At 41.0% G+C, this 72089-nt stretch overlaps 2 long non-coding RNA genes across 3 annotated transcripts in view; one reads left to right on the top strand and one right to left on the bottom strand.

Moving 5' to 3' along the window:
• Positions 1-33129: 33129 nt before the first annotated feature.
• Positions 33130-46879, bottom strand: LOC140620432 (uncharacterized). Of its 2 annotated transcripts, XR_012020232.1 has the most exons (5): positions 46539-46879; positions 46205-46370; positions 39208-39353; positions 35174-38687; positions 33130-33864 (listed from the first exon to the last, which is right to left on the bottom strand). It is a non-coding gene; the product is annotated as an uncharacterized lncRNA (long non-coding RNA). The 2 variants fall into 2 exon arrangements; XR_012020231.1 differs by having other exon boundaries at positions 46205-46879.
• Positions 46880-70452: 23573 nt separating this feature from the next.
• LOC140620032 (uncharacterized) overlaps positions 70453-72089 on the top strand; it is a 3537-nt gene continuing 1900 nt past the window's right edge. Inside the window, exon 1 of the long non-coding RNA XR_012019780.1 lies at positions 70453-70920. This is a non-coding gene — a long non-coding RNA (uncharacterized lncRNA). The remainder of the gene's footprint in view (positions 70921-72089) is intronic.

Below are 72089 nucleotides of genomic sequence, written 5' to 3'. Positions count from 1 at the left end.
GAAGCTTCTGCACAGCAAAAGAAACAGTCAACAAAACTAAAAGACAACCTACAGAATGGGAGAAGATATTTGCAAATGACATATCAGATAAAGGGCTAGTATCCAAGATCTATAAAGAACTTATTAGACTCAACAGCAAAGAAACAAACAATCCAATCATGAAATGGGCAAAAGACACGAAGAGAAATCTCACAGAGGAAGACATAGACATGGCCAACACGCACATGAGAAAATGCTCTGCATCACTTGCCATCAGGGAAATACAAATCAAAACCACCATGAGATCCCACCTCACACCAGTGAGAATGGGGAAACTTAACAAGGCAGGAAACCACAAATGTTGGAGAGGATGTGGAGAAAGGGGAACCCTCCTGCACTGTTGGGAATGTGAACTGGTGCAGCCACTCTGGAAAACTGTGCAAGTTCCTCAAAGAGTTAAAAATAGATCTGCCCTACGACCCAGCAATTGCACTGCTGGGGATTAACCCCAAAGATACAGATGCAGTGAAATGCTGGGACACCTGCACCCCGATGTTTATAGCAGCAATGTCCACAATAGCCAAACTGTGGAAGGAGCCTCGGTGTCCATCAACAGATGAATGGATAAAGAAGATGTGGTCTATATGTATACAGTGGAATACTACTCAGCCATTAGAAACTGCAAATACCCACCATTTGCTTGGACGTGGATGGAACTGGAGGGTATTCTGCTGAGGGAAATAAGTCAATCAGAGAAGGATATACATTATATGGTCTCATTCATTTGGGGAATATAAAAAATAGTGAAAGGGAATAAAAAGGGAAAGGAGAGAAAACAAGTGGGAGGTATCAGAGAGGGAGACAGAACATAAAGACTCCTAACTCTGGGAAACGAACAAGGGGTGGTGGAAGGGGAGGAAGGCGGGGGGTGGGGGGGACTGGGTGATGGGCACTGAGGGGGGCACTTGATGGGATGAGCCCTGGGTGTTATATGTTGGCAAAATTGAACTCCAATAAAAAAAAATGAAAAAAAAATCACATTGAAATGTAAATACCAAGTCGTTTCCTGAGGTCAATATTGGTAAGGGGCAGGAACATAGATAGGTGAGGAGAAAAGGAAACAAACACAAAAAGTGTCAGAAATACGCTGCATTTGGCCAAAGTTTGAGTGTCAGTTTTTCTGGCTCATCTCTATGACCTTGGGTATATTGCTTGATCTCTCGGTACTTCAATTTGCTTATCTCTGAGGTGGTAGAGCCCAGTTAGGAGGGTGTTGTGAAGCTTACAGCAAGTAGAAGAGTGACGGGCATGTGTAGGGCTACCTCAGGGGCTGTTACTCTTATTAATGATGCTCATTTGTGAGCCATTTCCTGGTTAGCAGCAGTTTAGAATGATTCTTGCCTTAATTAAAAAATCACTTCTCAATCTGGGAGTAGAAAGAAGTAAAGGGAGGAATGGAAGTTTCAGCCTTGGCTTTAAAAAGTTGGTGAAGCAATGGGAAGTGGCACCTCCATTTTATGGATTTCAATCTAAGGAGCTCTATAAAAAAACCCAGACTGGTACAACACTTTGAAAAACTTAGTTTTCTTCTTTTGGCTCTGCAATTTGCATGGATTTTGAAAAAGGTGTTAAATTAAAAAAAAAAAAAAAAGGTGGCATTATGTATTTTCAGGGTTTAATGATTTATGCATTTTTTTTAAGGTTTAAAAAAGTCTCTGTTTTAGGGTGACCTCGGTTGGCTTCATAGCCTTAAATGTTCCTGGTCTGAATGGTGTTTGAAAATACACCTGCAAAATTTTTCAGTATCCTTTCAATGAGTCCATTGCCTGGGTATAGGAATCACAGGGGACACTGTGACTTCCCTCAGTTCATGCCACCCCATCAGCTGGCCTTGATCCTTTCCAAAGGCCAGAACTCTCTTGGGGATCCTTCACTTCTCTTGCAGGCCAATGACTGCCACCCAGGGATCTGCAGCATTCTCCCCAGGCCCTGGGAAGTCTCTAGGCAGTGTGTGTGTGTTGGGGTGGTGAGTGGGTGGGGGGGTCTCAGAGGGGCAGAATAAATGCTAGCCATGATTTCTTTCTTCTGTTCTCTAGTTCTTCCCTACGTCTACTTTTTGTGGGTCAATCCTTTGCAAATGTACAAGATAGTTTGGCTTTTACATAATGCTTATTTTAAAATACATCTCTGAAGTTGTCTAGGCTGAAAGTCACATATAATAGGACTATGAAAATAAGGAAAAAGGATAAAGCAACAACAATAGCAAAAGATGAAAAGAAAGATATAACCATGATGTAAAGATACTTGGTGCTCTTCACCTTAATTTAACTCTGAAACTTCTGGCAATCTGAATGATGATAGAGATAGAAATGAAATAAAACACTATAAAATACTATAAAATACATGATTTCCATTATATCATGAATAGAAGAAGACTAGTTTGAATCTTGACTTAAGAGTTTTGTTCTCAATTCTAAACAGAGTATGTCATGAATGTCCTTATATAAAAGATATTGACTGAGTAGTCTTGAATAGAAATGATGCAACAGTTTCAGGGATTGTATTCTTCATATGTCTATTTCTTGTGTTTTCCCTTGTCCATCACATAAGAGAAGATAGGTTAATCCTGGGACCACCTACTCTAAGAGGTAAGATGAGTCTGGAATAATGAGAGGGCCTCAAAAGAAGATTCTGTTGAATCACTAATGAGGAAAGTACACACAGTACTGCAGTCCTGTTAACTACGATGCTTTCACCTGCCTGATTGCCAGTATCTCTTATTGCTGTATTCTGCCCACCAGGTTGGTCCTGCTCCACTGTGGCTCCAACACAGAATGGGAGGGAAGATTGGGTCAATATAATGATGTAGAGATTGATAGGGACTAGATACAAGTCTTTCTAAGGGTTTTGGTCTTTCTTTATTGTTTTTTTTTTTAAACTCTTATATTTAATTTAAAAAAAAAACCCAAGTTGGTAAAGAAGAAGTAAGACTTTCACTGTTTGCAGATGACATGATACTGTATATAGAAAACCCTACAGACTCCACCATAAACTGCCAAAACTGATAACTGAATTAAGTTTTGGTTTATCTTATAAGAGCAATGGAAAGCCATTGTAGATTTTTTTTTGTTTTGTTATTGTTATTTTTAGGATGAGACACATGCTAAAAGGTTTGAATTTTAAAAATACCACTCTGTATGTGTTGTGTGTGGAGGTAGCAGGGCAGGGGTGTGTGAGAAGGACTGCATAGGAAGCCAGCACAACCAGGTTAGATGACAAATGAAGGGCTTGGCTCCAGGTAAGATGGTGGCAATGGGAATGGAGAGAAGTATGTGGACTTGTGGTTTTGTATATGTGCGGCCGAAGCGAGCACGACTTGTGGTAATTTGGGTGTGGACTGGGTGATGAGAGAGAGGAACATGCCAGTGACAACTCACAGATTCTGGAATGCAGCATGGAATGCCAGCAACAAGGAGGCTGTAGAAGGAAGATGATGAGTTTGGTCTTGGGTGTGTGCCTATGGGTCCCTAGGAGTGGATAGACAGTGGGGGTTTGTATGTACACGTCTGGATTCAGAGATGTCATGGATGGTAGATTTAAACTGGGAGCCCTCGGCATGTCAGTGGTCATTGAGAGTGGGAGATGATCCATGGCAAGAAAGACCACGGGCCTGGAATCCAGAACAAGGGGGTGCCCCAGTGTCTATGTGCCAGGGAAAGTAGGAGCAGGCAAAGGAGACTTAGCAGGAGGAATTGGAGATAGAGGCCTGGGGAGTGTGGTGTCCCAAGACTCCAGGGAGAAGAGTGTCTTGAGAAGGGGGAAGGGAGAATCTGTGTACCATTAGGAGTTCACCCATCTGGTGACTGAGGCAGAGGTAGTTGAATTTCATGAGATCTATCTGGGACAGTGGTGGGGGTAGCAGCTAGGCTAATGTGCTGAAGTGGGCACGGAAGATGAGAAAATGGAAAAGGCAAATGTGAGTAAGTCTTTCAAGAAGTTATATTATGAAGGAGAAGAAGAAGGGGATAGAGTCATAGGGTTGGGAGAATTCCAACAGATTTTTAAGTGTGTTGGGGAGTGGGGTTGGGGGGGTGAGGTGGGGGAGAGTTAAGTTCTAAAGCTTACACTGCTTCAAATATTTTTGGAATCATTAGCCCAAAAGAACAAATGTACACGGTGCAGGATTCCAACTAGTGTTGCTATATTCTACTACCTTGCAGGATGCTTTGAATATGGAGGTGTAACTTAAACATAAGTGATTTTACAGAGATTGCCACTGTGGTGATAGGGAGTGGCTATCTTGCAAAATGAGAATGAAATATACAGGAGGATGAGACATAGAAGTTAGAGAAGAAAGACGGGGTGAGAGATGCCTACAGTCTCCCAGCCAGTTAGGTGTAATACATGCTGTCCCGTCCAAAATTTTTAAATTCATTCCCTAAAGTGTAAAAATAGCCCCTGGCCTCTGCCCTCCACTGTGTCCAGCACTGTCTGTTTCATCACTTAGTAGAGCACATTTTGTGATCAGCTCATACCTCTGAGCACAGGTCCTGTTTCTGTCTTTGAGCATGCACTGTGTCATAACAGACAATTTGAGCTCTCCCCCTTTCCCTCTCCAAATAATCTCCAGAAGTGCAACCCATTACACTACACCTCTGTTCCTGAACCTAGCCAGCACCCGGGCAGCCAGGAACCTGATAGTGCCAACTCTGGACAACAGGCTCTGCCTCTGCAAAGGGAAAAGGAACAAGCCCCAGAAATGCAGGTGTGGGAAGAGTTTGTGACTGGGAAAGGATAATGTATGAGACATCTGTTTGCCAAACACCCCACTTAGCCATGTTTTCCAGTGCTAGTGCCCCTGGAGATGGGATGAGGAACACTCAGAGTGTTTCTCTGCCCAAGAATGAAGAAGGCTCACTTTCTCAAGAAACTTGTGATACATGAGAATTTAGATTTCAGTAGTTAACTGTGCTGTTGTGGATCCAAATACAATGGGTCTATTTTGTGTTTTTTTTCATACAACAAAAAAACATCCCCTATTTCCTAAGGATCCAGCCATCAGATCCAGGCAAGCAGATAGCCTGTTTAGAATGAAGGAAACAAACTCTCTGTGGTGTGAGTATGGGTGTGGGGATGGGGACAGCCCTTCCAACCTCCCTGTGGCTCATTGTTGATCTCTAACCCTCCTTCACTAGCCAAGTATACAGGCATAGACAGCACACGTAGACCCCATGTAGACTCATTCACACCAGCAATGACCCACCTGACTGCCTTCACTGGGTACACTAAACGGGTTCATAGCTGTCAAGCTCTGGGAAGATGTGCTCTGTGGAAACATCTTTCCTTTAGTAAGATAGTGAAGTGGTAAATAAAGTGGCTGCTGGTAGTGAGCCCAAACATTAAATAAGGGAAGGGGGACAAAAGGACACGTCAAATTGAGAGAGAAATGGGCATTGTAGGAAGGGGTAGAGCTCTGTGTATCAGTCTAATTTTGATTCTTGGATTTTGGGTGCTGCAGATTTTTGGCATTCATTTATGATGCTCCCATTATGATTGGCTATGGTGGTACATCTTAAATTTAGTTTGATTGTCCTAGTTTGGCCTCCTGATGTGCTCTTCCAGTAATGGGAATCTGTGCTTCTGGAGAGAGCAGCAGGAAGTGTATAGGGCTGGGATGCTGTAGGAAAAACTGTGGACCCCATGGGGAAGATAAAAAAATCAATATCCGAAAGGATTTGATTTGATGGGCAGGGCATGGGGAGTGGCAAGATCCTACGATAGTGATGAGCCCAGAACAGTGGTGACGCCTTTGTCCAGAGTGGTATCTTTGGAGAAGGACCTGGGCTAGCAGCTGGTAGTTAGTCTCTAAATGGGAGGGTTACAGTAAGCACTAAGCTTTTGCTCCAGCCTTAAGGGAATCCTGGATAATTAGCAATTCTGGTGGGAGTCTCAGGTAGTTGATTGGATGACTTGGGAATTAGAGACAGTATATCTTGGTAGCCTCAGTTCGTCAGAGAGGTTACAACATCATAAGATATATTGTGTTGTGCCTGCTTCTGAACTCTGACTACACTTTAAAATTAACTCAAGACCTTACTACTGGTGCCCAGGCCTCAGCTATTAACTGGCTTACCTGGAAACTCTGGGGTGGAAAGATACATTGACAATTTTAGAAGTGACAAGTATAATTCTAACTTTCAGCCAAGGACTGGGATATTTAATAACTATCTGGTGCTGCTAATCCCTACTCCTCTTGCTGCTGTGTTGGGGCCATTAGCACACTCCCTCTCCTGGTTACAGTTGGCTCAAGAACAAGGCAGGCATTTCTATGTCTCACTGCATTAAGTCAAGATAAATATGAAGTAGATTCTGATAAGTTAAGATGTATCTGGTATGCCCTAGAGGGACCACCAAGAAACCAAGAAAATAACTTAAAAAGATGAAAAAATCATTAAAGCAATTGAAATGTGAGACCAAGAAATAGTTAATGCAAAAGAATGTAGTAAAAGAGTAATAGAGAAAGAAAGAAGAAATGAGACCCATAGAAAACATGTTAAATGGCAGATATAAATCCAGCTCTATCAATAATAATGCTAAATATGAATCAAACAATCTAATCAAATAAACAATCTGTAAGGCAGAGGTTGTCACACTGGGTAAAAATACAAGATCTAAGTATATATTCTACACAGGGGACAAAATATAGATTCAAAGATACAAATAGGTTGAAAGTGAAAAGATCTGCACAGGTATATAAACATACACTCTTTTAAAAGTACCTGTGCAGTTGTGTTGGTGTACAGTGCTGTTCAAGCCTTCTGTCTCCTCATTGACCTTCTGCCTACCTTTTCTACCCATTATTAAAAGTGAATTGTTGAAGTCTACAGGTATCTCCATTATTGAATTTTATTTCTCCTTCAAGTTTGTTAGTTTTTGCTTCATATATTTTGGGCCTTTGTTGTTAGATGTGTTTATGTACAAAACTGTCATATCTTTTTAACGGATCAACCCTCTTATCATTATAAAATGTTCCTCTTTATCTCTAGTAGCATTTTTTTATTTTTAAAGATTATGTCTAATATCATTAGAGCCACTCCAGTTCTCTTACAGTCTGTATACTTTGCGTTCTTCTACCTCCCAACCACTGTAAACTTCCATTCTACTCTTTTTTTTTTTATGAGTTCAGCTTTTTTGATTGCACATAAAGAAGTAAAATCATACAGTATTTGTCTTTCTCTGGTTTATTTCAGTTAGCAGAATGTGCTCAATTTCATCCATGTTGTAGTAAATGGTAGGGATTGCTTTTTTTCTCGTGGCTGGTAATATTTCATTCATTTGTAGAAGGGCTTCAAGGTTGTTTATGTATCTTGGCAATTATGAATAGTGCTGCCATGAACATTAGAGTTTTAAATCTCTTTTGAGATCCTATTTTCATTTCTTATGGATTTCTTATGGATATCCACCCAGAGGTGGGACTGCTGGATCATATGGTACGTCTATTTTTAATATTTTGAGGAATCTCCATATCTTACCCAAGGAACTCCATAGTGGCTCTACCAATGGTGGACACTCTCACTAACAGTGTATCAGGGTTCCCTTTTTCCACATACTCACTAACACTTTCTACTTCTAGTCTTTTTGATGTTAGCTATTCTAACAGGTTTGAAGTGATACCTCATTCTGGTTTTGATTTGCATTTTCCTAATGATTAATGATGTTGAGCATCTTTTCATGTACCTTTTGGTCATTTGTATTTCTTTGGAAAAAAATCCATTCAAGTCCCCAGCCCATTTTAAAAATTGAATTGTTTGTGAGTGTATGAGTTCTTTATATATTTTGGATATTGACCTCTTATCAGATACATGTTTACAAATATTCTGTTTTTTAGTTTGCCCTTTCATTGTGTTGCTTTTTAATTTGTTGTGCAGAATGTTCTCAGTGTTCTGTAGTCCCACTTATTTATTTTTCATTTTGTTTATGCTTTTAGTGTCTCCTATCTAAAAAATTGTTGCCAATTTGTAAATTGCCAATTTCTCCTTTGTCAAGGAGATATTTCCCTAATGTCTTTTTCTAGGAGTATTACAGTTTTAGGTCTTATATTTAAGTCTTTATTTCAAGTTACTTTTTTGAGTGGTATAAGATAGGAATCCAGTTTCATTCTTCTGTGTATGATTATCCAGTTTTCTCAATCAACACATTTATTGAAGTGTATTATCCTTTCCCCATTGAGTATTCTTAACTTCTTTCTCAAATATTTTTTGACTCTGTATGCAGCAATTTATTTCTGACCTCTTGATCTTATTCCTTTGGTTCATGTGTTCATTTTTAGGCCAGTACCATGTTTGATTACCATAGCTTCCTAGCATAGTTTTAAATCAGGCAGTGTGATGCCTTCAGTTTATTCCTCTTTCTCTATTTTGTTTTGGCTATCTTTTATGGTTTCATAAAAATTTTAGATAGTTCTTTTTTTTCTATTTCTGTGAAAACTGACATTGGCATTTTCATAAGCATTGCTTGAATGATGGCCTTGTGTAGTTTGGATATTTTAGCAATATTATCTCTTGATCCATGAACATGAATCTTTCTATTATTTGTGTCTTCTTTAATTTCATTATTCAAAGTCTTATAGTTTTCAGTGTATAGATCTTTCATCACCTTGGTTAAATTTATTCCTAAGTTGTTATTTATTTTTTAAATTGTATAATTGACATACAATGTTATATTACTTTCAGGTATATAACATAATGATTCAACATTTATACATTGCAGAATGATTACCACAATAAGTCTAGTTCCCATCTGTCATTGTACGAAGTTAGTGCAATATTATTGACTATATTCCCCATGTTGTACATTACATTCCCATGACTTATTTATTTATAGCTGGAATTTTGTACTTCTTAATCTCTTTCATCTATTTCACCCTCTCCAACCTCCCTTCCCTCTGGCAACCACCGACCTGTTCTCTATATTTCTAAGTCTAGGTTTTGTTTTGTTTTTCGTTTGCTTGTTTGTTTTGTTGTTTAGATTCCACATATAAGTGAAACCATACTTTTCAGCTTTTGCCTTTTACCATCCATGCAGTCCCACATGGCAAGATTTCATTCCATTGTTATGGCTGAGTAGTATTTCAGTGTGTGTGTGTGTGTGTGTGTGTGTGACATCTTCTTTATACATTCATCCATCAATGGACACTTAAGTTGTTTCCATATCTTAGCTATTGTAAAAAATACTTTGGTGAACATAACTGTGCATATATCTTTTTGTTTTTGTTTTTTTTGCATATATTTTTTGAATTAATACTTTCATTTGCTTCAAATAGATACCCCGTAATGGAATTGCTGGACCATTGAGAAGCTCTATTTTTAATTTTTTGAGGAACCTCCATACTGTACCAATTCCCATTCCATTCCCATTAACAGTGTATGATGGTTCCCTTTTCTCCACACCCTTGCCAACACTTGTTATTTCTTGTCTTTTGATAATAGCAATTCTAACAGGTGTAAGGTTATATCTCATTGTGGTTTTAATTTTCACTTCCATGATGATCAATAATGTTGAGCATCTTTTCATATGCCTATTGGCTATCTGTATTCAGATTCTCTACTATTTACAAATTAGATTTTTTGTTGTTGTTGTGATTCTTGAGTTGTATGGTTATAGATTCTGCATATTAACACCTTATTGGATGTATGATTTGCAAATATCTTCTACTCAGTAGGTTACCTTTTTATTTTTATTTTGTTGATGGTTTTTCCTTCACTGTGCAGCAATGTTCTAGTTGGATATAGTCCCACTTGTTTATTTTTGCTTTTATTTCTCTTGCTTTTGAAGTCAAATATACAAACACTTTGCTAAGACTGATGTCATTGGGCTTACTGCCTATGTTTTCTTCTAAGAGTTTTATGGTTTCAGATCTTACATTAAGATGCTCAATTTATTTTAAGTTAATTTTTATATACGGTATAGGAGGATGGTCTAGTTTCATCCTTTTGCGTATTGCTGTCCAGTTCTCTAACACTATTTATTGAAGAGATTGTTCCTTCCCCATTGTATATTCTTGCCCCCTTTCTTGTAAATTAATTGAACATATATGCATGGATTTATTTCTGGGCTTTTTAATCTGTTTTATTGATGTGTCTGTTTATTCCACATATAATATTCCAGTATTGTTTTGATTACAGTAGCTTTGTAGTATAGTGTGAAATGAGGGTGCATGGTACCTCTGACTTTATTGTTCTTTCTCAAGATTTTTTGGGGCTACTTGAGTCTTTTTGTGGTTCCATACAATTTTAGAATTATGTTTTCCTAGTTCTGTGAAAATGCCAATGGAATTTTAATAGGAGTAGCATTAAGTCTGTAGATTGTTTTGGGTGTATGGACATTTTAACAATGTTAATTCTTCCAATCCATGGTATATCTTTTCATTTATTATTATGTCTTCTTCAATTTCTTTCATCAATGTCTCATAGTTTTCAGTATACAGATCTTTCATCTTCTTGGTCACATTTATTCCTAGAAATTTTATTCTTTTCGATACAATTGTAAATGAAACAATTTTCTTGATCTCTCTGATAGTTTATTATTAGTATATAGAAACCCAATATATTTTTTGTGTATTAATTTTGTATCCTGCCACTTTATTGAATTCATTGACTAGTTCTAACAGTTTTTTGGTGGAATCTTTAGGTTTTTCTGTTCATTGCATCATGTCACCTGGAAATCCTCTGAATGGACTGTGCTGTGGGTTTTTCATTTGTGGTGCTTATTATGTTGAGCTAAGTTCTTTCTATACTTACCTGGTTGTATGTTTTTTCAAAATGGATGTTGAATTTTGTCAAATGCTTTTTCTGCATCTATTGAGATTATTATATAATTTTAACCTTTTAATTAATATGGTGTATCACACTAATTGATCACAAATGTTGAACCATCCTTGCATACCTGGAATAAATCCCATTTGATCATGGTGTGTGATCCCTCTCGTGTATGGCTGACTTTGGTTTCTAAATATTTTTAAAGATTTATTTATCCATGAGAGACACAGAGAGAGACAGAGGCAGAGACATAGGCAGAGGGAGAAGTAGGCTCTTCACAGGGAGCCTGATGTGGGACTTGATTCTGGACCCAGGATCACACCCTAAGCTGAAGGCAGATGCTCAACCACTGAGCCCATCCAGGCATCCCAGGTTTCTAATTTTTTGTTAAGGATTTTTGCATCCATGTTCATCAGGGATTTCAGCCTGTTATTTGGGTTTATAATACATAAAATAATAATGATAATAATAATAATAATGTGTGGTGGTCATTCTGGTTTGGTATCAGAGCAATGCTAGCTTCATAAAATGAGTTTGTAGGCATTACCTCCTCTTCAAATGGAAGAGGAGGTAATGCCTCTCCTCTTTGAAGAGTTTAAGAAGGCTAGGTATTAAATCTTTGAATGTTTCGTAGAATTCACCAGTGATACCCAACTGGTCCTGGACTTTTTCTAGTTAGACATTTTTGATTACTGATTTAACCTCCTTACTAATAATCAGTCTACTCAGATTTTCTATTTCTTTATGATCCAGTCTTGGAAGATTGTATGTTTATAGGAATTAATATATTTTTTTCTAGGTTGTCCAATTTGTTGGCATAGAATTGTTCATAGTAGTCTCTAATAATCTTTTGTATTTCTGTGGTATCAGTTGTAACTACTTTTTCATTTCTGGATTTATTTATTGGAACTCTGTCTCTTTTTTTTTCATGGTGAGTCTAGCTAAATGTTTGTCAATTTTGTTTATCTTTTGAAAAAAAACAGATTTCATTTTTTTGAACTTTACAATTTTTTTTTAGTCTCTATTTTACTAGTTACCCCTCTGACCTTTATTATTATTTTCTTTCTTTAACTAACTTTGGGCTTCATTTGTTCTTCTTTTTCTAGTTCCTTGAGGTGTAAAGTTAAATTGTTTTTGTGAGATTTCTTTTGTTTTTTAAGGTAGTTTTGTATTGCTATGAACTTCCCTATAAGAATACATTTATTGCAGCCCATAGTTTTGGTACTTGTGTTTCCATTTTCATTTGTCTCCAGGTGTTTTTCATTTCTCCTTTGATTTCTTCTGTTATCCAGCAGTTGTTCAGTGACAGTTGTTTAATCTTCATGTATTTGTGATTTCTTTCAGTTTTTTTCCCCTGTAATTGATTTCTAATTTCATACCATTGTGGTATAAATTATGCATGATATGATTTCAACCTTGAATTTGAGACTTGCTTTGTGGCCTAATATGTTATCTATTCAAGAGAATTTTCTACATGCACTTGGGAAGAATGTGTCTTTTGCTGTTTAGGGTGATATGTTCTATTAAATTCCTCTGGTCTAATCTGTCTTTTAGGTCAATGCTTCCTTACTGGTTTTCTGTTTGGATGATCTATCCTTTGAAGAGTGTTGAAGGTCCCATTATTATTGTGTTGCTTTCCATTCCTCCCTTTAGGTCTGTTAGTATTTGCTTTATGTATTTTGGTGCTCCTCTGTAGAGTGGATATATATTTATAAATGTTATATCTTCTTGCTGGATTGATCTCTTTATCATTATGTAATGCCATTTTTTGTCTTTTATTATAGTCTTTATTTTAAAGACTATTTTGTCTGATATAAATATAGCTACACCAGCTTTCTTTACATTTTTATTTGCATGGAACATCTCTTTCCATTCTTCACTTTCAGTCCACTTGTATCTTGTAGGCAGTATATAGATGTGTCTTTTAAAAAAGCATATATCCAGTCAGCTGTCCTATGTTTTTGACTGGACAATTTAGTGCATTTAATTTAAGGTAATTATGGATAAATATGTACTTATTAGCCATTTTGTTAATTGCTTTCTGGTTATTTTTGTAGTTCTTTTGTATTCATTTATTCTTTCTCTTCCCTCGTGGTTTGATGACTATTTGGTTTTATGTTTAGATTTCTTTCTCATTTTATTTTTTGGTATTTACTATATATTTTTCTTTGTGGTTACTGAGGTTCACATATATCATCCTATGTATATATCCATCTATTTTTAGTTGATAGCAACATAATTTGAACACATCCCAAAGTACATTTTTACTTCCCTTCCCCATGTTCTATGTTTTTGATGTCAAATTTTACATATTTTTATTTTGTGTATCCCATAACTTGTTATTATAGTATTAATTTTACTGGTTTCGTCTTTTAAACTTACAGTAGCTTTATAAGTGATTAATCCACTACTTTTACTATATATTTACCTTTCCCAATGAGATTTTTACTTTTATGTGTTTTGTTATTAATCAGTGCCATTTCTTTTCAGCTTAAAGAAGTCCCTTTAAGATTTTTTGTAAGACCAGTTTAGTAGTGATGGACTCCTCAGTTTTTGCTTGTCTGGAAAACTTTTGATCTCTCCTCCAATTTTGAATGATAACCTTGCTGCGTATTCTTGGAAAATTTTTCCTTTCAACACTTTGAATATGTCATGCCACTCTCTTCTGGCCTGCTAAGTTTCTGCTAATAAATCTGATATGCTTATGGGGTTTCTCTTGAACACAACAATTTGTTTTTCTCTTGCTGCTTTTAAGGTTCTCTAACTTTTGAAATTTTGATTATAATGTATTTTGGTGTGGATCTGTTTGGGTTTATCTTATTTAGAACACTCTAAGTTTCCTGGACCTAGATGTCTGTTTTCCTAGGTTAGGGAAGTTTTCTGTCATTATTTCTTCAAGTAAGCTTTCTGTCCCTCTTTTCTCTCTTCTCCTTCTGGTACACTGAATATGTGAATGCTTTATGCTTTAAATGTTGTTCTTTAGGTTTCTTTGTTATCGTCATTTAAAAAATTCTTTTTTCCTTTTTCGTCTTTGTCTGGGTTAGTTCCATTGCTTTGTTTTCCAGCTCACTGGCTTATTCTTTTGCTCCATGCAGTCTACTGATGAACCCCTCTAGTGCATTTTTCAGTTCAGTTATTACATTCTTCAGTTCTATGACTTGTCTGGTACTTTCTTAAGAGTTTCTCTTTGTTGAAGTCTCCATCATGTTTATCCATTCTTCTGAGTTCAGTGAGCATCTCTATGGCCATTATTTTGAATTCTTCATCAGGTAAATTATTTGTCTTTATATTATTAAGGTCTTTGTCTGAGGTTTTGTCTTATTCTTTTGTTTGGAACATATTTCTTTGTTTCCTTATTTTACTTGACTCTGTGTTTGTTTCTGTGTTTTAGATGAAACAGCTATCTCCCTCAGTCTTGACAGAGTGACCTCATGTAGGTGATGAAACTCCTCATTCAATCTTGTTTAAGCCTTAATTGTCTCTTAAACCTTTGTGATTGTCTGAACCACCTGATTTATTCTTGGTTTATCCCCATTATTGAAGGTATGTTAAGATCTGTCAATGTTCCAGGGGAAGAATTTCACTTAATGCCTAGTTTCAGGCTCATTGGAAGCCAAGTCCTCAGGCAGTAGTTTTTAAAGTACACAAATATGTACAGTGCTGTGGGATTGCAATTGTAATCCCTGCTGGCCTCCAGACCAAGAGATTTGGAGGTGTCCCCTTTGGGTGGCAGTTGTAAAAATCATGATATAAACTGTTTTCTGGGATATCTTGTCAATGTAGTAGGACCAAGAGGTCATGCAGGATGGTGTCCACCTTATATGCCTTGGGAATTTCTTCTTAGACTCTAGATGTATAGGAAACTTGAAGCCTTTCCTCCAGGCTGAAGCTCCAGGCTAATAGGCCTTTTTCATGGAGTACTGGGATATTTCTTTTTCTGTCTGTGCAGTGTTCTGGGGATGCTAGCCTGCCAAAAATTATCTTTCTGATTGTTACATGTGGGGCCCAGAAACATAAACTTCTTCGCCACTAGAGCCAGGAGATCAAGGGGCATCTTTTGAGTGGATTATGCCCTTCTGTTGGCCCTGGCTAGGTGTGGCTGGAGAGTGTAGGGGGTGGGTCATACTTAGCACCTTTAGAAAGGTAGTGGGAAAATGTCTTGATTGTGTGCACCTGCAGGCTTCAGGAATGCAGTGGGGGAATGCTTTTCTGTGTGCACATGATGGCTTAAGGCTAGGAGCAAGAGAATGACACCACTGCTCCTGCTCACCAGTCCCAGTCAGGGAGTGAAGTAGCGCTGCAACTGCCTATGTACTCCAGCTTTAGCAAGGCAGAGGGATAGTGCCATGATCACTTGCCCCATCTATCTTAACAAGGCAGTGAGAGGGTGCCACATCTGAGCTCACCTACCTGTGCTAGCATAGGTAGAGAGTACAAAAATGGTATCTTCCAACACCTTCATCTTCAGTGAACATTTCAATTGTCCCTTCCTTCTCCAGCAGATGAATTTTGATCAGAAAATATATCTCCTTCACATAGGGGGCACTTTTTAAACTGCTAATTTTTTGCTGAATCCTAGGGCAAGTGAAACTGCACATGAGACCTTCAAAAGAGGAATCTGTTTCCCATGGACCTTTGTATGGCTTGGATTGCCATGCCAGAGATGGGGTTTTTGTGAGGCTATGTCTCTCTTACTTGTCTCAACGTGGTCTTTTTATCCTTTTTTTTTTTGTGTGTGTGTTTGTGTGGAGAAGCAGTATATCTAGTTTTCAAATCTTTTTCAGAGGAAAATGGTCCATAAAACTAAAAGACAACCTATAGAATGAGAGAAGATATTTGCAAGTGACATATCTGATAAAGACCTAGTGTCTAAAATCTAAAGAACTCAATGCCCAAAAAAAACAAAAAATCCAATTAAAAAATGGGCAGAAGGCATGAACAGACCTTTTCCCAAAGAAGACATTCAGATGACCAATAGACATATAGAAAGATGCTCAACAGCACTCATCATCAGGGAAATACAAATCAAAAGTACAATGAGATATCACCTCATTCTTGTTAGAAAAACTACAGTCAAAAACACAAGAAACAACAGGTATTGTTGAGGATGTGAAGAAAAAGAAAGCCTCTGTACTCTTGGTGAGAATGCAAAGTGGTGCAGCCACTCTGGAAAACAGTATGGAGGTTCCTCAAAAAGTTAAAAACAGAACTGTGCAATGAATCAGGAATTGCACAATTGGGTGTTTACCCAAAGAATATAAGAACACTAATTTGAAGGAAAACATGCACCCCTATATTTATAGCAGCATTATTTACAATAGCCAAGCTATGGAAGCAGCCCAAGTGTCCACCGACAGATGATTGGATAAAGAAGATGAGGATATTATTCAGGATAATTCAGGATGAGGATTTATTATTATTATTATTATTATTATTTTATTCCTAAAAAAGAATGAAATCTTGCCATTTGCAATGACATGGGTGGAAGGAGAGAATTTAATGCTAAGCAAAAAAGTCAGTCAGAGAACAAAAGGACAAATACCATATGATTTCACTTATATATGGAATTTAACAAACAAAACAAACAAACAAAAGGAAAAAAGGAGATAAACTAAGAAATAGACTCTTAAGTATAGGGAACAAACTGATAGTTACCAGAGGGGAGGTGGGTGAGAGGATGGGGAAGTAAGAGATGATGATAAAAGAGTACACTTACCATGACAAACATAAAATATATACAAATATATGGAAAATATAAAAGGCATAAAATATGATAAAAAAGAAACATCCAATAAACCTGTCTTAGCTAAAAAACAAAAACAACAAACAAACAAAAAACCCACACAAAAAAATAGAACTCTTGATAGCATTATTTGAGAAGTGTTCCCCCTGTTCTAAATTATCTGGAAGAATTTTGGTAAAATTGTTTTCTTAATGATCTGGGGCTGGAGTTACCTTTTTAAAAGATATTTTAAATTACACATTCAGTTTATTTCATACTTATGTAATTGTTTAAGTTCTCTGGTAATTTATATATCCCAGGAATTGAGCATTTCTTTTAAGTTTAATTTACAGGTATAAACATTTATATTTTTTGGAATTCCATTAGCAGTATTCCCTTATTATCCTGCAGGATGTTTAGTAATTCCACCTAATTTTTCTCTTGATATTGTTGGTTTGTGTCTTCTCTCTTTTAATCATTGTCAACTTGGTTTGTCAATTTCACTGGTTTCCTTTTCCCTCAAAGAACCAACTTTTCTTCTATGAATTGGTTTTCATTTCGTTTTGTTTTGTTTTCAATTTAATTGACTTCTGTCTTATTTTTATTGTTTCCTTTCTTTTGCTTTGCTTTTTTTTTTTTTGTGAAGTTGAAACTTAGATTTTTTTTATTAGAGATCTTTCCTTTTCTCCATTAGAAAGATTTAATGCTATAAATTTCCATCTGATCAATGTTTTAGCTGCATCCTATAAATTTTCACATGTTATGCTTGTGTTTTTATTTATTGGGCACTTTTAAAGAATGTAGATGGAGTGTTCTATAAATGTCAATTAGATTCTGTTGGTTGATGGTGATGTTGAGTTGCTTTATATCCTTGTTGATTTTCTGTCTAGTAGTTCTATCAATTTCTGGGAGTGGGTATTGTGGTCCTCAACTATAATTTATTTCTCCTTTCACTCCCATTAGTTGAAGCTCTGGTATTTCGTGTATAAAAATTTAGGATTGTTATATATTCTTGAAGGATTAATGTAATGTCCTCCTTTTTACTCTACACAGCAAGGTACATCTCTGCATGTACCTAGAAAGAAATCTACTTTATTGCAATTAATATATTCACTACTATTTTTAAAAAATTCATGTTGTATAATGTATCTTTTCCTATCCTTTTACTTTAAACCTAGCTATGTTGTTATGTGTCAGGTGAATTTGTTGTAGACAGTATATATTTGGGTCATGTATTTTGTTTTTTTATTATTAAACCATTGTGTCAACCTGTGTGCTTTTATTGGTATATTTAGATCATTTACATCTAAAGTAATTATTGGGACGCCTGGGTAGCTCAGTGGTTGAGCATCTGCCTTCAGCCCAGGGTGTGATCCTGGAGACCCAGGATGAAGTCCTGCATCGGGCTTCCTGCATGGAGCCTGCTTCTCCCTCTGCCTCTGCCTATGTCTCTGCCTCTCTTTCTGTGTGTCTCTCATGTATAAATAAATAAATAAAGTCTTTAAAAAAAAAGATATAATTAAAAAATAAAGTAATTATTGCTCTGCTAAGGCTAAGGTCTGGCTTTTTTCCCTGTTTATATTGTTTATATTTTTTTCTTTTTAGTTTTTGCTCTCCTGTGTGTAATTTGAACATTTTTTTAGAATTCCATTTTGATTTCTTTATAATATTTTGAGGATATTACTTTGGATAGTGTTCTTTCTGATTATTCTACATATTACCCTAAACATATGTAACATCACAGTTTATGGGTGTTGACATTTCATCAACAAATGAAGTGCTAACCTTGTTTCAAGTTAGGTCCTTTTACTCTCCTTAGTTTTTGCATATAATTATCTTAAGTATTTCCTTTACATATATTATCATCAAATCAAATGGTATTGTAAATTTTGCTTCAACCATAAAATGATTAAAATAACTCATGAAAGAATAATCTATTATGTTTACTTATCTTTTTTACTCTTTTCATTATTCTTTTTCTGTCCTGAAAATTTTAACCTTCTTTTATTATCATTTTCTTTATGTTTGTAGAGCTTCATTTACTCAGTCTTTTAGTGTAGGTCTGCTAGTAACAAGTTATCTTAATTTTACTTTGAGAATTTATTTATTTCCTCTTCATTCCTCAAGGATAGTTGAGAAGTTTTTAGTCCCACACTCCTTTCTCCTCTCCTTTCGGACTTTGAAAATATGAAAGTTAGATCATTTATTATCCCATAGGTTCTTGATACTCTGATCATTTTCAAATCTATTTTCTCTCTGTTGTTTAGATTGAGTTAGTTCTATTGATCCTGTCTTCAAGTTCACCGAATGTATCATCTATTGTCATCTCTCAACTATTGAGTTCCTCAAGTAGTTTTAAAGTTTTAGTTACTGTGTGTTTTCATTTTGTTCTTTTTTCATTTTGTTAATTTCCATTTTGTTCTTTTAAATAGTCTCTTTACTGAGATTTTTCTGTTTTTGCATTTGTCTTGAAATATTGTTGAACTATTTTTATGATAGCTGGCTTAAATATATGTCTAATAATTCCAACTTCTAATTCATCTCTGTGTGCTAAATTATCTTTTTCATTGAGGTTGCAGTTCTATTGGCTTTTGATATGATGAGTGAATTTTTATTTTATATCCTGGACATTTTGTTGATTATATTAGGATACTTCTAATATATTTAAATCTTCTGTTTCAGTAGATTATTACCCTATTTAACTTCAACCCATAGATGGCTTTTTTGTTGGCTTTTTTGTTGGCTCTAATTCCAATATTTAGTTTTCAGATCTTTTGTAATGCTGTTCTGGTCTAATCTTCTGCCACTTCTATGGACTGCTTCCTTGTTTTTCTTTCTTTCTTTCTTTCTTTCTTTCTTTCTTTCTTTCTTTCTTTCTTTCTTCTTTCTTTCTTCTTCTTCTTCTTTCTTTCTTTCCCTCTTTAGATTTATTTATTTGAGAGAGAAAGAGAGAGAGAGAGCATGAGAGGTGGGAGGGGCAAAGGGAGAGAATGTCAAGCAGACTGCATGCAGAGTGCAGAGCTTAATGCAGGGCCCAATCTCACAATCCTGAGATCATGACTTGAGCCAAAACCAAGAGTTGGTCCCTCAACTGACTGAGACACCCAAGTGCTTTTGGGGTCTTCTTTCAATTCCAGGATGCTATCCACATGGACTGAAACACCTACAGGAATGGATAGCAGTTCTCTGGGTTGTCTTATGTTGCTGGCCCACATTCTGTCACCGGGGGCAGAAGCTCAGAAGCCACAAGACTTAGATCTCCTCCTTATGCAGTTGCTGGAGGGCAGGGCAATGAAGGGCTCTGCTCACCTGGCCCTATAGGTGGACTGGCCTGGCTACTAATGCTCAGGTCACAAAGAGGAAGTTGGGGCTCCCCACTAGGACTCTGCTGGGTTTCCTCTTTCCCAGCTCTTTGGTCAGAGAGAAAAGCTTAGAAAAGTTTTTGTTTATAGCTGTTAGTAGTTCTGATTTGCAGGCTCCTCAGACTCCTTAGTCTGAGGTCTATGGCAGATAGAAGCTCAGAAAATCACATTGCTTTTCTTCAGGTCTTGAAGTCTCTAGTCAGCCCACCTCCTTCTCTCTAGGCTTTTGAGATCTTTTTATCATTGTCTGTTTATAACGTCCAGGATGTCCAGTGTTATTTAGTTGTACTTAGAGAAGATAAGCAGAGAAAAGAACACCATGTTTTTCTAGACCCAGAAAGCTTAAATGGATTTTGCAATATGGGTATTTCCTTTGTACTTGCAACTATAGTTTGAGCTCAAAAATATATATCCATGGCATATTTGTGTGGGAATGTAGATGTTGTTTTTTATTTTAAATTTTAATAACACAGAAAGCATCTTGACATTACTTGTTATTCAAACAATGTTAGCAGATGATGAAATGACTTTATCACATTATAAGTATTATGTATAAGCATTTCTGTCTTTTTAATTTTTGGTTGAATTTATTAAGAAATATTATCAAATCTGTAGCAAGTGCTAATTCCTAAAGCTATTCAGTGTTTGAAAATAGTGTTTGAGGATGGTTCTTCCAACCATTTAAAAACACAAAAGCCATTCTTTGCTTGAGTCATACGAAAACAGGCAGAAGGCCTTAGTTTGTCTATTTCTGCTCTACAATTTATCCCAGTGGTATGCTGGGAAATGTTTAACACTTAGATCTCTGGAGACCGAAAGCCCTGGTTTATAGAGTTTTCTGTTTTCTGTGGTGGAAATACTCCCACCAAGGCTGATTTCAAGTACCAATGTGATGTCACTCAATGAATTGTTATGAAAATGTGTGCATAATAGGCTCTCTTGAGCTGGTGCTAGCAGATTTCAGCAAACCGTTGATTGAAGAGACCTTAAGAGATCTGCTAAGAAAATCATAGCTTCTATGTCACACACACTGAATACTTGCTGTAGGCATCATATTTTGATAATTGTTCACTTAGAGTCTCTCTCATCTTTATAAAACATGCACACATATGGAAAAGTTGCTTTCTACGTGATTTCGTTGTAACAGAACAGGGGAAGAAATAAATCAAATTATTACTTTTCTGTACTGGACCTGAAAAACTGGTTTCACCAATCCCAATATTTTCTTCATAGGCAAATATTTACTTTTGGAATGACAAGCCCTGCACCCCAGGTAGTAGTTAATGCCACACATTAAGTAATGCTTCTTTATGTTATTTACGGAAGCATTACCCTGGTTTGGCTTTCCAAAAAAAATGGCAAGTCTTGTTTTAAATGTCTTTTGTGGCTGCATTTGTTAATACATCAAAGTAATAAAGAAATCTGCTTCTTTGAAGGATAGTTACTTAGTCAGCTGTTTGCTTCCTTGCTCATGAATGGATACTTTTCCAACTGCATGCACAGCAGGGCAATGTCTCATGCAGAATATTTACTCTAATTGGCTCTTTTCAAACCTTCCCCATTTTCTGGTCTCTCCTGCCCTCTGCTCTTATAGCTCTTTATCTATGGTACTGGCCACTTTGCAGCTCTGTGTTTTGTGGGTTCTGCTATGTCCCTCTGCCCAACTCTGCTCTCTGGGATATTGAACACTACCAGGACCCATGTGTTCCTCTCCAAGTCAAAGCAATAGCTGGCATCTCCTGCCATTGGAGCTGCCATGGCAAAGAAATGAATACAGATTAAGAGGTCTCTTTAACCCTGAGACCAATTCCAGTGGGGGAGGGGTGGTTCCCTGAACCAACAAGCAATTCTCAGACAAGGTGTCCAAGAATTTAGCTCAATTTTGAAACTATCTGCCTGGAGATAGCATCAGATTCCATAGCTTAAGGGCTCAGTCCTACAAGACTGCCCTCCACCCTCCACTTCAGATGCCAGCCACAAGCTCCAAGTTGTTACCTGGGCTACTCTTGACCAACAGGCTATGTCAGAGGTTTCCCAGGACCTCCTCCCTAGATTTGATTAATTTGCTAGAGTGGCTCACAGAACTCAGAGAAACATTTTACTAGATCATATTGGTTTATTATAAAAGGATATAACTTAGGGAACAAGCAGATGGAAGAGATGCATAGGGCAAAGTATGGGGAAGGGGTGTGGAGCTTCCTCTGCATGCAAGCCAACTCTCCCCTCCCTTCCACATGTTCACATGCTTGAAAGCTCTTTAAATCCAGGCCTTTTACGTTTTGTTTTGTTTTTAAAAATTTTATTTATTTATTTGAGAGAGAGAGTGAAAATGAGAGCACAAGTGGGTAAGGGAAGAGGGACTCTGAGTAGGGAGCCCCACTTGGGGCTGGATCCCAGGACCTTGAGATCATGACCTGAGCTGAAGGCAGACACTTAACTGACTGAGCCACCCAGTGTCCTGTCCTCTTGGGTTTTATGGAGTCTTCATTAAATAGGCAGAATTGATGAAATCATCAGCCACTGGCATCCTATTCAATGTCTAGTCCCTCTCCTCTCCTGGGAGGTCAGTGGGGTAGGACTGAAAAGTTCCAACCCTCTAATCATGTGGTTGGCTCTACCAGAAACCAGTCACCATCCTTAGATGCTTTCTAAAAGGCACCTCATTAACATAACAAAACACCTTTATCACTTTCAACACTTAGGAAGTTCCAAAAGTTTGGGGAGCTGTGAGCTTTGTTTTTTAGATTTTATTTATTTATTTGACAGAAAGAGAGAGAAGGTGCACAAGCAAGGGGAGTAGCAGAGGGAGAGGGAGAGGGAGAAGTAGGCTCTCTACTGAGCAGGGAGCCCAATGCAGGGCACCATCCTAGGACCCTGAGTTCATGACCTGACTGACAACAGACACTTAACTGACTGAGCCACCCAGGTGCCCCCAAATATGTATTTCTTTCAAATCATAATATTACAGGGCCTAAGACCTGATGGGCGCTCTGACTCGAATGCCACTGCAATATTAGTAGAGAGCTCCTGTCTCATTGGAATGGTAGAATTTCTGGGAATGAGCAGGGCAGTAGGGCAGTCAGGATTCTCAAAGCAGCTGCTGACCTCTCTTGCTCATAAGGCCTACCTGAAGTTTGGTGTAGACAAGTCAGTAAAGTCGTTCCCTTTGTCTTATTTATAAGCTGTCTGCCACATGGGGTCAAAGCAGAGCTTAGTCCTAGAAACAAAAGGGTTACATTTCTTCCCTGGGCCTACGACTAACTCAGGAATCTGTCAGCTCTTTTATTTTGGGAAATGGGAGAGAATCTCATCTGTGGGAGAAGGGTTTAAAAGCATTCTACTAAATCCCTTTGTTATCATTCTTCATGAAGTTGAGGGTCGATTTGTGGTACAGATGGAGGAAGGGTGCTAGATAATGGCAGAGCAGGACCAAGATTGCTAGAGTGGTTGGTTGTGCACAGTCAGGCATCACTTCCCATCCTATCCTGAGTTACAGCTAACCCTATTGAGGGTTGATGATTAAAATTTATGATCTCAGAATTCTTTATTTTTCTTAAGGATTCATTGCTTGTGGAAATGGAACCTCCCCAGAGGGAGGTGCAAAACTCCTTGAGAAATATCAGTGATCTAAATTCTTAATTATAGTTAGTTCTTCATGTCCTTTTCAAAAGACTAGGGGCCAGGGAGGGGGAGAAGAGGGCCATAGGAGATGTGGTATATGAAGGTAGCAGTTCTGAGCTAGCTGAGGGCAGACAAAGGGCAAACTTTGGCCATTTCACACTGTTGCCTCTGGCCAGCCCTTGGAGGAGCAACACAACATTAAATATTTCAGCAATGACTTTTTAAAGGGACTATGGAATGTTCAGGACATTCACTAGGAGGACATAGATACACATTTGCCTATGGGATTCTTGTTTTCAAAGAATGTGACTTTATTCTAATTGAAACAGATCCTAACTCAGTAGAGTCACAACATCTCTCTAAAGCACAAAAGCAGAATGGAACTTGGCTGGCAAAAGAAAGAAATTTGCTTTACTAAAGATGTCTAATCACCAGTGTTTCCAACACCTTCTTTAGTTTCATATTACTGTATGTGGAGACTTCTTATGCAGAACAACATTCTGAGGCATTACATGGTCTTAATTTATCAAAGAGAGATCATGCTCACAGTGCAGAGCTTCAGGAAAGAGCTAACTTCTATAGAGCACCTACTTTGAAATAGGAGCCTGCCTAAAGTTCTCAATTAAATCTCATTCTCTTAGTCAGCTTGGGCTGCTCTAACAAAATACCACAGACCAGGTGGCTTACACAACAAACCTTTATTTTTCAGTTCTGGATGCTAAAAGTCCAAGATCAAGGTGTTGGCCAATTGGATTTCTGGTGAGGGCCCTCTTCCTGGCTTGCACACAGCCTCTTTCTTCCTGTGTCCTCACGTAGCCTCTCCTTGGTTCATTAGGAGGCAGAGATCGCTCTCTTCCTTTTCTTATAAGGCTAGTAACCCTATCAGCTTAGAACCCTACCTTTATGATTTCATTTAATCTTAACTACTTCTAAAAGCTCTATCTCCAAATACAGTCACTTTGGTGGTTAGGGCTTCAACATATGAATTTTGGGGGACATGATTCAATTCACAGCACCCACTTTGACTCAAGGTAGAGTGTGTTGAAAATAATAAAATAGCTACAGAAGAGGAAACTGAGGCAACAGTGGTAAAGAAGTGACAAAGAGTGATTCACCAATGCTAGGATGCTGGCTAGTCAGATCCAGATATGCCTTCTTCATGAGGCATGCTAAGGTCCAAATGCTAGGCTCTTTTAGGAGCATGGGCATGGTGAGGGCTGCATCTGGTCTATTGGGACTGAGCTTGAAAGCTTCCTGGCAAAGGGCAGACATGTAGTGCTTCTCCCCTGTAGGTGTTTGGTAAGTTGAGTAGCAAAATTCTGAAAACACAGATAATTCCTTTGATGTTCAAGGGCCAGTTGTGCACTCCATATTCCTTAGAGAAGAACAGAGATATTAACAAGTGAATATTGTGAACAAAGTCCTAAGAACTTCTGTTGGAACCATGGTCCCAATTCAGATGACCCACTGTCACCTGTGCTGAATTAGTCTCTATCCCACCTGTTCACAGGGGACTCAGAGCGGAGCTATTAAGACCCTTCTTCCTAGGCTAATTCCACTTTTCAGTTACTTTTTTTAGCATTTGCTCACTATTTATTAATACCTACAGTGTGTGGTGCTGTTTTGGGTACTAGAGGTAAGTAGGTGAGCAGAACAAAGCTGCATCCTGATTGTCAGCACTCCATTTTCTTTCCAGGAGTCAAGATGGGCAAGGGACTGGTTACTTGAGACTTCTGGACAGGCCTGGTGTTGTTTATCCCTATTTAATTTTATTTGAATTTTATTTAATTTACTTCATTTTATTTTGTTTTACTTCATTTATTTTAGGACAAATGCAGAAAGCCATGCTGCCAGAGTAGATAGTGCCACAGAAGAAACTAATTATAAAGACCAAGTGGTCATACATTGGCAGGATTTGCTGCTGTAATCAAACAAAACACAGTTAATCTGGCACACATTTCAGGATGTACATAGTCATTACTGTGCTGTATGATAATCAGACACAAATGATCAGCAGTTAACCAAAATAACTATAATCAGTATGACTTTTACACAGACAAGTCATCTTCTACATGCTTTCTCTTATTAGGTCTCTAGCACTCAGATCTAGTGTCACTCTAGCTTTCCTAGTACTGGATGTGGCTGCCACTTCCCAGGGTACAAAGACAGAGCTCTTCATCTTGTGTGCTTCATCAGCTGGGCCTTCCTGGGTCCACCAGCCCTGCTTTGGGTCTCTTCTATACCTCCTCACATTCACCAGAATTCCCACATTCTTCCCTTCTTCCTGCCAGGCACCTTTGTCCCTGTCCTGAGACCAGTGCTGTAGGAAGAGTCTGGGATCTGCAGGGCTTGTGGTCTGTCAGTGGGAGTTGGCCAAGTTGAGGAGGGAGAGAGATGGAAAATCTACATCCCCTGGAGAGCCTGGGGTTCAAGAATGGGAAGGAGGTTGTGAGCCAGGTGAGGGATAATGTTGGCAGGCAGAGGAGCATAGCCCCGGTGCCCATGCCTCTTTCAGATCCAAGCTCCAGGGACTCTTGATGTGATTTTAGATGTAAGGAGGATTTATCCAAAATCCTCCCCTCCAACCAGACATTCCTTTAACAAGACACAAAGCTTCCATTTAATGATTGGAGATAACAATCTGAAATGCAAATGCTTGGAGAATTACTACTTTGGCTTGAAAGGGTTTGGGATCCAGGATAAATATGCTGCTTTAATTGAGAAAGGGGAAGCCCTGGGAGACAGTGGAGGGTAGGAAGGAGATGCCTTTTAGGAGGCAAGGAGGAAAATGTGATTGGTTCCTAAGTTAAGTTCCCAATTCAGCCTCAGGTCTGGATCTGTTCTAGGCTGATGGGAGTCATTGGTTATGTGATGTTGGGCCACCTGCATGACTCAGGTCATACACTAATTTGGCCTCTTTGTCATGAGAAGACTTTGTGAAGAGTGATTCTTGATAGAAAAAGATGATTTACTTAATGAAGTGAGGTTAGATTGCAAGGAGGCTGTCTAACATGTTGGCATTGCATTTCAGGGCAATTACTAGATGCTTTGGGTGGAGTTACAGGCATAAGGCCAAAGGCTGAATGACTTTAAGCCACCCAAGTAGAAAGATTCCTGCTGAGAAATGGATGGCCTAAAATGTTGGGGGCTGGGTGGCTGGTGGGCTGGGAAGGAGAGGGGGCGGCTTGCCCCAGGAAAGGAGCTGGTGGTAGCTTTGTGGGGAAGGCTTCGATGGAAGGATCAAAGGAGCTTAGGAGCCCAAGATGAGATCAGACACTGCTCTCCCTGTGTCTGTCCATGGGCCATGGTCCACATCCCTCTGGAACCAGGGGAAAGCCTTTACCCCAGTCAGGGCTGCCCCAGAAAACCTGTGCTGAACATGCTGAGAACATTGGAGGATTTAGGGCCAAGCTAGAAGTTTCTCAGGAGCCCAGGAAAGCAAACAAAGAAGTTCCTGTAAAGTTCCTTTAATCAAGGTCCTATCAGTAAAACAAAATTACTGATTTCAGAATTATGCTCATTACTGTGGGTGGCAATGCACCCAAGAAGAAACAAAAGACAGATGGCTCACTCTGAATCATATATTTTTTTTTGACCAGACAGTATTTAATGTCAAAGAAAGTAGAAGAAAAAAATTAGAACCCAGATTAGTCTGATGTAGCACATTCTCTTGTCATGATTATTTCTATTTCTTGGATTTCACTTGGGAGGTTGCTCCTATTTGGGACAGGATGCTAACTGTTGTCACTTAAGGCACATTTCACAACAAAGCATTGTTCTGGATTTCAAGGAAGAACACTGGTCTTTCTGAAAATCTTAATTCTCAGAGTCGTCTCATCTACTTTCTCCCACCATAGAGAATAACAGATGTTTTTCATAAAGCTGTACATGTTTATCAAATATGTAAATTAACAAATACCACATCCATTTTTATATTTTAAAATATATATAAAGTATTTTATATCTGATAGAGCACTTTTCTTCATCAGGAAGGGGGTGAAATTTGGTCCACACGTTAGGACCTTCTGTCTGGAGTGAAGAATTCCATTTCTGGCCATTCCTGGTCTAAACTGTGGGCAAATGGCCTACCTCTTCCTGACTCCCTTTCCTAGTGGATGGAGGAAGCAGAAGTACATGCCATGTTGTCACCAGAGCCCAGAGACTCATCTCATCCATGTACCTTTCATGCAGTCCTTGACTATTTAGGACATACATAGATTTAGGATATCAGACCCTAGAGGAGGAGGGGGCATGTATTCTCTGAAGAAGCCCTCATTCTCACTCCAAGGATATAATTCATGGAGTTATTTAGGCCTTTTGGGAAGATTGAAAATATTACTCGAAATGAATTACCATTTGATTTAGCTATTGGTTAGGATTGTTGTTAATTCATAAATAAGCATATAATTACATCCTTTCTATCCATCTTTGTACATCTCCTAATCAATTCCACTCACAGATTGTTGTGGAGGATCTTCCCTCCCACATGGAATGCAAGCATGGCCCCACTAGGCCTAGCTCAAGGCTCTTTATGAAACCTTCCCTGATGGACTCTCCCAGGGTTGTGAATTTCTTTACCATTGAATCAGTTCTACATCATCTAACTTATTTCTCAAAGTGAAATTGTAATTAATTCCTAGTTAGCACTTACAACATGCCACTTGCTGTTCCAAATGCTTTTCAAATGTTAACTATTTCCACATGCATAAAACTCTAAGACACAGATACCATTATTATTCTCTGCAGACAAGGAAAGTGAAGGCCTGAATGGTCACTTGATTTCTGCGAGTCCTACCACTTGTTGGAGTTATAAAGCAAAGCTATGCATATGGGCATTAGGTCCAGTCCCTTTCTACAGGCATGATTACTCTCCAGGGAAGTCATGGATGCAAGAACACTCCCTGACAGTAGCTCCTGGCTACATATCAGAGTGATCTGGGGGAGCTTTTATAAATTAAAAGTTCCTGGGTTCCCACTCAAAGTCTGTGATTTAGGGAATGTCTTCAACTTCCTTCAGTGCTTTGAAGGTGAAGCCAAGTTTGGGGACCTTCTTTCCTGCAGCAGGATCCTAAGTGCACACTGGGTATAAAATGAGTGTGTATGTGTGTGTGTGTGTGTGTGTGTGTGTTGCCTTGCAGAAGCCTCAAGATCAGAGTTCTCAAATATATGTGAGTCTGTAGATCATCTAACAAGCCACACCCAGAGGAGAGCTGTCACCAATCCTATCAGATATGGCAATTTTTGACAATGGTGGGTAACTAATTTAGGGAAATTTATTGTAATTTAAAATAAAAACTTGTAATTGGAAGGCAAATTTCTCCCAAAACTCATGCTTCCACTTTTGTCCCTTGCCTAGTTACTGAGTCCACTTGTGGGTCAGAATGTGCCCAGCCATGCTGCTGGGTGACACTGATGTCCAATATTCCAGAGGGACCAGGGTGAGCCACAGAACCGAGAAAATGAAGCTGGTCACTTTTGCTTCATTTGGCCTTAGATTCTATTAAGTCAGTTGTCTCACTGTGTATCAAAGTCAAATCCAAACACTTTTTCAAAAGTACAGCATCTTATTCATGGCACTGTGTCCACTGATGTTTGGTTTGGTCCAGAAGATGGACACACTGTCAGCAGGATGGGCCTCCCCAGTGTGTGAGTCTCACTGCCCTTTGCAACAGGCTTCCTCTCCACCAGAACTGAAGAAAGGCATTTTAATATGAATTCCTGCTCCCTGCAAGTTTCCAAAGTTCACATCTTTCTCTCTTACATCAGAGCAAAACACAAAACGCAAAAAATCCCAGGGTAGCAACTATCCAGGATTAATTTCCCCCTTCTTTTGGCCCTTCTCTCCCTCTCTAAGGGTTAAGTATGTGGAGGGAAGAATTGCTAGACTTTGTGTCTGTGCTTGGTGGGAACTATTAAATTACTGCTGGATGTTTTTGATTATACCACACATCAGTGCCTGAGCACTGCGGCCCTGGAAGCCACATGTGCCTCGCCGTCCTGGCCCCCGGCGCCTGGCCCCACACTCGCTCGCAGGGGCCTCTCTGTGGCACCGAAACAGTGCAAGGATGGGAGCTAGTGTTGGCAAAGCAGAAGGAAACGGGCAATAAAACCGAGAGCTGAGCGGCTTACTGGAGCCAGGACGCTGGGGTCTGCTTAATTGCTCTGAAATGAAAAAGATTCGGGGGTTTCATGAAATCCCATAGGTACACTTGCCAAGCCTCAAATATTAGATTGAATTACAGTTTCTAATCTCTCCCCTCTCCCTCAGCCATGTGTCTTATTTCTTCTGGATGTTTGTCCACAGCTTCGAGCAGGAGGAGAAAGGTTAACCTGAGTGGTGACCAGGCTCTCCCAGTCTCATCAAAGCACACAGAGGCACCCTGTGGGAGTTCTCCATCGCTGGGCATCTGGCATCCATTGGTGCCAGAGCTCCAGAAACCTTGAGAACAAAGGTGCTTCCCCCAAGGCCCAGGGGCAGCCATGTTCTGAGGCTGACCAGGATCAAAGTGTACAGGTCATTTCTTTGGAAAGAATTGATATCTTTTATCAGAGACTCAAAGGAGTCTTGTAAAAATTAAGAAGTACTAATAGAGAAAACAGAAGTATGATAACACAGTTAGGGATTTTCCTGGGTGTGAAGATGATTTTCAGGACTGCATAAAGGAGGAATGGGAAAAGTGAACAAGGCTGCTGAAGCCAGAAGGGTGGTAGATAGTTGGTATCCAAATGACAGAGAGGGGAGGGAGCACAGCATTCTCCATCTGACCTCACCAGTGGGAAGTATCTCACTGAGCAATTGAGGGCAGGAAACCTGGCTGGGGTAGAAAGGATGTAGCATGAAAAACAGCCCAATGAGTCATGCAAGATGAACACTGGCCTATAATAAGTGCAAAGAATTGTTAGAGAGGAGAAGCTGAGAGTACAGGGAGGTTTGGTGGGGGGTGGGAGGGTGAGATATAAGGCCAGCTATGCCAGGAGGGCAAGTGGTGCTGGTGGTGTGGCCTGCTGCTCCTCAGTTCACACTGGCTTCACACTCTCTAGGCAAAACCTGGACGGTCAGGCTAGCGTGACCTCTGAGACTGAGCTCAGAGGCAAGGACTCGTTCTTCAGGCAGGTTTTGTCTTCCCTGGGGCTTTTGCTTAACTCATTTTGTTTGTCTCACAAACTTTCAGCTTTCTTTTTATGCTTGGTGGAACAAGTGTATCGGATTGTTCCACCAATCGTAGGTTTCAGGGCCAGAGGGTAGCAGGCACTAAAAGGAGCTTTCCTTCTGGGTGACAGAAACTTTTCAAATTTTCAAAGCATTCTTAGAGGGGAAAAAAGGCATTGAGGTCTGTTTTGAGGATATACACAAGAAAAGTGATAGACTGAGAATAACAGTGACATGGTGTGAAATCAAGGAGACTTTGGAGGCTGTCAAGGTTAATATGGAAAACAGGGAAACAGGGAAAGTCTACCTGAATGTGAGCTACTGTCACCATCATCATGAGTGAAGAGGCTCTTACTTTTCTAGTTCCTAGTTTACTGAGCACATGGCTTAGTGTAAACTGAATTTGGAAATTCTCTTCTTTCCAACATTCACACCACTAAGTTCACAGTGTCTTCTGTAGCAGCATATTTACTACTGCTTAGAGGTGGCACCTCTGTGACTTAGTGTGCCATCGCTCTCATAAGAGGGTCATCCTGTGCCCTATTTCTTCCTCCTTCTCTGTGGTCCTACCTGGTGATTTGTGCTCTGCTCATGTTTGTCATTGTATGTCATGGTTTTTTTTTTTTGTTTTTTGTTTTTTTTTTTTCCAAATCAACTCTGTGTGGTCTTTTTGTGGTTTTGTTGGTAGATGAAGGATCTTGCTTGTGACTGGATGGCCTTCTAGAAGTAGTCCAGACTTTCAGTGTGTGCTGTCCCCTCAAAGAATATCACAGGTCTACCCAATGCTTTCTTGGCAGACAGAAAACCAGGATCTTGTGACACAGTTTTCATGGGATGACTCTTGTTCCCAAGGAACAGCATGATCTTCAAGGTAAGGTCAGTAGCTAAACGTCAGGGTGAGGGAAAGTGCTGTGGAGGCAGAGAGGCAGATGAGGTCTCTGTGTCCTCCCTCTGCAGCTGGTTGGAAGGAAGAGCAGAGAAATAATGCATACGTGCTGGACACTGGTCCCTTTCACATGCATCATCTGATTTAACCTCCCAGGAACTTCATAGGTGCTAATTATTTTCATTATTTTAAATGATGATAAAGCCCAGAAGCATATTAGTTAACAACTAGCTGTTGTAACAGATAAACCTCCAAATGCAAAAGGCTTTAAAAATAACAAAGGTCTGCTTCTCATTCATTTAAATTGCACATAGGCATTCCTTCTCAAGAGGAACTCTCCTCCAGGTAGCCCTTCAGAGATATACTTCCCTCCACTCCTGAGACTTAATCATTTTCAAGAGTTTTGTGGTGCTTTGGCTTCAATGGTGAGACTGATTTAAAATATGGTGAGGATGGTATTTTCTAACTGGAATGAACCATAGCAATAAATAGTCCAAACTCTGTATTTGTGTTGATTAGGAAACTGAGATTCAGGAAGATTGAGGGATTAGTCAAGATCGCAAAGTTAGGTCATATCTGTGCATTCGGTTCTACAGATGTGACTGAAAATTTGCTGAATGGGCCTAGATATAGATAAGATTTCCTCTCTCAATAAATTAAAACAGACTACAAATTCAATTCAGCTTTTATTTGTAGATATGAAGCACAGGAGGAGTTCAAAGTTCTAGAAATCCTTGGTATGAATATTTGGGCAAGGAGATAGTAATGCATGTGGCCATAGGCAATGTGGGAGATACCTTCCAAGGAAGGTAACAAGTGCTTTTCTCTGCCACTTCAATTTTCACCTGCTTTTCAAAATATTTGTTCTCTCTATTGACTAACAGAAAGTATTTCCAATAGGTGACAAGTGGAGTTTCCTGATTTGCCATCACAGGGGCAAATCTGATTACGTTTTATCTTTGGTGTTCCCTATGTTCCCAGAAACTGCAACTGTGGAGCAGGATAGGAAAGAGAAAAAGCAAACGTTTTGCAGATCCTAATCAGGTTTCCCTGAGGGAAGCAGAAGGTGATCCAGCTTGTGAGACTAGCATGCAAGGACTGGCTAGAAGGGTAGTGGACAGAGAGGAACCCAGTGTTTTACATAGAAAACAACAGCAAAAGATGAGTCAGGATAGCTGTGGTGCAAAAATGTACAGGGAGGGGATGAAGAAGTGATAGGGTTTGATTCACTTCTATCTAGAGCCACGGAATGAAATCACTTCTCTCCCTAGGAGATTAAAACCCAGTCTTGCTGTCTCCACCACAGAATGTCTGCTTTTCTCATTAACTGGACTTCCATATGTGGTATGGGATGACCTAAGCTGCGGAGGGCAGCAGGCTGACCAGAACAAAGGTCAGATTGTAATCTCCACACATCAAATCTATTTTTTGTCTACACTCTCAACATCCACTTCCTACCACCAACTAAAAGGTAGAAGAACAAATAACAACATAAAACTGTAACAACAATAGGGTGTGATGTGCAATAAAGCCCTAGAAATGTCCATCTGCTGTTATCAACGCATTTAGGACTAAAATCTTCACCACTCATTCCTATTTGGCTGTGATGGTGTGCAGAACAGTCCTAGTGAAATCTGTAACAGTGGAACCCAGAGACACCTACACAACCTGTTAAGGAGACCATCACCAAAATGGAATGTATGCTTATTTTATTTGTAGATACAGTAAGTCTAAGTTTGCATAATGATTTTTTTGAGGGAGAGAAATAATTTGTCAGAGAAAAAGTCATTGGTTTTGAATATTATATTTTGTTCATTAGGTTGTTTATGGTTGCCAAATCTACAAAAGTGCAAAACTTAAAAAAAACAAAAACAAATGACAACTCTTGTTGAAATCTCTTGGAAGATATACAGTCTTCAGAAAAAACCCTGTGTTTTCCTTTAAGTTAGACAACAAGTAGAGAGAAGTAGGTTTGTTGTCCTGGAACCAGTGGTGGCAGAGGTGGAATTTAAGTCTGAAGTTTGATGCATTTGATTCTTGTCAATTGTGTAGAGCAACCTGGAAATAAATTACACTGATTTCAAGTGAATTAGTTTTCTGAGCTCTCTGGAGGCTTGGGTGATTTTAGTAGTGGAATTCTGATGCTCTCCAACACCAACAAAGACAAAAAACATACAAACCATGGCTATGATTGGAGAACTCTCAACGACAACGGAATTTTTAGACATCTTTTTTTAAACAGCTCTGGCCTGAAATATCTGGGAGATTTTGTTATAATGTTCAGATCTGTTTCCTGGTAAAGGTAACTTCATGGCTGACAATGGAGTCTGTATGAAAAATACATATAGAACAGGAAATATAAAAGACATCTTTCTTTGCGATTGCAAAAGTTTGGTGACCAAGTGCTTTATTTTACTTTTTAAAATTTTGTTTTATTTTCCGATTTTATTTGGTTCGTAATATTATTTTCCTTGGGCTTGATACGGCAAATGTGCAATACTTTTGGCTACTTTGGAGAATAAAATGGAAAACCCTGTTTCTAGACAGGAAGGAACAGAGCTCCAGCATGAGGCTGAAATGCCATTTGACCCCTGTGGAGACTGCAGTGGGCTCAGTCCTGCCACAGGCTCCTGCAGGGAGGGCCAGCTTTGGTCTCCATGTCCACCCCCTCCTACTGCTCTTCCCCCTCCTTCCTCCCACGCTTCTCCCAAAGTGTACAAGCTTCAAAGCAATCCTTAGTAGGTAAGTGACCAAGTCTTGGAAGCTTGACATTGGGATAAAACTTGGATGTTCTGGAAAAGACTTTGGAGACAGAACAGGACAGGCAGCAAACCCAGCTATATCTAGAAACAGCTTCCATACCTCTTTTAAAACAGAAAATAGCTGCTAAACTGGGTTGTTTGGTTTTGTTTTGGTATGAAAACATTTTATAGTTTGGAAAACTTTCTTTAATAAAAAAAATTATATATTTTCTTCAATATTGCAATCAAGTACCTAAGGGGTTTGGAAATGTTAACAACCACAAAATTATGTTTGTTGTAAGAACTTAATACTCTGTCTGGTTGCTTTTATTTTCCCTTCTACTCCCTTCCACGTTTCTTTTTGTCTTATTAATAAGATGCCCATAATGACCTCCTGGGTATATTTCTAAAAAAAAAAAAAAAAAAGAAGATCCTTTTGTCTTAAATTCCATTAGTGTTTGAGCCTCTGGAATTTCACAAGAGGTGTCAAATTTAGCTGACCCCAAACTTTTCACTTGAACAGAAATAGAAGCCTAGAGGGGAAAAGCCATGCTGTGTGCTAAGGATATGTGACCCATAAAAAGAACTACAATAGAATATGTTAAATGATCTTGTTAAGAGCATTATGACTCCTCAGAGTTCTGTTTCACCTCTCTTGAGTGGGGAGTATAGAACTTTGTTCAGGTTTGCTGTGCCTGACTCTAATAAAAAGAGTTTAAAAAACAAATCTGAAATGAGTTTTTCTTTACTAATTTAATGCTTTTATCAATATTACCTTGTTTCTGTTCTTCACCTCTTTTGTTATCAGTTGTTATTCGTTCATTGATTTAATTCTTAATAAGTGCCTACCATGTTTCTATGGAGAATAGAAAGATAAATAAGACACAGATCTTACCTTCAAGGAATTCAGTCTCAATTTTGTGATCTTAAAACTGAAATATTATGTTTCTGGCTTTTTAAATCCAATGGAATGATGAGATGTTATTTAAATATCGTGCCTTCAGGTGCCTTCTACAAAAACACATTCGTATTTTATGGCAAACATAAGTTGGTTTTGAGGGCCTTTTGCTATTGATGATTTTGCTCATAGAACTCTTACTGGCCTTTAGATTTTGTTCAGAAAGACCTTTTGCTATTTCTAGTACAGGACCTCGCACTTCTTGGTGATACCGCAGGCATAAAAGGCATGCTTGTTTTTCCTCAGGATCTGTGCAGTTGTATGTGTGAGACTGCACGTGAGCATAGAAAACCATTCCTGCCACAGGAAATTTCGGCAGTGTGGAGACAAGGCAGCAAATATCTATCATGTGACAAGTTCCATATTAGAAGCTCATACCAAGTGCTACTATGGGAGTGTAGTCGGTACGACTCTGGAGAAGAGATATGGTTAGTCTGGGAAAGTTCATTGCAGGAGATGACACAGGATGCCCAGATGTATAGGAAGGCCATAGAGGGCGGAGGGTGGAGGTGCCATCCATCTGAGGGTTTTGTGGGAGAGCAGGTGAAGCCTGGGGTTGGTGTTCCTCCCTTGGCCAGAGCTGCCTCTGTAGCTGTCCCAGTTGGTTTGTTCTTCACCAAATCCAGTCTCAAGGGTGGCTGTGACTCTCCAACACACATGCTGTGCGAGTCAGTCTAAATGAATCCAGTGGTGGTAAGGGCCATTTACTTGGAGATACTCTGAGATTCTAGGAGAACTGTCCTTGGAATCTGCGAAGGTCTAACAGCATGCCCTCTGCACTCAGAGGGGAAAATATTTTTTGTTCTTATTTTTGAAGAATCTTTCTGCCTCCTTCAGCACATGTCACTACATCTGCATAGCAACTGAGAAAGTCCCACATAAAGTCCTGTAGTGTGTCAGGCACAAGCCCCATAGGCACTGGGGCAGTCTCAGTCTTGACCTAGGGGTCTGCCTAGGTGCATACAGCTGACAGGCGTGCAACCCAGGTCTTGGGACCCTCAGTTCAAAGTGCCACATCAGTCTGGTTTATTGGAAATTTACTCTTTTAGACAGGGACAGTCTTGTGATTATGCAGAATGATCAACTGCTTTATAGGCCTCTGTAAATTTCTGGCCTCTAAAATTCCATTTCTAGGGATTTCTTCCTCCTAGGAGTAGTGGTAAAAAGAGAAAACTCCAGCAAGTCTTATCAGTTGTGTACATAGAGAATCTAAGAGGCTCTTATCAGAGCTGGCTGTTACTGGGGGGCTGTCAGGGTGGGTGCTGCCGAGCTCTCACTGGGCAGGTGAGGGGGACAGAGCTGCAGAAGCCATGAAGAGGAGAGGCCTTGGGAGCTGAGAGCCATTTTACCCAATCACATGTTTTCTGTTTGGGACATGCTCGAACTGCTTCTTGGATTGACCATCCAAATTTGCTGGAACTTTGGTTGTCAATGTGATAGCAGCAATGAGGGAGGGTTGCCTGATTTCTTTCCTTGTGATCCAGGCCTCAGGTTGTAAATATTTTGGATGACTTCAGTGGGATCCTCCTTGTCACCCATAAGGAGAACTAGCCACAAAGGGAAAGAAGCCTGGGTGGGACAGGCTCACCTTTCCTGCAGAGTGGGCTGACAATCATATGCTATAACATGACCCCTTTTCCTCTGCTCTGGGTACCATGTGGAGTGGGCACAATGGAGATTGCCTGGGAATGTGGCCCATTTCTGCTGCTCCTGGTATGTTCTGGGCAGCTAAGGAGGGGCTGTGTAGGCTGCCTTTGTGCCCAGAGCCAACCGGCACCATAAGCTGGGACACAATTAATGGGTAACCTGGTCCTTTCTGACCTAATTCAGATGTTCCATTATGAGTCTTTAGAGTTGGACCAAGCTAGTACAAATATCATTCTGTTTACCTGGCCTAGTTAAATTTTTTTTTTTTAAAACAAGGAACTGAATTTGTAGCTTTTTTCACCCTATAATTATTGCACAAGAGATCTGGAAGAGAAACTTCTGTACCTTGTTTCATTTTGCAGAGTTGCTGTGTACCACTGTGGCCAGAGCATAGGCTTTGGAGGCCTGAGGACCTGCGTTCTGATTCTCAGGTCTAAACTATGTGAGGTACACAAACTTTTGCTATCTGAGTTTCTTCCTTTCTGGAAAGGGAATAATAGTACTTATACCCAAGTTGTTCCAAAGATTTTGTGAGGTGACCATGTGGAGGGCAGGGTGCTGTGATCATTGTTATTGGTATTATCATCATTAGCCTACAGAAGTTAAAGGCTCTGTCTATGCTTAGAAAGGTGCAGATTCACTGTAGAGTAGGTGGCCTGCTCCCCTAGCCCCAAGTCTGGTCACTCTGTGCTGGGTGCCCTGCAATATGCCCTGTGTTTATATGTGGCACCACTTTCCCAATATTGCAATGAAAGCATGAGTGGCATCCTTTTTTATGTTACATAGACATGCTCCTGGGACACAAAGAAAAGGAAGCAAGCTTTAAGAAAGTAGAAGATCTGACATGACTCTGCCCTGTCCCTATGAAACCTGGGGAATGCCCTTAATTTCTTGAGATCTTGGTTTCCTCATCCAAAAAATGGGGATAACAAGAGAGACTCAACTGTGGGATTACTGGTAGGAGTGAACAGTCTGCGAAGGTGCTTGGCACATGGGCTGGCATACAGCGGCACACCCTGCATAGAGTTCTTGATATTCCTGGCAGTGTCCTCATCGTCATTATGAGGCGTGCTGGGAGGAAAGTGAGGTCGTTGTCCTTTTCTTTTCTTTTTTTTTTTTTTTTTTTAATTTTTATTTATTCATGATAGGCACACAGTGAGAGAGAGAGAGGCAGAGACACAGGCAGAGGGAGAAGCAGGCTCCATGCACCGGGAGCCTGACGTGGGATTCGATCCCGGATCTCCGGGATCGTGCCCTGGGCCAAAGGCAGGCGCCAAACCGCTGTGCCACCCAGGGATCCCCGTTGTCCTTTTCTATTTGAGAGAACCTTATCACTCTGCTTCCACCGAGTTCCACAAAGTCACAACCTGTAATTAGTCACTTGTGAGGAGCTTCACTTCATGCCCATCTCCCTGCTCCACAGGGAGGCCTGCTGGTTGGCTCTGGTGAAGTAGGAATCCCATCTGTTTGCTTTTCCTCCTTGGATCCTGGCTCCTGACCTGGCACATGGTAGGTGCTCAATAAGTATTTGACAAGCAAATGAATACAGAGGGATATAACATTCTTGTTACCTCTCTGGACCATCTCTTTCTGGGACAGTTGAAAGAGCACAGGCTCCAGACATAGCCTTGGGTTCAAATCCCAGGTACTAGCTGATGAGCCTTGGTGGCACCCGATCCTGTGCCTGGGGTCCCCGATTCGAGGTGTGGGACTGGTGACCACACCTGTCTCCCAGAGTTACTCTGAATATCCAGGGAAGTAATGGAGGATGGATTTCCACCATCTTCCTTTCTTATGAAGACACCTTATAGGAATTAAAGTGGCATGTTAAAATTTTCTTAATCACTACATCATATTTTTTATACCTTTTCCAAAGAGAGGAATTCTCCTGTTTTTCATTAGTTTTATAAACAGATGTGCCGGACATAAATGCACTAAAGTTAAATCCAGTTTCTAAATGCTCATAAAAACTAAATTATGCCAGATTACCAATTTGATCTTCTATTTCATCCTTTAGAAGCTGACCATTCTGATGTAGTAAAAATAGGACAGTGTTCTTTCTCACTGAGGCATCTTAAGGTTGCTATCCAATTTTTCTCTTGCTTTTTTTTTTTTCTAATTTATTTGCTAGGCTAATTCTGATTCAACTTTTCTTTGTTTGATCCTTAGAGACACACCTGGATGAAAATAGTTTACCCAAGAATAGGTATCAGTGTTTAAGAATCTTCTCAAAAAGTTCTTTCCAGAAAGGACCCTTTTCTGATTCCAGGATCATTGCAAGGGCACCCTAAAACACATGCCATGACTTGGGCCTCCTCTCCTACCTCCTTCAAAAGGGGTTTCATTCCTTCCCAGCTCTTGGCAGTGTAGATGTCACCTGGCACCCAGGGCCCTTATGGAGCATGAGGATCAGGAGGCCCAGCCCTCAGCTGGTCAGTCCACTTCCGCAGCACTCGCTTAGTTTCTCTACCTGCAATTTGAAGGTGATGGTTTTGGGCACACAACTCACAGAGCAAGGCTGCAGAGGTGGCCTGTGAAAAAAAAATTAGAAAAAGATTCCGACCTTTCTACTGGTGGAAAACAAGAAGCATGTACTCACAAAGCAGGTTTCTGATGCTTTCCTTCCTGGGACTCTCCCTGGGGAGCTGCTCAGAAGGTCTCTGCACCTCCTCATCAGCGCAGGCTTGCGGAGGCCTGGCCTGCCCCCAGCACCCCCCCCCCCCCGGATTTGACATTTTTTGCTCCCTCCATAGCTACCAGTCTCACTGCCAGTAAGGCTCCACGCCCGCACTCAGGGGGCTGCGCCTTCTGCTCCCCTGCCTAGTAGTACCAGTGCGCCCACCACCCGTCCGACCTCCCGCTCCAGGCCTCCCGCCACCCCCGCCCGCCTCCACCTGCCGCCCGCAGCCCGCCCCCCCCCCCCCCCCCCGCGCTCCGCTGGCGCCAGCCGCTCGATGGGTCTTGCACTTTGATTATTTGTGTTAACAGTTAATTTAGCACCGTGGCCACGTGTGCCAAAGCTGCCTCCACTTCCTGCGGGCTCGCAACAAACGGCACTTTTATGGGACCTCTCGGAGCGGCGCCCCGGGCCCGGCGTCCGTGGCCTCCCCTGCGCGCTCACCCCCGGGCCTCTGGCTCGCCCTGCCCCCGGCGCCCCTACGCAGGCCACGCCGCGGCTCGGGTCTGCAGGCGGTGCTGGAGGGAGCCGGGCTGCCCGCTCGCCCCGCCCCGCCCCGCCCCGCCCCGCCGGCGCGACCTCGCGGAGCCCTGGGGCGGCCCTGCGGGCCTGCGGGTGCCGGGCGGGACCACGAGCTCCGCACACGGCCGCCGCCCCAACCGTCCACTGGGAAACCCGCCGAGCACTTCTGCTCCCTTCAGGGCCTCCTAACATCTAATTCCTCTCCGCCGCCTCGGGGTTACTGCCTCGGGCTAAAATGCCTTGAGGTCACAAAACACGTGTTTGGGCTTTTAATCCCCCCCCTTTTTTTTCCCTAAGTGCAGTATTTTGCAGAAACGAGAGGGAAATGGCTCCTCCAAAGAGTTAGAGTGAGGAGGCCTTTGACATCCATCAGAGTTTCCTAAACTCTGGCTTTTCTTTGTTTTAAAGAATTCATTTCCCCCTTGCTTAGATTTTTAATATAGATGATGTTCCAGACTACTAATAATATTTAGTCCTTTTTTTTTTTTTTTTTTTTTTTTTTTTTTTACTGGGGACAATTCCAGTCATGCTTGCAGTGAATGTTGTGGCACAGAAGAGGGGCTGTGTAAGCTGCTTATCGGGACGCAGAGGAGGGGTTAGGTGTGAGCTGCCAGGGACCCTGGTCCTTCTGGTCTAAGGGACTCTAGCAAGCCTGGGCCAATGTTAGTGTAAACTGGGGATTGCAGTCTGCTTTGCTGTCACCTCAGTGTTGTTTAGACCAGGGTTTGCCCTGGATGGGCTCAAATTCCTGCGAGTCCGGCATTCCTCACTCCATTTTGGATGGTTGGAGGCTGGGCCCCTCCAGTTCTCAGGGAAGGTTCCTGAGACAGACCCTTAATGGTGGAATTACATTTTGTGTTGGAGCTGGGTGTGCTTTAAACTCAGCTCTTTCTATTTGACTCTTATCTTCCACTTTCTCTGACCATTCAAATTGAATGTCCCACCATAAAATCCCCATGTAGTCACCTACCATTTGGCAAAAAAAAAAAAAAAAACCCTAATTGATGCCTTAAAATGAGTGTGTTTGGGGCTGACCCCACTCCCTAAAGAGAGAGACAAAGGTGTCTGTTTCTACATGAAAGTGTAAATGCATGCTTTGAGTTTGTGTCTGTGTGTTGTGATATCTGACCAGGGATAATAAAACCTGTCTTTCATACCCACAATACTAAAATATGTGGGTTTTTTTTTTTTTTTTAAGATTTTATTTATTTATTTATTTGAGAGAGAGAGCATGAGCAGGGAGAGGGAGAAACAGACTCCTTGCTGAGCAGGGAGCCCCACAAGGGCTATCTCAGGGTTCTGGGATCATGACCTGAGCTGAAGGCAGATGCTTAACCTACTGAGCTACCAAAGTACCCCTAAAACTATATTTTTGAAGGTCACCAGTGACGTCCAGTATGTCAAATTCATGGCCAAGACCTAATCCTCATTTCCATTAAGTTTTCGAGAATATTTGACAAAACTGTTCAGTCAGGGTCTGTCTAGAAATTGCTCTGCTCTCTGTAGCCATGAACCTGCCAACTCTTTCCCTACTTCCTTTTTCTACTCTTTCCTCCTGACTGGATGGGTGAGGCTGCATCTTTAACACCTGTGTTTTTTGGAGATGACTCTAAAATTGAAATGCTTTGTCCTAAATGCCAGGCCCATATTTCTAACCAAATCAGACATTTATGAGTGATTGAATTGCCATCATCTGAAATGTAATATGTTTGTTCATTTGTTCAAATAATGCTGACAGCCTAGTGTCTATAATATTGGTGTTGGAGACACAGTAGTGAAAAAATAAAACAGCAAGTTCCTGCAATGTTCCCAACATCAGTGTTCCCATTCCATCAAGGCCTTCCTTTATGATGGTTCTTCCTTCACAATGGCTTTCTTTTCTTTTCTTTTTTATTGGTATATATTTTTTTATTGCAGTTCAGTTTAACAACATACAGTATAACACCTCGTGCTCATCCAATGGCTTTCTAATCCATTCTTTTTTTGTTCTCTTTTTCGTCTCTTTCCTTCTGAATTCCTAACTACTTCTAGATTCTTCAGACCTCCCCCACTGAAACCGTGATCTTTTCTCTCCCAGCTGCTAGATTATTTTTCAAAAAGTACAGATCTGATCAATTCAACTATTCATTAAACAAACATAAGAACCCAAAGTATGCCAGACAAAAAGCTAAGTGCTGAGTTTATAGAGAAAAAAAAAAAAAGAGAGAGAGAGAGAGAGAGACAGCTGTAGAAATCCTTACAGATCTCACAATCTACTATATGGTGAACTGGACTAAAAACCAAATTAAAAACAGTGTGATAACTATGAAATTTGATTCTCTATCATCTACTAAAGTTATGTTTTCTTACCATGGATCCAACACCAGCACCTGGGCTCAACCTGGTGTCCTAGCTTCCTTTAATCTGCTTCCTGTCCTCACGGCCACACTGTGCTAAGTGCCTCTTCCGGACTGTGCCCCACCTTTCCTGCCATTCTGTTTTGCCTTTGCCTTTTCTGTTTGTCTGCAATGCCCTCACCTCACCATCATTATCAGTTCAAATTCAATCTATCCTCTAAAACAGAGCTGAAATCCCATGCTATCCAAGCAGCTATTATCAGAATTCCTCCAACTGAAAATCTTAGCCCCTTTCCCAAGCTTTTTTAGCTGTATTTGGATCCATTCCATGACATCATCAGACACTGCTAAGATTGGAGTTATTTGCACCTGTGTACCCCCTGCTATACTGTCAGTTCCCTAAGAGCAGAGACCTCATATTCTTTAACTTATTATACTCCACAGTGACTCTGACATATTAACCTGAAGATGTAGACAGGGGATATTTTTGAGTGAATGAATGGACTCATGGAGGAAGTAGACTTCTTTGCGGCTTTAGGAGGGTAGTTATAGTCAGGGTTATTGATGTGAAGGAAAAAGGGTCCTTTCTCAGAAGACAGGAGGTTATAAAGGTGTAGAGTATTAGATAGAACCCACAGACAGAGAAAAGACAGCAATATCATGGTTGCAACAGGGGCCTCTGAGTTGGAGAGGCTAGCGTCTTTAACCAAGTATATTTTCAATAAGAATTTAAATATGATTGTGTCAAAGACCCCAGAGGAAAAAGACCTTATTTTACGTGAGCTGAGGAGAATGACTCAACCCTGGTCTCAGGGTGAAACTAAAATAGAAGAAGAAGAACAGTAACCTCAGGGACTAAAGAGAAGAGTCATCAGACTAGAAGCTTCCACAAGTTAGCTAATTTTTTTTAGCCAGTTAACTAAGTGATGTAGTTTGTTCTTTTGCAATCCCCACTGTATGTAATTTGTACCCTGACTTTCCCCCTGGTCCCAGGGGGCCCATTTTTTATAGAAGAACCATCAAGACCGACCTTTAGAAGGGTGAAGGATTGTAGGAATCACAGAAACACGGCAGACTTCCTCGTATTGTGGATGAGGAAATCAGATTTTCAGTAGCACATTAGTGGCAGCTGGGATGTAGTCCTTTCTGCTGCATTCACCAGGTGGATTTTTTAGGATGCTTTTGGTTGTAAGTCATTGAAAGAGCACCTCAAAGTGGCTTAAACAATCAAAGAAGGTATTTCTCATATCACTGTAAGGCCCTAGGCTCCAGGTCTGCAGTGATGTGTCTTCATGGTGGACCCTGAAGAGCAGTGACTCCTGAGGCCACAGCTTTCCGTCCACCTGGAAGTTGAGGCTGACTGACTGCAGGTGGAGTTCCAGATTCATCACTGATGAGGGCGATTGGGATGTGAGGGGCCAGACTTGGGGTCAGATTTCCCTGAGTTCTGTAAACTGTCTAGGTGGCTTCTTGCAAAAGGGGTAAGAGAGAAGGGTGCTTGGGAGGGACCAGAGAATGGCCTGGAAAATGGACGGTAGTTCCTCACACACATCATGCTTGGGAGCCACACAGTATCCAACAACTTACAAAGAATGTTGGTTGAGGTTAAATACTTAAAGGCCAGATATTTTACTTTTTAAAAGCTACCTATGGTATCCTAGAACACACTCACTGCCTGGGAATCTGGGTCTGAGGCTGCTCATGTCCTCTGGCCACACCCTGTCCCCACAGGTCTGCCCCCAGCCTTCCTTTCCTCCAGTCTCTCCCGCTTAGTTACCAGCTGACTCTGTGTGTTCTGTCATCCATTCTGCCTTTGTTCCCATCAGCCTTTTCCCTTTCTTCCACGTATGCACATGCTTGAAATACTCACTGAAGTAGCATTTAAATTCTAAGTTGATGCAGATATTTAGGAAATTGGAAAGGTGTGTTAAAATCTTTTCTTTTCTTTTTCCTTTTTTTCTTTTTTTTAGTGCTAGCTACTCTGCATTGTGTAGCTTGTACTGGACAATGTATATAACATGATCTCATAGAAGCCCAGCAAGAGCTCTGTGAAAGGGCTATTAAGAGACCTGAATACAGCCATATAAATTTTTGGGGTTCTGGACTTAAACTCTATGTTTTTATCTTTACAATCTTCTGCCAAAGTCTATCTCACTGAGGGAAATTTAATATTGCATAATTTTTGGTCATCAGCATGGGTGGCTAAGTAAAGATCAGCATCTAAACTCACCAAAGAGGCCTTGGTGTTTTCTAACTACTCCCCTATTATACATTTAATGAGGTTTGTCTGGGAACAATGCACTCTGTACAGTGGAACAATTTGAGTACATTCCCCACTGATAGAGATTTGGATAGATTAGGGGCCAACTGTGCTTCTAATACATTTTTACATGTGGGTAGAAATACCACAGCCTGATTATATGGAACCTAGCTTCTTCAGGACTGGGCATCCCATGCCCAGACACCACTATTGTGGAGGGATCTCATGTTGCCAAGGCCTTCATGGCTGATGAGCAAAGCAGGAAAGATACAGTCCAGGCTGGCCTTAGTTGGGCATTTGCTTTACCTGTTTAGGATCTGCCATAGCTCTTGCACGTGTTGACATTGCCTTTGCTTTGCATATATACTGCACAGACTGGGAACATCAGTTCAAAAAAGATAACATTCCAGGTGTGTGAAGAATGATCTGGAGTCTGGGATTCTCATTATGACAAAGTATCCCAGGGAAAACGTCACTGGCTTCCTGACTTAAGTTGAAAATTAGCAATGTGGATTTCTTAACCAAGAGGTCCTGAGCCCTGTTCTTCATGTCTTCCTTAGATTCTGTGAACTACTCCATACCTTTTCAATAAATTGCTGTTTACTTTAAGTTGGCCAAGCAGGTTTTCATTTCTTTCAGTCAAAGAGAACTGAAACCATGATGAAATGACAGGTAGATGATGGTTTAGAAAGCACAAAAATATGAATTGCTACTTGGTTGTCTCAAATGAATAATAATGCCCATCTGTCATACCAGCCTGTGTCTGTGAAGAATCTACTTCAGCAATATGCTGTTTAAATCATTTGCCTTGAGAGAAGGCCTACTGGAAACTGACTGTGATAATATATCCAGAATGACCTGTTGGCAGCTTCTTACTTTCTCACCAGTATCTGTGTCCCCAGCTTCCATTTGACTCTGTGAAATATGCCTGCTTGCCTACTCTGAACTACCTCTGAGCATCAAATAACTGGACTAAACTACAGATGTAGATATAGAACAAAAGTAGAGGTAATGGTTTTTGAATGAGGGTCAGGGATGGAATTTAGAGCAAAAATATATTTGGGTCTAAATAGGGTAGCTATAGATATTTTAACCTTCCTTCTTTCTCTATCTAAAGGATTTCTGTACATTATGACAACCAGTGGGTCGACACTAAGAGTTCAGTCCTGAAGCTGGCTAAGGGAACTGTCAGCAGGTATGGTGGCTTTTCAGTAAAACAGAATAGAGTTTTTCTAAGACACTGGTAGGTAGGGCCTTCAGAGATCATGCAACCTCTACCCATCCCTCACTTAGTAAAAGTGGGAACTCTGATGTCCAGAGAAGTGAAACTGAGGTGAAGCCTCCCCAAAGCTGGCTGTCTCTGCAGGGCTCTGGCTAGCATATATTGTGTGTTAGCTTCACCATGGTGATCACTGCCCAGGTCTGTGTCCTTAGTTTAGGATTCACTGAGCCAGGTAGACATGGAGCACCTCAAAATAAACAAAGTTGAAGAAAGGAATGTTGGCCAAAAACAAAGATGCACTTACTGATGGCTGTGTCCTCTGGTGCTCTGATGAGGATGAACTGGACTCTATCATGCGTTGTCCCTAGAGATCTTATCATTGTCACTTTGCTTGGGACTAAACAATTATTCAAAGCTTTGGTCAGTTGAGAGTATGTAATTGCACTTATCTGAACATAAGCTGCAGGAGGCTATGGAGGAAGAAATACAACTTGATTATACATTGAGCTGGATTTATAGGCATTAGATTAGAAGTAGAACCATAAGAAGTTTAGGGGTTACAGTTAGTGAAGTGTTTTAGTGAACCTGCTTTTCCCCCTATCATTACAGGCTTTGCATTTCTAGGTATTGTTCTGTACCTTCTTGGTTTGAACGGAAGATTCTCTCAATTTTGTCTTAATTCAATGCTGATGTTGAGTTTCTAAGTGAGTGAATGACAGTTGAGATTCACTGTCATTGATTAAGCTCTTTAAGGAAACCAAATCCAGAACTACACCTGCCAGACCTGCCTTAATGTGTATGCCAGTGTTATAAAACTATGAATAAAAAGAGGAAAACAAGTCACTCATCTGGGAGTTGTCACAGATTGTTCCCAAACCGCTACATGGCTAGTGGAAATGTGTCCTGCTTTTCCTGGGGTTTCTTCAGCTTACTGCTCCTAACTCTGCTCTCAAGGACCAGTCAGGAGAGTTCTCGGAATTTTCACTTATGCCTCAGACAGCTTCCACTGCTTACAGGCTGTTCTATATCCTGTTGCCTAGTGAATCACTATTCAAAGAAGACTCTCAGAGGGCTTCTGTATGGTTCTATTTGTGTTTTTTACTTGGTTTGTGAAATGTATTGCTTAAATCATTTCTTAGATTAACTTCAAACACTGTTAGAATCACAGTCCATGAGGAGTTGCCTGATCTGGTTGTAATATATAAAGAATTAGAGCTTGCTGGCACAGAAAAAAAACCCATTCTTAGATAATATTTTGAGCACCACAGTGAAGGGCTTCCTCACGGAGATCTGCATGGTGTGTTATGTTCTTATCAGGAGATTTGAGATACTTTGACTTTTAAAAGAATAATGGGTTTGTTTTTTCCCTCTGTGGGAGAACTTTATCATTCTCCCTGCCCCCAGCTTAAACTAAGAATAGTGATGCAGAATTCTTAGGCTTATAGAGGTCTTGACTTAAAATCTAGTAGCTTTGTTCTCTAGGTGCTAAATGATATAGAATAAAAATGCTGACAATGCCTTGTATCACAGCCCAGCCAGCCATCTTCATATTCATTTAAGGAGATAGATGAGCTGCCTCTGTTCAGTGAGAGAAGATAAGACCAACCCCAGGAGAGCACTGTGAGCTGCCGGCTCCTGAGGAACTTGGAGCACAGGGCCCTTGACTTAGACTCAAGCTCTCCAGGATGTAACAGAGCCCTAATGTCACATTAAAATATCAAAATGTATTGAAACTTTTGATCAGGCTATTTAATTTGCGTATAGTAAAAACTATGTTGCTTCTTGTTAAATCTTCATGAAAGTACACGAAATTTCCCTGGAAACCTCATAAAGAATAGACATTGGGAAAGACCTTGTGGCAGTGCATGCATGGACATACATCCATGGAGCTGGCTGTGCACACACATTCCTGCTTGGAATCAGAGCATGCATCTGCTCTTGCAGGGACCACACTCTCACAGATACTGTGGGCCCTCATTTGGGGCATCCATGCCTCATTCCTATGGCCAACAAACCCCCACATGCTGACTGTGAATCACTGGACAAATCCCATTGGATGCCTTGTGTTTCCCTACTTCGAACACAGTCCTGTTTCACATGAGGGCAGAGATTTTTGCTTCTGTCCAATGCAGGTGTCAGGGGAATCAAAAGAATTATAAACCTGCATTAGAGGACAGTTCTCAGGCTCAACTGGTGCCTTTTTGAAATTCCTGAGTTTACTGAGCCCTGGGCATTGCACTGGTACATTGCATGAAGCACTGTATTTCATCTTCACAACATTTTTAGACCATTTTCTCTACTTTATAAAAAGACTACTGAGTCACAGAGAGAAAGACAGAGAGAAGCTAGAGAATATGGCCAAAATTTCATAGCTAGGGAATGGTGTGGACAGGATTTAGATGCAGGTCTACTTAGCTGAACTTTGTGCTTTTTCTTCCAAAGCAAGAGACCAAGTGGTATGAGGATGATGTAGAAGGAGGGCTAAAATGGCAAGTGTCTCCTGCTGCATAAGGTCTGTGTTTTCCCAACCTCCATACCATCCTCTTGGATCTTCTACCATTTATACTGATGGTGTGATGTCAGCATTCTTAGTATGCAATAATATAAAATCAGAGAAATAAGAAAGAAGATGATTGGTGTAGTGTCTGGTGAATTGATGATTCATTTGTATTCCACCAGGATGCTGGGTGGCTTGGTGTAGTGACTTGCACATTACTTCTCTAACTTGATGCACACAGCTGGCCCTTGAAGTCTTTTTGGGGGGGGGCTGTCTACATGAGAAACAGCTATACATGGCCTAGGCATTGCTCTGTCCCAGGACCTACTGTGCATTCCGTGCTTGTGTGTGGGCTCCCCGAGTTGATGCCAAGGTCTTGCTTAGCCCGAGGACACCCCCAGTTGTTAAGTCCCCTAGCTTTTGGAGAACTTGTTGCAGCCACAGAAATCTGACTCACAGAAAAGTGGAATCTGGGTTCCACTTTCCTCACAGTTAAATCTGCTACATTCTTCTTGTCTGGGCCAGATCAGCCCTCACACCTCCTTGCTGCAAAACTGAGACCTCAGCCTCCACAGTTAGGGTCCTCTCACTTTGCCATTCCCACAGAAATTATCTAGAAGTGTACAGTTACAAAATGGAAACTCACCAAATTGTGATGTAGAAAAATTGGAATCCCTTTGCAAAGCTGTATTTGCTACAGAAAAAAACAAGAAAAAAGAAACGACAATTTCTCTTTTTCTCTTCTCTTCTCTCTCTCTCTTCCTCTGCACACATATGGACAAATCCTACACACACACACACAGAGCTACAAGCCTAGTAGGGACTGCTCCCTATTGCAAGCAAAGCTGCTGAGAAAGCACACGCCAGCCATGGTGGTGAAGTCATGCAAATGCTATGCCCCCAAAGGCCACAGGAATTGTGGAAAGATTTGTGTAAATATCTCATGCATTCTTGTGATCTAAGGTTTATGGAAATGAAAACCACAATTGAAAAGCCAATGCCACATTTATTCCTCCTTCTTCCTTTTCTCCTTTAGAATGAATTCATAGAACATTTTATGGAGCAGCCAAGAAAATAAATTATTTCAACTTTATTACCAGAAAGACATGAACCAAAGTGCATGGCAAGGAGTAACCAGGTTAAATAGGATCCACTTGGGTAAAAGATGAGCAAACACTGTCAACTATCCTTGCTGCCCCCTGGGCTGGAGTTCTGAGACATGAAGACAAGAGTGGCTATTTATTTCCCCCATTTCCAGATGGGATTGGTAGGGTTATGAATGCTCAGTTGGTTCAAACTCTATTTTACTCCCATGAACTTCAGCCTTCCTTTCCTCATTTCTCCTTTTTTTAATTTTGTGGGGAACACTGGAATTGGAATGTCTCACATACTCATCACAGCTCAGACTTTCAACTTGCTGAAGCTTCCCTGGCACCAAGTTTAAAGAAACCATCGAGGAACACATGGTTTTCCACACAGCTGGTGCTGAGGCACACCCTCTGCAGGATCCCAGCAGCAGGCTTTCTGGATTTTCTGCCTTGGCCATTTCATAGGCCTGAAAGTGAGGAAGGGCTCTCTCTGGACGGAATCCTGGGATGTTATAGGCTCATGCTCACCCACCCCCCACATATCTTGTTTAACACAGCAAGGAAGTCAGTGCAATGAGAATACATTTAGATCCTAAGTTTTATAATGCACTTGTATGTCATGTTAAAAGTTTAATTTAATTCTTGCCCTATTTTTTTTTCTGACTTATAAGAAGGAGCAGTGGGTTAAATATATTCAAATCTGACTTCCTGCTTTCTCTTGCCCCCCATTTTCCTCCACTAATCTTCTGTTGATGTGTGTCAGCCATGTATTGAATGGACTTAGTTTGTGAACATGCAAAGTAGGAAACAATACTATTTTTAATTAATCCAGTTGAAGATCCCTTCACTGCCCTGGGATGAGATTTTGTCCACAGCCTGTAACTTTCTTGTTTACTTTCAGGTATTGAAAGTTCATTCTGAATTAAATAAAAACTTTACTCTCCCATCTAATTGGATCTGACCCTCACTCTGGCCCTAGATCTCAATCCTAATCTAGGCTTGGGACTCGGCATGGAGAAAGGGAGTATTTCTCCATCCTCCCTTCTTTCTCTTGAGTTAGGGCTGGGGAAGGAAGGAAATTTCTGATAGGAAGATCCCTTTTGCCTAAGATAGCTAATATATATATCTAACACCTTTTCCAGGTACCCAGATACTGGCTTTTTCTTTAAATAGATGCTTCAGTGGATTCTTTGTAGAAGAACTCCAATAAAAAAAATAGATAAATAAATAAAAAAACCTCTTGTCTGTGTGGGTCAACAAAATGGCAGAGTAGGCAGCACTGACCCCTCCATAGAAATATGAGAAAATGAGCAGAAATAGTTAGAATGAACTTCTTAAGAACTCTTCAAAATGGCCAAAAAGTTTATAGCAACTAAGAGAATGCTGAATCAAGGAAAACACAAGTTTAGAATGGTGTAGAATCTTTTGGCATTTTTATTTAGCCTTGCCACATCCCCCTTACAGTTGATGACAATCTTGAAGAAGGCAGACTGTATTTCTGGAATGGAACCATGGTCCCTGACTCCAGACATTATTTGAAATGATTGTGTTTGTCTCTTCTTCCCTTTCTGTGAACCCCCTGAAGGACTGATACAAGGTGCTTGTCTCTGTTTCACCTAATTCAGAAGTCTATCAGGGTGGAGAAGTAATGGACATTTCTTTAAAACATTGTAAGACAAACAAACAAGTCACAGCCTCTTGAGCAAAAGATTACAGTTGAAACATACAAGAGACCACCTAAATCTTGGGAGAGAAAACTGAAGTGTGTGTGTGTGTGTGTGTGTGTGTGTGTGTGTATGTGTGTGTGTGAAATTAGGGTATTCTAAAGCACCTGTATATATAGCATGAAATTTAGAAAGCAACATGCATGCTCAGGCAAAGACTCATGCACAGAAAAGTTCTGGGAAAACCCTAACCTTTTACCAATGACTGATCTAAAAAATCATTGCAGGCACAAAACGAAGGCTAAAGCAGAGCTATAAACAGATTGGCTAAGGGTTGAAGGAGTGCCTCCGCGCAATCTTCAAAGATTAGTAGAGGTATGTTTTGTTTTGCTTTGTGTTTTAGCTGTTAAAAGTCAAAGAAATCTGTCAAAACACCAGCTGAAAGCAAGCTAAAGGAATAGTCTTTAGTGCTCACACAGGACTAGGAATACAGTATTTGAAAAAAATATAGTTTGATAAAGTCGTCACACAAATGGATAACTACAGCCTTCAAAACAAAAACACCAGGCCTTGGGGAAAGGGAAATAACCTGATTTCCAGACTAACCACACTATAATATTTAAACATCCAATTTTCAATAAGAAATCACACATACAAAGAAATTAGAAAATGTAGCTCATTGAAAGGAACAAAATAAATGGATATAAATCATCCCTGAAAAAGTGTAAACATCCAAGTTACTAGACAAAGATTTAAGTAATCTGTCTTAAATATGTTCAAGAAGCTAATAGAAACTATGGACAAAGAGCTAAGGGAAACCAGATAAAAATGATTAAAAAGAACTAAATAGAAATAATAGAAATTCTGGAGCTAAAGTACAATAACTGAAATGAAAAGTTCACTGGAGCATTTAAACATTAGATTTGAAAAGAGAGAAGAAAGAATCAGAAAAACTGAAGCTAGAACAATTGAAATTATGTAATCTGTGTAATACAAAGAAAAAAGAATGAAGAAAACCAAGCTGTGCCCAAGGAACGTGTGAGATATCACTTAAAAAAAATCAACATATGCATTACTGGATTCCCAAAAAGGGACAAGAGCTACACAAAGGGCAGAAAGAATATTTGAAAAAATAATGGCTGAAATTTTACCAAACAGGAGGAGAGATGAATTTACAAAATCAAGAATCTCAACAAACTCCAAGTGGGATAAGTGGAAAGAAATTCACATTGAGACACATTACACAATTGTTGAAAGCTAAGGGAAATGAGAGAATCTTGAAAACAGCAGGAGAGAAGTGACTCATCACATACAAGGGATCCTCAATTATATTAACAGCTGATTTCTCATCAGAAATGAGAATAGATGCAGTGGGATGACACATGTAAAATATGAAGAAAAAAACTCCCATCAACCAAGAATTCTGTATCTGGGAAGACTATCCTTCAAAAGTGAAGAACAAATTAAGATACAGAAAAACAAGCGCTGAGGAAATTTATTATCAGTAGGCTTTCCTTACAAGAAATACCAAAGGGAGTAAAATGAAAGGACACTAGACAATAACTTGAAACCATATGAGCAACAAAGATCTCTAGGAAAGGTAACTATGTGGGCAAATACAAAAGCAATATGATTGCATTTTTGGTTGTAATGCTACTTTTTATTTTCTACATTATTTAGACATATGCATAAAACAATTAAAAATCTGCTATTGGGCACACAATTTATACAATTGTAATTTGTGACAACACAAGTGAAAAGGGAAAGAGCTGTATAGGAGCAGAGTTTTTGTATTCTACTAAAGTTAAGTTGGCATTAATTATAACAAAATTATTATAAATTTGGGATGTTATTGTAATCTCCATTATAAGCACATATATATTTATATATACATATATATATATTTTTTTAATATATATAATATATAAAGAAAATTGAGAAGGGAATCAAAATGGTTTACTAGAAAAAAAACCAACCAAATACAAAGGAAGACAGCAATGGAGGAAATGAGCGATAAAATGGGACAAGGCATAAAGAAAACAAATATGAAAATGTTAGAAGGAAATCCTTCTTTATCAAGTAGTTCTTCCTTTTTTACATTTGGTTACATTAAATGCCAATGGATTATATTAAATGCAAAGTCTTCATTTCAAAAGACAGACATTAACAAATTGAATAAAATATACAATCCAATATCCTTTCATGGTTACAATTCTCATCAAAATAAGAATACAAGAAAACTTCTTCAACAGTATAAAGGACATTTATGAGAAACCCACAGCTGACATTACATTAAGTGGTGAAAGACTGAAAGCTTTCCCATAAATATTAGGAACAAGACAATAGTGTCCACTTTTACCACTGCTATTCAACATTGTATTAGAAATTCTAGTTTACAGAAATTAGGCAGGAAGAAAAAAGAAGACATCCACATTGGAAAGGAAAAAGTAAAACTCTATCTGCAGATAACATGATACTCTATACATAAACATATAAAATGCCTAAGAATCCACAAGAAAGCTACTAAAGCTAATAAATGCATTCAGCAAAGTTTCAAAGTTTGATATAAACACGCAAAAATAAGTTGTGTTTTCATACAGCAGCAATTAGCAAGTCAAAGAGGGAATAAGACAATTTTTTTTACAATATCATCCAGAATAATAAAATACCTAGCAATCAATTTAATCAAGTAGGTGGAAGACTTGTCCAGTGGAAACTACAAAACATCACTGAAAGAAATTAAAGAAGACAAATAAATGGAAAGACCTCTTATGTTTATGGACTAGAGGACGTAATATTGTTAAGATGCCAACTCTACCTAAAGCAATTTACAGATTCAACGTTTTCTTTATTAAAATTCCAATGACGTTTTTGCACAAAAGGAAGAGCTAATCCCACAAATTAATATGGAATTATAGAGGATTTTGAATAGCCAAAACAATATTGAAAAAGGAAAACAAAGTTGGAGAACACACCTGTCTCTACTTCAAAACTCCCTTCAAAAGAGACAAACGGGAGTGATGCTAACATACATGTAGACACATAGACCAATAGAATAGAACTGAATGTTCAGAAATGGACCTATACATTTGTGGTCAACTGATTTTTGACAAGTGTACCTAGACTTTGAGTTTCATTGAACAATGGGGAAAAATCATCTCTTCAATAATGGTGCTGGGACAACTGGTTACCCATACGTAAAAGAAAAAGACCCCTGTCGAGCACAATATATAAGAATTAACGCAAAAGAGGTCTAAATATAGGAACTGAAATCACAAAACTCTTAGAAGAATGCATAAGGGTAAATGTTCAAGACCATGGGTGATAACAGATTCATAGATATGAATAACAGCAAGAAAATATTGATAAATTGGATTTCATAAAAATTAATAAGAAATTTTGCATATCTAAAGACAGTATCAAAAAAATGCAATGGCAACCTATAAAATGAAAGAAAATATTTGGAAATTATGTATTTGATAAGAGTATAGGATCCAGAATATATAAAGAATTCCTACAACTGAAAAACAAACAACCAAACTGAAAAAAAAAGGAGATATACAAATGGCTAACAAATACATAAAAAGATAGGTGCTCAACAGAAATCCTTGTACATTGCTGCTGGGGATATAAAATGGTACAATCCCTGTGGGACACTGTGAGGCATTTCTTTAAAAAGTTAAATTTAAAATTATTATATGACCCCAAAATTCCATTCCTAGAAATATACCCAAAAAAAGTAAAAACAGTTACTCAAACAAGAGGGTGAACACATACATGCATAGTAGCACTATACACAATAGCCAAAAGACGGAAACAGATCTACTGCCCATCAGTGGATGGGTGGATAGACAAAAGTGGTGTATCCACAATGGAATATTATTCAACTATAAAAAGGGAGTGAAGTGCTTATATGTTCTATAATGTAGATTAACTTTAAAAAATTATACTATTTAAAAGAACTCAGACACAACAGGTCATATATTGTATGATTTCATTTAATACAAAATATGTAGAATAGATAAATCCATAGAAACAGAATTCAATATGGTGGTTTTCAGGGGTAGATGAGGATAAAGTGCTAAATAGGTAGAAGGTTTTACTTTGGAGTGATAAAAATGTTTTGGAATTGATAGAGTTGGTAGTTGTGCAGCATTGTGAATGTGCAAAATGCCATTGAATAGTTTATTTTAAAATGGATAATTTAATGAAATCTCCTCTGAATCTGCTCCATCCATTTGGCACCTCTCCTGAGGCTGGAAGGGGGTGGAGACTAAGTGTCCCAGAACAGATGCTGGAGTATCTCTTTGAAAGTCTATAATTTCTCTTTAGAATGCGACTAGTGCTTTCATCTTAGTAAGGGATCTTAGTAAGATATCCTGTTGCTGTGTATGGTCTGTGATTTGTGTTGAGGCTCCATGCCTCTTTTCTCCAAAGGGGAGTGTGTGACAGAGTGCAGCCTATGAGCACCAAGGAAATGGGTTGCAATGGACTCTTGACATCTCAGGTAAATTTTACACTCTTACCTAAAGGAAGAACAACCCAAGCCAGAACCTAGGTCATGGCTCCTATTTGCAAGATCCCATGAAAAATTGTTCATTACATAATTATGAGTCTTAGGTATCTTAAAGAGATAGAGGCTTTTGAAAACTTCTATAGAATCCACGTATCCTAGTTTCTCTCTTTTTACAGAAAACTGAGGCTCAGGCATATTGAAAATTTGCCTAGAATCCATAAAGATAAAAGGTGGATTAGGGCTGGAGTGGTGGGTTCTAAATAGGGAGTGGCTGTTAATGGGTCGGAGTTTTCTTTTAGGGTGACAAAAATATTCTAAAATTGATTGTGGTTCTGGTTGTGCAACTCTATGAATATACTAAAAATCATTGAATTGTGCATGCTAAATGGATGAATTGTATGGTGTGTGAATTATATCTCTATAGAGCTGGTATATTTATATGTATATACACACATACATATATATGTATAATATTATCTATCTATTATCGATATCTATCTATCTATCTATCATCTATCTATCTATCTTCTATCATCCATAAATTTCCTGGTCCCATTCACAGCAAATTAGTAGCAGGGGAGCCCTTCAGCTCTCTTACCATGAATGACCTATCACTATGAGTCTCAGATGACTCTTTGTCCCAATACCTGTGTCTTTTGCCAGGATTGCTCTGAATAACTGCATTGATCCTCTAAATCACTTGCCAATGTGATAGCGTCATTAGTCTACCCATATAAGACCAGTCCAATGATGCATGCTGTACTGGGCTTCATAATCTAAGTGGCTGATATTATGGAATGAAGACGGCTATGTATTTGGAAAACATAATCTTCCAAGGAAACAAATAATGAGGTTTTCAGTTTCTAAGTATTTTCTGATGCAATGGCCCTGTTGGGAAAGCCCTTCTGGCCATCCTATAGGAGAAAGTCAAGTGAGATAAAATAGAAAAGAATTTCTCCCATGAGGAGGCCACTCCACTTCTGAAACTACCCGGAAATAAACCAGGCAGAGGAGCACAAAAGCTCTTTTAGTGGTTATATCCCGAAGTTCCCCTGGTAATGATAAGTGCATTTAAGAGGCATTCAGTGAATTATTGCTAGCAAAAATGCTTTTGTATGAAGAGTGGCTCCAAAGCATATGGAAAATACTACTGGCCCAAAATATTTTATTTTTTCAGACACAATGTCCCTACAGCCATTGGGCTGACCCAAGGCTGAGTAGGGGATGATTGAGGTCTTCTGAGCCCACTGCTTTTCTAGTTGAGGTTACTCTGATTGGTGGTTTTGGCCTCCAGATCTGGGTCTGCATACACAAAGCCAAACAAAAACTTGGTAATTGCACTGACTCAGTGAGGGAATCCACTTAGGCAAGATGGCCAGTGTGCATTGTTCAGTAGTCTCCTCCTTTAGGCAGGGATCTGTGCAGAGACTAAAGAGCTCCCCGCCACAGGCCTGATTTTGGGTTTATATGACCCAGTGTTTCCTTGGATATTTTTCAACACATTGGATTTCATTAGTCTGTTCACATGGATGCTGCCTTCTATGCAGAAAGAAGCCATATTAGATTTAAGACAATTTTCCTCAAAATAGCTTCTTTTTATAAATGCCTCCAATACACTTCCTTCGTCGTCTGCGATCTCTTCTGGGGGAAGGCTGCAGTGCTTTGCTGACCTGAGTTCAGTGGTTTGTTGCTTATTTTATCTCCCTAAACAAAACAAATTTCTCTCCATTTTGTCCTATTTCCTACCAGATAGAATCTTTTGTTTTCACTTGCTGCCTCGTCAGCTTCCAAGAATTTTTTTCTTCTTGAGACTAGTCGAGACACCCAGGGTTCAGTGGTCTATGGCCGGCTCCAGCTCAAGGTCGAGGATTCCCTCCTTTTCCTTCCCAGTATTGTCCAGCATCCTGCAAGGCCCTGTCTCTGGCCACACTGGCGGACATTGCGGCCTGGCACCGGCGTCCTCCTGCAGCCTTAGGGCGCGGTTGCGCCCTCCCCAGGCTTCACCATAACCATGTGTTCTCCCATGCCTGATGGAGGAGGAAACCAGAAGCTCTGAAAGAGTGGGTTCCTTTTGGTCCTTGGCTATCTGGGTTGTCCCATTGAAAGCAGGTTGGAGAATCTCAGAGATGTTTCCCTCCTGCATACCATGTGTGTCACTTGCTAGATGGTGGACTGTACCTGTATTTTAGGGAGATGCCTAATAGGGTACTCCCCAGATTAGTTTAGGGACACTATAGCTTCATTTCAGTGCCTTTTCAAGTAAAGAAGAGGATTTCTGCCTTATAATCTTTCCTCCACACTAAAGTTTCGTGTTTAACATAGATTTAATCAATTTGGAAACAAAATCTTAAAAATCTTCCATGGTTTCCATTACCCATAGGAAAAAGTGCAGACATCTCAGGTTGGCACACCAGAACCCCTACAATCCACAACCCAGACAGCCCCTCTTGCCTGCCACCCTGTGGCCCTGGGCTCACACAGCCCCCACAGCCTCTATGATGGCATGTCCAGATCCTCCAGCCTGGTTCTGGGGTGTGCTGCCCTTACGAGGTACTCCAATGGCTGAATCTATTCTGTAAGCCTCTCCCCAATTCTCTGGAAACTCACTGTTGACATTCATCATGATGACATATTTATCATGTGCCTTATCTTATTATCATAGCTCTGCCTATCTCCCATGTAGACTGTGAGCTCGTGGCTTGGCTGTGAATGGTGTTTATTGCATGTAGCAGGTGCCCAGGAAATATTTATTGGCTAAAAACCTGTAAGGTTAAAATGGAAAGGCTTTAAATTTCATTCAATGAGCATTTTTTGAACACTAAGCAAGGCTGTGGGAGTGATATAAAGATAAATGAGACGCTTGTCACTGAGAAAGCAATACAGTATATCACATGTAGGTGGTGGCTCTGGTTATACACATGAGACCATTGGCAGTATCTCAGAAGGTCGCTGCTTTTCTGATCACTATTTATGAACTTAGAGTATGAATGGGGGCTCACAAGGGCGTAACCTAGAGTAAGTTGTATTTTGACACCCAGCTGACACATGAATATGTGTATATGCTCATCTTTCAAACTCACAGATCATTCATGAGAATTCTTTCCATCATTTCAATTTGAGTGAATTCCTTTGCTCAGGCAATGAGATTGGTTTTCTCTTAAAGCAGTAGAAATCATTTACTCTGAGACAGAGTGGAGTAGGGAGGAGATTTAGTTGCTGAAAGCTAGAGGAAGGAAGGCCTGAGACACTACCACCACCACCCCCCCCCCCCGCCCACTCCCCACACCCTCTTAACTTCAGGTCAGCAATGGCAGGCGTATGGTAGGCATTGTGCAGACAATTGAGGGATGCCTGACTGGCTCTAACATTGCGTAAATGGCGGACAGTCAGATTATTCAAAATGTGTGTTCTCCAAGTCTGTTTAGAGGGTTTCTAGGTATTTCCCTAGCTCAAATACATTTCAGAAATGTTGAACAAGTTTCTTTCTTTCTTCCAGAATCTCTACCAGGGCTTTCCCAATCACATTTGAACAGGGAACCCCCTTTCCCTCATAATCATTTCCATAACACACATATTTGGAAATGCTGGTGCATTGAAAAGAAGAGACTTTGCACCCAGCAGTTGTGAGTGAGCTTCTTCAAATGACTTTGCCTTTATGCCAGGATCTCTGTGCTGTGCAGGCTGTGAGGATGCATGTGAAACGTGTGGATGAGGGCCTGTTCTGCGAGAATAATTTTTAGTTTGTGCATGACTGCTTTGCCCATACTTGGGGGAAGAGGCTCCCTCTAATCAGACTAGTTATTCTTATGCCTACTCCCTCTTAGAAGAAGGAAGAGTCATCAACGGGCCTCAACTATTATTGCCCTGGAGTGCATGCAATTAGTAAAGAAGCAAGGAAGATTATCCTCTTAACTGCCAGAATCATGACTAGAAAATTCCTTACTATGAAAAGTGGGCCCAGACAGCACAGCATATCTGATCATTTATTAATTTGTTCAACCAGTACTGACCAAGTTTCTGCTGAGTGTCAGGCCTGGTGTGTGGAGCACGAAGGTATTGTAGTGAAGAAAAGCAAACACAATCTCTATCCTCGTGGGGCTGCTGTCCAGTGTAGAAGAAGATAGACTTATCAAATAAGCAAAACCAGTGTTTCACACTTTTTCTGTAAAGGACCTGGGAGTAAATAGTTGAGGCTTTGCAGGCCATGTGGTCTGGCATAACTGCCCAGACCTGCTGTTGCACAGCATGAGTGTGTCCAATAGCACTTTAATTACAAAGATGGATGGTGGATAGACTCAGGCTATGAGTGGTAGTTTGCCAACCCCAATCAAAAAAGATAAATATTCAACTGAAATGCATTGGATAATGGGAAGAAATTAGATAAGGGAAGGGGGAGAAAAGAGAATTTTAGGTAGATAGAGGGAAATAGGGACTGAGGTGCAGCTGACAAGGAAAGGAGGTGGACACTGCCAGGCTATTTGGCTAGGCTCAGGGCTATTTTAAGCATGATGGACAGTGTCATGTGCAGGGAAGTATGTGCCCAGCTACGTTTTGGAAGCACCTGTTGATTGAGCTGTAGACAGTGGGTTGGAGAGGGGAGGAGTGGATGTGGGTACCCCAAGTGGGAGGCTGGTGTGGCTGTCCCAGCAAAGGTGGCAGGAATATGGGCAAAGGGAACACTGTGGGTGGAAGAAAGCGTAAAACTCTAGTAATTCTTAACAAGTAAAATCAGCATACTTCATTCTGGACTTAAATTTGAGGGTGCAGGCAGAGTCCAGAATGACTCCCAGGTGTCTGGATTGTCTGACTGGTTGGGTGTGTTTCTTAGAAGACAACAGAAGAGGTTGATTTGACAGTCAGGAAGCTGTGACATCCACGTAGGTTTGGTGGACCGGGGTGCATTTTGTTTATCCAATAGGGCAAGAATGGGTCTGGAAGTCAGAGGAGAAACCTGGGTGAAAACCATATGTTTGGATAGCAGTTGAAGACTTGATAATGGATCTGTTCACTTAAGAGAGAGTAGAGTATGGAGGTTGCCAAATGCTGGCCATGCGGTAAACCAGATGGCCACCTGCTTCTGTAAATAAAGTTTTATTGGGGGCATGGTAGTGCTTGTTCACTTAAATATCATCTATGGCTGTTTTTGTGTTAAACTGGCAGAGCTGAGCAGTTGCAACAAAAGATCCTATATCCCACAAAGCCTATAATATTAACTCTTTGACCCTTAATAGAAAAAGTTTGCTGACCATTGGTATTGAGTGAGGAAAAAGTGGTCCTAGGGCAAATCCTTGAAAAGATTCCACATTTAACGTGCAGGGGGAGGTGGGTGAACTTCCAAGGGAGTGGCAGAGAGGGAAGAGGGACACAAAGCCAAGAGAAGAGCGCATTTGAGGAAGGAAGGTGTGGTCATGAGTGTCAAAGCTTTCAGGAGGTCGAAGGGAGATGAAGACAGAACCACCATCCACTGAGCCCAGTACTGGGGGTCACTGGGAAGCCCAATGGTGCTTGTTCCATTAGAGACAAGGAAAGATCTGGCTGCTGTAATATATGTATAGAACAAGAATTCAAAATAGGCAGCAGATAGGAGACAGAGATCATCTTGGGAAGTAAATTCCTTGGAAACTTGTTTGCAGATGATTTGGGGAGATCACTGTGTTTTTTTTTTTTCCCCCACAGTCTTGAGAGGAGAGGTAGAATATAATAGCACTTAGCTCTTGAGGAGCTGGGACTTCCCAGCTAACACCTGGATTACCATACCTGTGGTTTGGGGTGGTGGTGGGGGAATAAAATATATTTATCCCTATCTCTCCTTACTAGGGTGTAAGATTCCTGATGATAGAAACCATGTCTGACTTGCTCATTTGCTGCACCTCCTTATACTTAGAGCAGAGCCTGGCACAAAGTATGAATGAGCCTTCAGAACAACAAGGAGAAACAGAAACTTTTTTTATTATCATCATCTTATAGAGCAAGAAACAGGTTTAGAGAGCCAGATGCATACATAAAGAATACAGAATTTTGATTTCTAGTGTACATATAATCTATTTTTAATCCTTATGCATTATGGCTCATAAGGGTCCCACTTTCTTGGGCAGCTCCCTGGTGACCATGTCCTTTTCACTGCAAAGACATTTTTTATGATGTTGGTGATGGAGGGGGAGCTCACGGATGATTACCCTCTGACCTTCTGTTTTATAATGGCTCTGACTTTAGCATCTACTTATCCCTTCCAGTTCTCTCCCACATTCTCTTCACTGACTCCACTTTTCATCCTCTTTAGTTCTCCACCCATCCTACAGCTTTAGGCAGGCAACCACTTATATGAGTACAGGTTATAATAACAGACAGTTTTCACATGAGTGTGACTGAAATCCCCTGATCCTTGGTTCTTCTATGGTTTCTTATTAGCAAATTGCTTTTGACATACATTTTTAAAAAGCTGCATGAGCTTCCAAGTGTTAGTGAAGGGTGTAGGGAGCATGGGACAGAGAACTTAATCTCTGAGGTTGACCTTTTGTGGTCAAGTCCAATTATCAGCACTGTCTGGAACAAGAGAATGACAGAAAGGCACTGACTAAGAATTATTCAGAATATGAAGGGTGGGCTTATTTGCTTTGTTTCAGGAGTTTGCTAACATCCCCCCCATGACTCCACTCTTTAGACACTGAAGTTTGAATTCTAATCTGGTTTGCAAGCATGGTTTCTCACCACAGCTTCCTCCTTGTGGGAGCCCTCATGCCCTGTTGGTGGGCATGCAAATGTGATAGCCATTTTGGACAGAACTGGCCCCCTTCAAGCAAATCAATTATGGGACCACTCTGTGACCAGCAATAACTCTGGAAATCCCCAGGTAGGTTCTTGTGGTGAGGGGTCTGCTGATGTTCACAGGAGTGTGGTGTGAAGAACAGGGGTTGGGGGCAAACTGGAACCAATGTGCAGTGTTCTGGTTAGAAGCAATGGGCCCCTGCATGCACCACAATATGGACTACCTGAAAAACATAGTACTTGGTTAAAAAAAAAAAACCTAAACATTTAATGAGGTAAATTACACCATCCATTTACAGGAATAGGGAATACATGTGCATAAAAAGACACTTTTTAAGAACACATTCAAATAGAGACATTGTAAAGGCAATGCCTTTGAAGGGGAAGGGAAAGGGTGGGGGATGGGAAACAGGGAAATTTAATAATTACATGGGCTAACGATAATAATGTGCCAAGAACTGAGGCATATGATTAACTCAACCCTCTGCATTGGATATTAAAAAAAAAAAAATCCTCCAAGGTTTTTCTCTTGAGAAGTCTAATCCTTATAACAGGTGTTGGCGAGGATGTGGAGAAATTGGAACCCTTGTGTACTATTGGTGAGAATGTAAAATGATGCAGCTGCTGTGGAAGAAGTATGGAGGTTCCTCAAAAAGTTAAAAATAGAATTACCATATGGCCCAGCAATTCCACTTCTGGGTATACACCCCAGAGAATTGGAAACAGAGTACAGAGGAGATATCTGTACATCCACGTTTATAGCAGCATATTCATGATAGCTAAAACACTGAAGCAACTCAAGTGTCCATAGACAGATGAATGGATAATCAAAATGTAGTATATACATACAGTGGAATATTATTCAGCCCTGAAAAGGGAAGGGCATATTTTACAACATGGATGAACCTTGAGGACCCTATGTAAAGTGCAATAAGCCAAAGAATCCTATACTGTATGATTCTACTTATGTGAGGCACTTAAGTAGTTGAAATCACAGAGAAAGAAAGTAGACTACTAGTTGCCAGGGTTGGGGGGAGGGGGAGTGGGTGATGTTATTTAATGGGGACTGAATTTCAGTTTTGTGAGATGAAACGACTCCTAGAAATGCAACAATATGAATGTATTTAATACACTGTACACTTAACATGGTTAAAATGGTAAATTTTATGTTATACGTATTTTACTATTATAAAAAAATTGAAAAAAAAGTCCACATCTTAGCATGGTTTTACCGTCTAGGTTAACAGTTTGTGGTCTGGTTACTACTTGCTTCTGCAGACCTACCTCCACAGCATCCTCTACTTACCCCTGCCCCCATAACAAGCCCCCCAAAACGATTGGTGGTTCCCTTTGTCTAAAACTACTGTTCCTGAGGACAGTAGTCTTCAGGACTACTGAGTAGTGGCTCAGTGGTTGAGTGTCTGACTTCGGCTCAGGGAGTGATCCTGGGATCTGGGATCGAGTCCCATATCAGGGCTCCTTCCTGGGATCCTGCTTCAACCTCTGCGTCTCTCTCTCTCTCTTTCTCTCTCTTTGTCTTTCATGAATAAATAAATAATATCTTAGAAAAATAAAAATAAAACTACTGTTCCTGTTCCTTTTCACCTGGATAATTCCTTCAGATCTCAGCCTAGATTATGTTTCCACTGCCTACCTTGCCTTGACCCCCAAACTTGCATAGATTTCTCTCCTCAGCTCATTTAATACCCTCTCCTCCCTGAGGACTGTGCAGAGCCTCTCCTCTCCACTTACCTGGGAGGGAACCATGGACAGACCCCAGCCCCTGTTGGCACTTCGAAGCAGGACCCGCAGTGGGAGCGTCAGTAGGCACCCTCTATCCAAGGAATGTTTTATTTTCTGAGGAAGCCCAAACATTCAGCTGCTTTGGGTAATAATAATCTTGCTTTCTGATAGCTTCTCAGGGGAAAAAATAATTCTGGCTATTTCTTTTCCACTTGGAAGTGTTTTTTTTTTTTTTTTTTTTTTTGAAAACTAGCCTCTTTAGCTGGTCTTGTTCCTCTGTGTTTGCTGATATGTTTCTGTGTGGGTGAGAACCATTTTATATCTGTCATGCTCTGGGCTATTTTCTTCTGGGATGGGGTGATTTATAATGAACAGCCCACAGTCCTCTGGGACCCTCCACCATGGAAGTCTCCATGAGAGATAGGCTGGTTCTCCCAGCAACTTCCTGCACACCAAACATCAGCCGCTCTCCATCAGTGCATGCTGATGTCACTCTGGCCATTTACTTCAGATTTGGACTGAGCCCCAAACAGGGACTGTCTTTGGGAGGAAGATTAAGAGAGCTGAAAGGAAGCCAAGATTTGAATTAAGCAAGTGCCCCATCTGGGAGCCCTTCTCTCTGGTTACCTCCTCTGTGTTGCCTGTACATGGGGCAGGGAGGAGGGAGCTTAAATGAGGGTGAAGAGACAGGAGGCCCTGCGCCCTGTCTTGAGCTCTGAGGGGCTCCTAGTTTGGGTGGCTCTACTGTGAAGCCCCTGTTTCCAGGCTGGGTATCGACCGAACACTTCTTGTATGCATTTGTTCTTAAATTCGTATCTCTGGGCAAATCCTCAGGGACACATGCACCTTTGTTCAGTGAGGCTGGGAGGAAAGGAGAGTCTTCGGTGCCCCTGACCCTACTGTCTCGTGGCCTGTCAGGTGGTGGTATTCAACCACTGACTGTGTCCTCCTCTTTCCCTGAGACCCTGTGTCTCATCCAGTAGGTGAGAACAAACACTGCTCTTGCTCTGCTTGGTGTCCTCCGGCTACCCGCCAGCAACCCCGGTGGTCGGGGCATCTGGAATCTGGAATCTGACCACAGCTCCTGGCCTAGAGCTTGGGGTCTGCCCCTGAGGGGTGGGGACAGGTAGGGGTTGGAGAGGGACCCTCCCTGGCTCGCCCACATCTCCATGGCCAAACCGAGCTCTGAAAGGCCCTGTCTAGCTGCCAGTTCAGCCCCATGGAAGAACTTCAGCCCCCACCTTCAGCTAATTTGTGTCCTTTTTTGAACACAGAGTAACTGAGGATCGCCAGGTCTGGCAGTTTTTGAAAGAAGACTTTCTTTCCATTTTGGCAACTTGTGTCCTTAAAGACACTGTGTTCTTTTTATTGGATGGGAAATAATTTCACAAATAACACATTTACTTTAGTAATGAAGCCCACCTCATCCTCCGACCATCCACCTCTCACCAACAGAATTTCTCTCTTATCCATTTGTTCCTAGGCCTCTGGCGTTCATTGTCATAAGGTCAAAGTATAAACTCTCTAGGGGATCCCAGCATTGTAAGGATTTGACTGAAGATCAGAAACAAATTGCACCGCAGTAAAAACATCAGGGCCTCAGCGTGGAAAGCTGTGAGCTTCCCGAAGGGCCTCCATCTGTGCCGCGCGGGCCGACGGCGGCTGGCGCCGGAGTCAGCTTGGCTTGGCAGGCGCTTACTCAACCCTCTGTTTTCCTTGGGGGGCGGGAGGGGGTGCGAGGGGGTGGGAGGGTGAATCAGGGAAGGAGGGACAGAGAACCGAGGCGGTGAAGTTGCCCTTTTGCCTTATGATTTATATTTGGTCAGAGTAGCCCTGTTCCGCTTTCTTCTGGCTGGAATGTGTCTTGGACATGTTGTTTCAATATGAGACAATCAGCTGGGCCCTCTGTGGAATGTCCCTGGAGACTGGAAACGACCTCCCAATAGGGTCATTTGTTCAGCAGAATTCTAAGTGGCATTCTTTAACATCTGCATTCTATTAATACCTTCAGAATATTTCCATCAGCTTTGGGAACTCAGCGATGCTTTGCGAGATGTTCAGCCTGACTCCTGGGGTATTTTTAATTCTTCTTCTTTGTGATTCTTTGTGTTTGTGGGAACATCTTCCTGCTCTGTCCCTTTTCCTTTACCATCATGCAGGAGTATATCCACGTTCACGGTGAAACCCAAGGGGGAGGTGACTTGTCGGGTGGACTGCGGTAGCCTCCGACAGCCCACAGTGGAAGGCAAATTTGTAAACCCACAGCAGAGAGCTGGATGCAGCAGAGCCAGGACAGACATTCTGGCTGCACTTTCTGGAAATGAGTGCAGAGGAAGACCACACTGAAAGGGGCCCTGGTGCCCTGGCGAAGGGCTGGCTTCTGGGCCGGTCCACCTGGGGGCATCTGCCGGGATGGTTGGCCCTATCTTGTCCTTCCAGGGCGTGAAGGCACCAAAAAGAAGGTTTGGAGAGAAGGGTACAATGAAGAGGTGAAAGGAAGGGAACATTTCTTTAAGGAAAAATAAAGACTGTTTTGATACATGGATCAGATGGGAGTAAAACTTATATTAATAGAGAGCACACTGAGTGTGGTGCCTCTGAGGCGGGGCCTGAACTGGAGACACAGCTGTGGCCTTGTGGGAGGGCTCCCGGACAATTGGTCTCCTGAGAGGCTGGATACAGAGGCGACCTCAGGGAGAAGAAGGTCATGAGGTGGAGGGCTGCTTGATGGGAAAGACAAGGTGGAAAACATGGAATCAGTTTAACTCAACTCAATCCGGTGGAGTGTTTTCCACACTCCGTGGAAGTTTGCACACATGAGAAGTCACTGTGTTGCAACACAGAGCCCAGCACTCTGTAAAGCCGACTTTGAGGTAACAGGAAACGTGTTTGAAAGTGAGACCTGACACACTGGATACAGGTTCCAAAGGGGCATTGAGGAGACACTCAGGGGAAGTGCTGACCACGGGGGCTGTGGCCGGTGTGGCCCATGTGGGGGGCTGGACAGTGCACCTGCTGAGGGCAAGATGCTTCTGCAAAGGTACAGAAGCCCCTTACTCAATTCTGTTTCACAGCAGCTGAAAAGGTGTGTCTGAGCAAATCCACTCAGCTATTATCTTAAAAGGATTAAAAAATAAGTCTCTGCCTCTAAAAGGTGCTGGAAACACAATTTTACCCAACATGTACTTTATTGCTTAAAATCCTAGTGTGCAAGATTAGATGGATGAATTATAAGTCTTGGTAAAAATTATGGAGCAGTTTTCTTGGAAATTCAGAAGAATGCCAGACTCTGATAAGGAGCCTGATTATGATAAATTGCTTCCTGGTTATGTGATTCTGAGAGAACTCCTCTTCACTGGCCCAGAGTAGCTGATGCAGTAGGAAAGGCACCCCCTGGACCTGAGGGAGTGCCTGCTGACCAGAGGCCTCTCGTGCACCTCTTGCCACTGCCTGCGGCCCCCTGTCCCTAGAGACAAAATCTGAATTCAGACTGGCACTCCTGTGCCAGTATCATGTGAATGCTCTGGGAGCAAAAGCTTAAACGACACAATCATACGTGTTTTAGATTTGTATCTTCTTTTGCTTTGTCAGAATTATGCAGAATCTCTTGGAAAACAAATAGATACAACAAATAACTGAAGTCAGATCTTTGGCTCTGGAAATTCTTGAGCTCACATGTTTGCTCGGAAGAGTTTCCCACAGCCTGGCCGTTACTTTTTATCTATCCCCACAGGATGTACTCCTACACTGTCTCTTCCAGGGTCCCTTGCTTCCTGTCCGTGTTCCCACAGCCGCCAAGGGGGACAGCTCCAGTTTGCACTTGGAGGCTTCTGAACGCAGGGTCCTCGCTGTCTGCTTGAGATGGTAGCTCCACACAAAAATGTGACAGATGTTCAGCATCAGGAATCGCACCATGCAGCACATTCTTCCTCCCAGTCCTGTTCGTTTCCTCTTGACAGGATGTGGAACAATTTCCCTCATCTGTTGCTCGCTCAGTGGGTTTGAGGATTTTGTGGATTTTACAATGATACTTAGATTCCTCCCAAATCTCTTCCAAGAGGTTAAAAAAAAAAAAAAAAAGGTGTTGATTTAGTCACAGACTCTGTTTCTAGTTGAGGGGTTGCTAGTTTTGTGACACACGGGTGAAATCAAAGGAGAAAAACCACCTCGTGGGATTTCCTGAGTCTTGGCATTCAAAGAATGCAGTCTGGCTAACTCAGGGGTCCTCTAAATTCTGAAGAAAATTTGAAAAATCTACAAGATTACGGAAAAAAAGCAAGGCAATTTACTTTCATTTGCAAACTGGACAAATTCTGAACAGAGTTACTGCAATACTGCACTGGCACAGAAGGCATTCTGGTAGGGTCCAGAGAAGTAGGGCACCATTTCTTGCAACTATATACTCAGTATATGATCAGTGTCCAGTGACACAATTTGGAAAATATGCCTATTGCAATGGTTTCCTTCTGGATTCCCAGGCTATGTAAGTTCTCTTGTTTTAACTTCTTTGTTTTCCTCTTCCATTAGCAACCAGGCAAACTAACATTTGCAGCAATGCACTGGAGCCAGTCCCTTTGAGTGTTATCCCATTCGATTCCCACAACTCTCTGGCATAAGTAATTTATGCCCATATCACTGATGAGGAAACGGAGGCTCAAAAAAGCATTAGGTCAGTTTCTCAAAGGTCAGTGAGGAGCACGTATATTTGAATTCAAAATAAGATCTGTAAGACTACAAAGTTGCGCTCTCTTTTACTATACCGTGCTGGTTTCATTATCTATAGTTCTCTAGGGCCCTGGCTAGGAAAAATGGCACACAATGAGAATTCATTCACTTTTGTTTTTGTTTTTGTTTTGTTTTGTTTTCATTTTGCTACTTGAGAGATGGGCTGCTTTTCAACCACTCTCATTCCTGCTGCATGATTTTCTCATTTCCCAATAGCACATTGGGTTCACAGATGCAGCCCCGTGTGAGAATGGCTCATCCAGTGCCTTGCACATACCAGGTGTCAGCAAATGTTGTTGAAGGGAGCCAAAGCACCCATTATGTTATTTTTTTGTGTGTAAAGACAGAATTGGACCAGATAGCATCCAACTCAGCATCTTTGCTCCTTGTCCAGGATTTGAGCCTGGTGAGTCTGGGTCATAACCTCCTTATTAGGGTGAGGTTGACTGGTTACCAGTTACTAATTTAAAGGAACAATTGTATTAGATTTAAGATTCAAGGGTATGTGTCCTGTTGGTCCTTTAAAAATTAATCACTTTTCACCATCTCTGATAAACCACAGTGGATTCTTTTTTCTTGGCTGCTTGTTTAGCTTTCAGTTCTCTGTTTAGGTCAAATAGTCACACACTAGGGGATCCCTGGGTGGCTCAGCTGTTTAGAGCCTGCCTTCGGTCCAGGGTGTGATCCTGGAGTCCCGGGATCGAGTCCCACATCGGGGTCCCTGCACGGAGCCTGCTTCTTCGTCTGCCTCTGTCTCTGCCTCTCTCTCTCTCGCTCTGTGTCTCTCATGGATAAATAAATAAAATCTTAAAAAAAAAAAACACATCTAAAAAAAAGTCACATACTAGCTCTCAGCTTTGTTTGGCCATCCGCAGGGGTGATGGGAAATGATTGCTAATCTTTTTTGCATTTAACGCACCTCTATGAAATGGTTTTCTTTCCCTGCCTTGCTTAGGAGCCCTGGGGCTTTCTCACCTCCTGTGAACGCTGCCTTGCGTGGCCTTTTTCAGTGTGGCAGCCATCCTGCAGGAGCCTATTAATAGCCTTCATTTCCAGTATGTGCCCTATAAAGTCAAGCCTCATTTTTAGCAGCGTTCTGTTACTCACAATTCTAGGAAAAGTTCCCTTTGCCTGTCTTCCTGCCAGAGGACGGTCCAACCCCCTCTGCCTCCTCAGGGAGAGGAGAAAGGAGCCCATGGATATACAGTGGGTGGGACACTGGTTACAGGAGCTGTTCCTCTCCAAACTCCTCCTACAGAGACAACTGTCCTTGTTTGTACCGCTACCTTGATAAGCCTCCTGGGGGAGGAGGGTGAGGCTGTGGCTGCCGATGCTGAAGTCATGTTTGACTCATCTCTTCCTCTCACGCCACACATCCAGTTGGTCACATATTCAAGATACATCCAGAAACCAGTGCCTTCTCACTAAGCCATCCTTGTCTCTCACTGGGCCCTGGGAGGCTGCCGGCCTGGTCTCCACCTCCTCCATAGCTCCCTTGGGCTCTTTTCTGCACGTATCCAGAGTAGGCTCTTAAAGCAGAAATTAGATTAAGTCACTTGGAGTGGCCAGCTGTCAACACTGAGCACGGCTGAAGTCTTCGCCTGACCTGTACAATTTGCATGACCTGGCCTTTTTGACCTCATCTCCTATCACATTCTTCCTTTCTTCTGCCCAACCACACTGTCGTCTCCTCTCGCCGCTATTCCTGTCCCAGTGTTTTACACATGCTATTCCTTCCATAAAGGACAAAAAGCTGGCTTCCTTTGCTATGGAGAAAATTGGTCTCTGCTCAGATCTCTTATCAGCACAGCCTTCCAGGATCACCGGAAACAAAATAGCACCCTCAGTCCTGGCAACCCATAGGAGCCTCCTGTTTCACTTCCCTGTTCTGCCTTTATGGCTATCTGATATACTGTCTGCTTGCTTGCTGCTCGTCCCCCACTACTGGAAGACAAAGCGCCACGAGGGGTGAGCACACGGTTCCAGCTGGAACCTCAGAACACGAAGCAGGGCCCTCCCAGAGTAAGTACTCACTAAATATTTGATGAAAGAATAGTTGTTGAGCAAAGGTGGCAGGAGATAACCAAACTGCTTTTCACTCCTGGGCATGAGAAAGATTTGCCAGAGGCAAACGGAGAAGGGTTGATGAATGCATGGGACGGTGACCAGGGTATACTTGGTGGACAGTACTCTCCAAGGCAAGCGTGCCTAAGTGGCTCAGTAGGTTAAGTGTCTGCCTTTGGCTCTGATGATGATCCTGGAGCCCTGGGTCTGACTCCTTGCTCAGCGGGGAGTCTGCTTTTCCCTTTGTCCACCCACCCCCGCCATCCTGCTCTCTCTCTGGCTCTCTGTCTCCAGATAAATAGTCTTTTTTAAGAAAGGACTTTCCAAAGCAGAGCTTCACAGTGTTGACCGTCATGCAATATGACTTCCTCTCCTCATCTGGATATCCAGATCGTTGGTTTTTGTCTGACAGGCACTAGTTAAGAAAAAGACAGAGCCCCACAGTAAGGTGGTAACTAAATAGTTCACAACTACTGGAGCCAGAGGGCAGGAGAATATAAGTAACCAGTGTCTGGGGAGGGATTCTCTAAAATCCTACTGAGGTGATCAGCCATGCACAAAACACAGGGTTAGACACCAATCAGTCTTACAGAGATTTAAGGGGGCAGGCAATCCTGGTTATAACTAGATATTCCCTTGGGGACCTCAGTTACCTTTTACTGGAAAACTCACAACAGATTCAGGCTAAAGGAGGGACAGAAAGAAATGTGGCACAGTAACCTGATGTTACTGCTGGAGGAATGTCAGGTAGTGAGACAGCCATGTTTCTTATCAGCATCATTAATTGCCAAACCATGGAATTTTAAATGGAAGGAAATCTAAGAGTTATTTTGCCAGCTCCCCCTCTAGCTTGAGCACCTTGAGGCTGGATCCATAACTCTCTCTGTGTGTTTCTGGTCCCTATCCTGGCTGGGGTGTTACAGACTCTATATTCTTCACTAAATGGAAGGTGAGGGAGACCAACGGAATTAACGGATTGATTTTCTCCATAGCAAAGTAAGCCAGTTTTTTGTTGATCATTTCTGGAGAAGAGAAGTATTTCTCTACCAGTATACCAGTTTCTCTTTTCAGACACCTAAAATATTATCAACATTAGAACTTCTTAAAAAATACTGAATCAAAATCTT

Source organism: Canis lupus, chromosome 28, assembly GCF_048164855.1.
Source record: "Canis lupus baileyi chromosome 28, mCanLup2.hap1, whole genome shotgun sequence".
Lineage (NCBI taxonomy): Eukaryota > Metazoa > Chordata > Mammalia > Carnivora > Canidae > Canis > Canis lupus.
Note: the sequence above shows the minus strand (reverse complement) of the source record. Positions and strands in the feature narration are given on the sequence as shown.